The sequence below is a fragment of the Lotus japonicus genome, chromosome 6 (assembly GCF_012489685.1).
Source record: "Lotus japonicus ecotype B-129 chromosome 6, LjGifu_v1.2".
In the NCBI taxonomy this organism is placed as follows: domain Eukaryota; kingdom Viridiplantae; phylum Streptophyta; class Magnoliopsida; order Fabales; family Fabaceae; genus Lotus; species Lotus japonicus.
The window spans coordinates 58,586,918-58,647,865 of record NC_080046.1 but is presented as its reverse complement, the minus strand read 5'-3'; the positions used below and the strand labels follow the sequence as shown (position 1 = coordinate 58,647,865).

At 35.6% G+C, this 60,948-nt stretch overlaps 5 protein-coding genes and 1 long non-coding RNA gene across 6 annotated transcripts; 3 read left to right on the top strand and 3 right to left on the bottom strand.

Annotated features, from left to right (window-relative positions):
- Positions 1-1,836: 1,836 nt before the first annotated feature.
- On the bottom strand, positions 1,837-7,414 carry LOC130725926 (homeobox-leucine zipper protein ATHB-14-like). The gene is made up of 18 exons (XM_057577119.1): positions 6,925-7,414; positions 6,405-6,564; positions 6,188-6,300; positions 6,010-6,100; positions 5,796-5,891; positions 5,575-5,688; positions 5,387-5,470; positions 4,948-5,103; positions 4,786-4,860; positions 4,603-4,709; positions 4,301-4,490; positions 4,016-4,204; positions 3,853-3,933; positions 3,616-3,750; positions 2,975-3,294; positions 2,714-2,825; positions 2,428-2,577; positions 1,837-2,205 (listed from the first exon to the last, which is right to left on the bottom strand). Exons 1-18 carry the CDS (start codon positions 7,131-7,133, stop codon positions 2,059-2,061), a joined length of 2,529 nt encoding a protein of 842 aa, XP_057433102.1. The 5' UTR covers positions 7,134-7,414; the 3' UTR covers positions 1,837-2,058.
- Positions 7,415-27,348: 19,934 nt separating this feature from the next.
- Positions 27,349-28,904, top strand: LOC130724373 (uncharacterized). Its single transcript, XM_057575583.1, has 2 exons — positions 27,349-28,379; positions 28,465-28,904. The coding sequence occupies exons 1-2, from the start codon at positions 27,846-27,848 to the stop codon at positions 28,537-28,539; spliced, it is 609 nt and encodes a 202-aa protein (XP_057431566.1). The 5' UTR covers positions 27,349-27,845; the 3' UTR covers positions 28,540-28,904.
- A 535-nt stretch (positions 28,905-29,439) lies between these two features.
- LOC130726222 (uncharacterized) lies at positions 29,440-32,948 on the bottom strand. The gene is made up of 3 exons (XR_009014747.1): positions 32,780-32,948; positions 31,534-31,577; positions 29,440-29,816 (listed from the first exon to the last, which is right to left on the bottom strand). It is a non-coding gene; the product is annotated as an uncharacterized LOC130726222 (long non-coding RNA).
- Positions 32,949-35,420: 2,472 nt separating this feature from the next.
- On the top strand, positions 35,421-39,202 carry LOC130724397 (ferredoxin--NADP reductase, root isozyme, chloroplastic). Its single transcript, XM_057575611.1, has 5 exons — positions 35,421-35,608; positions 35,854-35,910; positions 36,501-36,839; positions 37,214-37,433; positions 38,510-39,202. Exons 1-5 carry the CDS (start codon positions 35,585-35,587, stop codon positions 39,007-39,009), a joined length of 1,140 nt encoding a protein of 379 aa, XP_057431594.1. The 5' UTR covers positions 35,421-35,584; the 3' UTR covers positions 39,010-39,202.
- Positions 39,203-40,382: 1,180 nt separating this feature from the next.
- LOC130724399 (uncharacterized) lies at positions 40,383-41,442 on the top strand. Its single transcript, XM_057575613.1, has 2 exons — positions 40,383-41,006; positions 41,093-41,442. The coding sequence occupies exons 1-2, from the start codon at positions 40,545-40,547 to the stop codon at positions 41,123-41,125; spliced, it is 495 nt and encodes a 164-aa protein (XP_057431596.1). The 5' UTR covers positions 40,383-40,544; the 3' UTR covers positions 41,126-41,442.
- Positions 41,443-42,555: 1,113 nt separating this feature from the next.
- On the bottom strand, positions 42,556-47,478 carry LOC130724398 (ADP-ribosylation factor GTPase-activating protein AGD12-like). Its single transcript, XM_057575612.1, has 9 exons — positions 47,357-47,478; positions 46,829-46,940; positions 45,809-45,890; positions 44,895-44,970; positions 44,247-44,410; positions 43,869-43,995; positions 43,425-43,541; positions 43,202-43,297; positions 42,556-43,028 (listed from the first exon to the last, which is right to left on the bottom strand). Exons 2-9 carry the CDS (start codon positions 46,872-46,874, stop codon positions 42,747-42,749), a joined length of 990 nt encoding a protein of 329 aa, XP_057431595.1. The 5' UTR covers positions 46,875-46,940; positions 47,357-47,478; the 3' UTR covers positions 42,556-42,746.
- Between the last annotated feature and the right edge of the window lie 13,470 nt (positions 47,479-60,948).

The following is a 60,948-nucleotide window of genomic DNA, read 5'->3' as shown; positions in this document are numbered from 1 at the left end:
CCTGAATCTCAATATCAATTAATTGCGGGACAATGGGTTGTTGGATTTAATTAAGATGACCTATCTTCATATATAGCGCAGAAGGCTTTTGTAAATACTTATGTGCACTTTGAATAAAATAGAGATTAGGTCTCAAATTATCTTTTAAAGATTCTTCACTTAATCTCTTTCAAGTTTCACTACATAAACAGTTTTTTACGATGTAAAAATAGGCATGATGAAAAGGGTTAACTTTGCTTAGAATTGTTGGCTATGAATTTAATTTCATTAATAAATGATGAAGCAAATGTATGTCTCATCAACACCCAAACGCTTCATCATTGCCTAGAAAGCACTACTACTGCTCCACCCTGCTACAAACTTTATTCAATTGATGTCAAACTTTGATAACATAAGTTTTGTTCTTTTATATGTGTGACAGTAACGACATAATCCGTGAAATGCTCCTCGTTTGATCTCAGCTATGAAAGATTTTGTTCCATTGGAAAAGAAATATTCAGACAGACCCTAACATCATCTCACCACTTACCCCTTCTCTGATTTGAAGAATTTCTAACATCAACAACCAACCTTATTGTATAGTACTAGTTTGTATTTAATTTCTGGTTCAACCCAAACTTTAATGTTGGTCAGCATCTACACCTAGATGAGCTGCTACCAAGTGACTATAGGTGCTGCTATTTTTGCAATTGTCTGTCACTTTCTTAATTTGTGCATCCTTTTCATGCAGAAAGTACTCTTCCCCACCCTGAAATCTTCAAGGGTTATTGCCAATATTTTTGTTAAAAGTTAAGTACTAGCATATGATGGATCAATTCGTTATCTCTGAGACACTATGATAATATTTCTCACCCCATTTAGCATGCCATCATCATATGTATCCTAATGCAAGATTACAGGATTCAACTCTTCATTTCTCATTCCACCTTAGCTCCTCTTCTTTCTTCTACCCACATGTCAATTCCCAGTAAAGGTGCTAAGGTGATGGCATGCTAAATGGGGTGAGAAAGCGCCTTACTTGGACCACACTAGAGACTAGAGAGAGAACATTTTTGTGGTTCTTATTATGTATTTCTATTTTTGGTCAAGATAGGGTGCTTTTTGTTATTCATTCTAAGCAATTATTATTGAATATCATATGAAATACTTTAGCAAAAAAATTTAGATTCACTGCTTCATAACAAAAGCTTTTGATCCCTCTGCCAGGACACAATAATTATGAAAGTAAGAAACTTTCCCCTCATTATTTAGAATAGATTCCCAGGATCCACTAAACCTTAAAATGTTGAAGACCATTGTACATATGAATTTCATTGAAGTCAATACCATTCAAAATCCTGCTTTTCCAATTCACATTAAACTTAATGTGAGACATTGAACCAAACATGAACAATATATTCCTTTTTAGCTAACTACCAATGTGAAGAAACTAATTTTCGTCGAAGTCACATTATAAGTGTGAATAGAAATGTTAGTGTAATAGACAGAGCAAACATCACTTTATAGTTCATAGTTACATTTCTTTACTAAAACCAAAAAAAAGTGAAATAGCACATGAAATTTGAAAGGCCTAGTGTCACGAGGAAGAGTCATGTAAAAAAAGTTACTTTAGGCCTCTTGGAAATAGAAACTAAAAAAGACACTATCATAGATCCAATTCACACAAACCATCACGGTTGAAAAGTTATTTCCTAAAATACCATCATCAGTTGAAACCTAAAGCACATTTTAGCTTAAGAAGCAAGCAAAAAACCATGATGGCCTTCATGGTTTGCTGAGACATAATTAAAACAAGAGTCATAACATCTTGCCTTGATATATAATAAAACGCCCAAATGAACTAAACCATGTTACACAGATCATCTTCACCATAAACTATGATTATCAAGTCAAGGATTCACCAAACTTAAGGATTCTTACATAGTGATAGAGGAACATAATTCACAAAAGGTGCATAAAAGCTGAAATTAGTACAACTGTCTTTAAAAGTATCAGGTAATTAAGTACTGATCTGAATATAAATTAACATATATTTATCTTAATAACATTGTTCCCCCATCAGACAAAAGACCAGTTCACAAACATGAAGGCCAGGCAGTGATTGGAATCATCATCATTGAGAACTTTCCATGCAATGGCCTGATCATAGGAGACTGGTCGATTCATACTGGATACACATATCCCTGCCGGAAGAGATGCAAAACCCTGAAAAAGAAACAGTCATTAGTTAGCAAGTAACTCAGAAGAATAGAAAGAGGTAGGGACATAAATATCCTAATTTTAAGTTTCAATGCACAATTCAAGTAAATCAATTTTCCACACATATTTGTAATAAGTGTAACAATACAAAACTATTCCTCATATTTTGGAAGTAATAATCACAAGGATGAGGGCCTAAACTAACATGATGAAGTATTCATTAATCACCTGTGTCATTATCTTGGAGAATTCAGAGCAAAGAATCTTCCTGCCACCTTCATCAAGAACTTTATCAAGCATGATATCTTGAAGGGCAACCAGAGTAGTTTCAAGCATGTCTAGTCCAGCCTGATTTGCAAAGGTGAACACCGGAGCTGCCTGAAATAATTTTGCAAATAGAGTATTACTAAATGGGAAGTTCAGTAAACAATAGCAGGTTATAAACAAACTCAGACAACTAATTAACTATTCAGGTTTAAATAAAGAGAAGTTAAGGACCAATGCAAGTAATTACATTTGTTTTCACAGAACAGCACAAGATTGCATCAGAATGTTGCCAAAGTTGCTTCAAGATAGCATCACCAGCTGTAGACTCAACTCTAAAAAGATCTGCTCCAGTGTGAATCCTGCAAATCAAACTTCAAACTGTCAGATCATAACTAGGAACAAGATAATCATTTTCAATTCCAGGTCATGAATTTGAACCATAAACATCGGCCAATCATGGGTTATGCTAACTAATCTCAGTATACTTTGGAATTAATAGAAGACACACCTGTAACTTCTACAGATCCAACGAACCAAGGTAACAGCCTCTGGTGAACCAGGAAGTGGTTTCGGGCCCATCTGGGTGCTGAGTCGAGAGGGAGCAATTGCCATGGCAACCCTCTGAACTGATCCCACAACACTACGCACATACTGACGGGCCATAGCAGCAACATTGTCCCTTAAATGGTTCTCGAAGGTAAATTGAAATGCAATTGTGAGGACCGACCTAAGGTTGTAACCATCAGCTTCACCAGCTGGACGAGTACTACCAGAACCTACTTCAAGTGTCGATGCCAAATCCAATGTCCTAGACGCAGCTGATCCATCCTGAGTTTCAAAAGAAACAAAAACAAAGACATTTAGCAAGTCAACATGCAACCGTATTTATATGGAAGCCCTAGGATTATTACTTTCTAGTACAGTATTACCCGAAAAGAGGTACCAAACAAGATATTGATTTAGTGAGTCAATTGAACTACACTGCCTAACCAACAATTAACGCATTGAAACTATAGAGAAATTTTGATCTAACAATTGGCTAACACAAGGTTGAGTAGAGCCCTACTACAGAAGTCTAACTATAATGATAAAACATTCCATATCAGTTTCGTAACAAAGCTCCATTAAACCAGACGAGTAGACACTCACTGTTTTAGGATCCAATGGGATGACACGAAAGCCTGAAGGCAGTAAGAGAGCATCATCAGCAAATGATTCATCAATTGGTGCAAACACCAGCTGAGCACATGCCCCAATTGCATTTTCATCAACTCCACTGCATAGCTGCCATATCAAGTTGCATAGCACAAACGTCATTAAGAAGCATTTACAGAACCACCTATAACTTCTACATTTACCTCCAGGCATTCAAGCACATAACTTTACCTGCAATAGATACATATCACGTGCTAATGCCACGTCTTCAGGGGAGAATGCATGACCCTCTATTCGAACTACCTCCAGGAACTGCACAATTGTGGTAAATCACAGATGAGCATATGTTATGCAAAGAACAGAATGAAAGATGTCATGTAGTTAGGGGTAATACCTCCTCATGCTCAATGGTATGAGCAAGTGGTAAAATAACCTGAGTGCTGGGGAAACCACCAGGTCTTGCACAAGGAACTGCATAGGGACTAGCCTTAAGACAAGCGGCAGAGTACGCATCAACCCCATAATCAGCCCACTCTGATCTATGCTCCCTCAGGAATCGAACAAGCAAAGCAGGAGGAACATTCTGCAGCTCAGCATTGCAAAAGAAATCAATATGAATAGTTCATGGTGTTGATTATTGTTATACAGTAGTTCATGACGTAAATAATTTCTGAAGTACCTGCAGTAGCATTGATGCTTTAGCACACAGGACCCCGCCTCCAAATGCTGGGAACATTGACGAATTGTAATTGGACCCCAAAAACTTGTTGGGGGTGGAGTTTACAGTTATAGTCACATCTTCCGCCCCATCATGACCCAGCATTGACCAACCGTCATCCACAAATCCATTCACAGCATCATTGAACCCCCTGAAGAATATGATTTAGAAAGAATGTGAACAAAAAATAAGTCATATCAATTAAATCAAAACATGTGAAATGCACCCAACCAACAACTACATTGCCAAATCCAAGAGCTTACCTGCAAAGTCTCTGACTAAACGTCCTTAAGACAGCTGGTTGGCGTCCCCCACCATACTGAATTTCTCCACTGGACTCCTGTGCTATCTGTCTTATGTGTTGCAGGGCCTGCGAATTATATTTAATAAGGCTCATTAATATTCACATAATTGAACGTATCTTAACTTGTATTAATTAAACTTACAGCAATCGTCATTTTCTGAGCTAGGATTTTGGATGATTCATAGAGGGGCCTCAGCACTTCAGGAACACTCCAGACCTGTATGCAATAACAAAGTTGAGAATCTAGAGAAGTTCCAGACATATGGAAATTCCAAACATAATTTGAACTGTATGTGTTCCTTACATCTAGGTCTATGTGATCAACAATGTGAATAATGGAGCCACCACCCTCACAAGGTCGAATTAGATAGCCACTAGGAAGCATTTCAGCTCTAGTAAAGTTTGAAGGAGGAGGCCCAGTGGGACCACCAGTTGAATTGGTCAATGATCTCTCACATATCTGCCATCATAAAAAATTTAACAGGTTAGAGAAAAAAATATCCAATATTTTGAAATGTAAAGGTGTAAATGTAAGTCAACCCTGATGTGCGATAGCTTCAAATTTTATGCAACAGTTACAATAACAAAGCAAGCCAAAATACAAAATGGAAGCATAAGATGGTAAAATTTAACCAAAAGAAACTATGGCATTACAACCGCATAAAGGATGGAAGCATATTTGTCAACAAGAGTCAATATGCAGGCCAAAAGGAATAGAGTAGATGCTGGGATTATTTTAGTACCACAAGACTTCCATCTTCTAAAGTTGTAGTATATCTCAATGTCCAAAAGTCACGAGCTGCTGCCAATGTTGTAGGCGCATAAGTCTGAAAAAAACAGCTTCATATCAGCAAAACGACTGACAAACTAAATAGAAATGAATTTCAACATCAGCATAGCTTCTATTGTAGATTAAAATAAGCCACTTGACCTGCATGTACATGAGCTCTATTGTTCCCCCACTCCCAGTAGGGACTATACTCAGCACATCAAGGCATCGACAGTCACGATACCAAGACATTCTATCTTTAAGAATCTCGGCAACCTGAGATGAAAATTCAAACAGACACAAGTCAAGAAAAACATAACCAAAAAATACAATTCCATTGATCAGCAAGGAGAGAACAAAGCAACATGGATACATCAGCATACCTTAGTGGGCTCTAGGCTCACAAGGCCGCAGGCTCGTGCCGCTATCCCACTACAATTGCGGGAAACAGCAACGATTCCAATAGAATCCGGACCAGGCTACACAACAACACACCACAAAGAAAAGAAACATACGACATCAAATTCAATAAACAAATGTTGATGCACAAATACTACTAAGTACTAAAATCTTATAACATTGTTGAAAAGGTCATACCTTCATCCCAATCATCTGGACCCAGTCGACAGCAGTTCCAGTAGCCTTGGATAGGAACTCTGCCAGGGTCTCCTCAGCAATAGCGAGAAGACTACAAAACAAAACTACATAATCAGTTTATCATGAAAACATTCAAATGAAAAATGCATATAGCCATTTTAAAAGTGAAGCTTCTTACCCAGCTGGGTTGTTGGCATCCCTTTGGGAATGCTGAGATGGGTTTTGCTGTTGATTTTGACCACTCACTACCACAGACTCACAGCTATTATCTGTGGTGGTCGCAGCAGATGCCTGTTCAGAAAAAACAACACACGATGCTTACAATGACATTCTCAGAACTCAGAAAGTTAACACAATAAATGAAGGAAGAGAAAGAGAGAGAGAGAGGGACTCACAGTATGTATCTGTTGCTTCATGTAACCATTTTCATACACCAGATGTGAGACCTGCTTCTGCAGACGGTCATTCTCTTCCATTAGCAGCTTGTTCATAGCACTCAGCTTCCTATTCACTGTGGTCAAACGTGAAGCTTCCTTCCTCTGCTTCTCACGACATCTACACACAAAAATTAGCAATGTCTTGTGAAAAAAAAACAGAAAAATGGTTGAAGAAATAAAGAAAACAGAACCGTACTAGCCCATTTGGACTAAACATTGTTATCCACCAAAAGCAACTTTTCTCAGACCAAAAACTTGATAAAGTTGGAAACTTAGAATCTAATTACATTCATCTATAAATGGTCCTAAACATTAAGCAATGGACCAAAGAAGAGTGAGTTTGAGTTGGATAAAACAGAGAAAGTTCCTTACTTTCTCACATGGAGAGAAAATTAGAAGCTAAAGGTGAAGACCATTTTCAAGAAATGTTAATAAAAAGTGAAGAGACTTTGAAAGCATGCATTTTTCAAAAGCTTACCTGCGATTTTGGAACCAAACTTTGATCTGTTTTGGTTCAATGTTGGAGAGGATAGGACACTCTCTGATAAGTTGTTGCCTCCTTAAAGAACTCGGCTTTGGACATTCAGCATAGACCCTCTCCAAAGCTTCAACTTGTTCAGGAGTGTACCTCACATACTTGCTTGAATCCATGCTGTTGGAAGAGTCCTTGTGCATAGAAAGAGCCATCACCAGAAGAAGTGAAGTTTCAAGGTTATGAGACTGAAAATGGAACAACACTGAGAAGAAACACACTAGCTTTGTTGTTGTTCTTCACTGTGCAGGCTCTCTTCTCCAAGAGAGCCTCCACTCTCCTTCATTAGATGTTCAAAGATGTAAGTGAGGTTCAGTGAAGGGTGAGTGAGTGAGAGAAGAGAACACACAGTGGTTTTTATCTCAAGAGAAAGAGAGAGAGTGAAAGCACCTACAGAGAAAGAGATGGAACAAGAACAAAGGAAGAAAGTGAGTATGTTGTGTGTTTTTATGTGATGTCTCTACTGTATACTAATATAATATGAAAAAAAAATGTAAATGAAAATTGTTTTATTGGTGAGTGTGATATGTTGTGTGATGCAGAAACTGAAAAAGAAAAAGGGAGGGATATAAATGAGAGGACAGGACAAGAGAGCACAACAGACACGTTTTTTGACGAAAGGGTTTTCCTGTTATTTGCTAAAAACTCTTTATTTTTTGCTTTCTCTTTCTTCTGTGTGCAGGATAAAGATACAGCAGGCAGCCACAACAACAGTGTGCTGTGTGCACTGCAGCTTCTCTCTCTCTCTCTTCATGAAAATGAAATGAATGGTGTTTTATATTCAGTATTGAATATTGATGAATGATGATGGTGGTATGTGATGATGTGATGAATGTACACATACATAAGCATTTTGGATGATGGCATGTGATGTACACATACATAAGCATGTGTTTCAACTTTCAACTTTCAATAGAGAGAGAGAGATGAGGGCATGTACGTAACGAGTGAGGCAATACAGTACACTATAGTAGACAAAATAGACAGACAAATATATACTTGGGTTAAATATGTCTTTTGAACCCTGCAAAATGTTTGGCCCCTAATTTTTGTTTTGAAATATATCTCAAATTTTGAAAGTGTATATTTGAGTTACATAAATTAGGGTTGCACATGTGCCGTGTAAATTCAATCAATCCGGACAATTCAATCCAATCTAAAGACAAAAGTTTAGTTTGGTTTCAATTAGGGGTTTTAACTTAATCTCTATGGTTGTATTACTAAACGTGAATAGAGACACAACTATTTAGTTTTTTTTTAATAGGCACACAACTATTTAGTCGAGTTAAATATGTTTTTTTTCCCTAGATTGAGCTTGAAGAAATAGTAATGATCTTATCAACACACAAATGCATAAACTTCCCGTGAATTTTAATTACATGTATATTCATCATGGTAGGAATTGGGTTCAAGCTTTTCCTAACCCTTTCCCATCAATGGACTCTTGATTTATACAAAGAAGGGCAATTTGTACGCCTTCCTCTCGATCTATTTATGAGATGTTTGAAAAACTCATGGAGATGTAGAAGGGAATTAATATCTCACCAAATTTTGGAAATACATGTGTTTGAGTCACAGAGAAGGGAATGTAGAGGTGAACACATGTCGGGTCAAACCAGCCCGATTCGAAGACAAAAGTCTAGTTCGGTTCATATTCGCATCCATGTTTGAATTCATTTTGTACCAACCCGAGTACAGTAATTTTATTTGCGTGATTTAAAACGATGTTAATTATACAACATTGTAGCTTCTAAATAAGGCAAGCATCCATTAACGATTCTAAGTTCATTATGACTACACCCAAGTAAATTACTTTTTTTTTTGGTCAAACCCAAGTAAATTACTAAAGTAGAAAGATTCACCATTAGCCCAACCAATTATGACTACTAGCCCAATTATAAGCTCTCCCCACTCTCACAACATTTAACTCTAAACCCTGCCCGTATCTCACCCACCTGCTCTTGCCTAGCACTCAACTGCCCCTACCCTAACCTCTATCACCATTGTGGTCACTCAAATGTACTCACAATATATTATGTTCATCATCATCTCGACCTAATGCCTTCAAACATCGTCGTCTCGGCCTCACCGTCATCGTCCTTGCATAGCCTAGCCTAGCTAGTAAATTCCCCCGCCCCAACCTCCAATAGCATTGCGTGTCAGTCAAACCATATCTTACACCCCTCGTCATCGTACCGATCCAATCATCGTTATCCCCTTTGTCTCGGTCTAGCAGCCTAGCCCAGTCACAGTTATCCCCTTTCCACCCACAATATTAGTATCATATGGGTGCATTATGTCCTAATCTTCTTGATGCATGAGTAAATTATCTATACTGGCAATGCACATTTGATGATGACTTGCATCGTTTACTAACTGTTTAGTGGTTTCTAAGCTAACACTATCATGCAAGCCAAACAATACTCTAACTAAGAAATACTATGCAAATAATAGTAACTTTAAATTAGAGTACCATTTGGTTTGGACGAGATCAATCAATTTAGAAGCTCTCAAGTAACGAGCAAATGACCGTAATTCATTATCAAGTTTGTATTAACAACCAATATTCGACGCTTTGTTATAATAGTTAGAGTTTGCCTATATGGCCGAGCTAATAGAAGGACGATGCGTCGATTGCATGACACTAAGTGTTGCTTCAAGTTGGTTAACATGAGTCATGTCAGCGATGCTATGTCGATGTTAAACTGGTTGTAGAGTCTACTTTTAGATGTCTTATTAATTTTGTCTCCTGACCCATGCTAGTTAGTGTTTTTATTGTAGTGACCTTCCTCATCTCCCGAGTTCTCTTTCTCGGCTCTTTGCTGTCCTCTTCAACCTCAACATAGATTGTGACGTCAACATTATTTCTTTTATTCACCGTGTTATTGTCCTTACCATATAGAACTCCACCCTTCCCCACCAGCTTCCATCTAAGATGTCCCTCATTGTGCACCATTGCACAATTCCACACCATGAGGCCTTAAAATTGCTCTCCAATTCTTAAATCATCTACATACTCATAATTTTAGAGGGTATTCCAACCTCCTCCTCAACGAAAATCAAATCGAACCTAACACTGATGAAACTTTTTGACGAGAGAAAAAATGCAAGCTATCGATAACTATAATATGCCTGATTATTTCATTATTGTATAACGTTTCCTAGTACGTATATATCATATAGACATGCTTGCTTTTACTTGGACAATATCAAAGGTTATAATTCATCGTAAGTCTGCAATAATATTTTCGTCATGGTGAAGTCACTTTTGCAGGCTCATCGTCTAGACATGCACGACAAATTTTAGTTTAACATCCTCTAATGAGTATATTTATTTATTTACTGATTAATTAAGAAGAATTTCAATCATGATGAGTAATGACTTAAAGAACACTAGTGTATCTGAGAGTAGAATCTAATTGCTTTAATTACGATTAAGTGTTCAAGAAGTTTTAGGCCTGCAAGCTATGGCTAGAATTATGTATCTGAACCATGAAACCCAACTTTTTGTGGTAGAGATCCACCAAGCACCAACTTCCTCTCTTTTGTTGACAATTGAGAGTGTTTCCCACCTCTTTAAACTCCCTTTACTCATAAGGATCCAAGTGCAGAGAAAGAGAAGATTAAGGTCGACAATGCCTGAGAAAAGCAATTGACTTTTAGATCTTTTACAAGGTTGACATTTACATGAGAGTTTCATGCCCTCAAAGCATCCGATGATCCAAAAGTTGCAAAAACTCACTCATTAAGCCAATAGCATTAGTTCTATCTGATTCTTTTCTTTATCCAAGCCCACAAGATGCAATCCTATTTAAACAAATAACACTCACATTCTAGTGGAGCTAATTTCCTCATGAATAGTTTTTTCCGTATACAAAAGTAAAATACATTATTTATGTCCATCATAATTTTAACTCACTCTCATTTTTTACTATATATCAAAACAAATGTACATAGAGTATAGACTATATATATGATGGGGACTCAGAGGAGTCAATGCTTATTGCCTTATTGGCTGGTTGCCCACAGACTAACTTGTGTTATTTTGTCTCCCTTTGCAATGTGTTATGATCACTGATCCTCCCTTTGCCTATATCTTTACTTCTGGAAGATGAAGAGATCATTTAGGACAATGTGACCCTACCATTGGGTCAGGTCCACTCAACTTTGTTCTCCAAATTACATTGCGTGATTTTGTTAATAAAAAAACTTGCAAAGGTGGAGACTCCTTTTAGTCCCATGCGGGGACCCAAACCAAAAGGTTTTGTTTTTTAATCCTTGGTGGAGGAGTGATGACCCCTTTTTACATGCACCAAAAGAGTGTCGTAGACTCTCTTGTAAGACCCCACCACCATTGTTCTCACTCTAGAATTGTGTGCATGCCTTTGCTTCCATTTTACATCTATGCTCTTGTTTTTTTAGGGTCCATGCATAGATAAGAGGTGTAAAGGTAGAGACATCGAAGAAGAAAAAGGACCTCGGCATGATAGGTTGCTCATGTGAGTGAAAATCTAATGTCTATGTAGCTAATTATGGCAAGGTATCATTTGTAATCTTTATGATTAGTAGTGGTTTTTAAGTATATACGATGAATTTAAATGCCTAACTATACTTTAATTTAGAGAATGAATCAAAAGAAAAAATATTCATTTTATTTTTAATTTATACGAGTCCTCATGGATGCATTTATGTGATAATGAACAAGTCCACCAATTTGATTATCTTGTATGATCACCACCATGCATGAATTGATACTACAGTTTCTGTATCAACTAGTATATTTTAGTGTACCAGCAGTTAGTAGAGCAATTAGTTGCTCCTTATTACTATAAGTATTTTTTAATTTATCGCACTTAAGTTGATATTAACTAAATATATGACTTATTATATCTTTATAAAGTGTATATAGAATAATATATCTTCACTTGAGAAATTGTTAGAAATCTCATATAAGCCGGAGATATGACCAAACAAATATTTGTAGAAGGTAGTGCAATCCTCAACTCCCGAGCAAGTTTTAGGGTTGGGTTAGGTCTCTCTAATTCTAATATGGTATCAAACCATATCCTATATTCATTTGTTGTAGAGACCTCTTATATTTGGACCACCCGTTGATGTTCATTCCATACTCCAAATGTCCAGTCCTGAGCGTGAGATGATGTGTTAGAAGTCACACATTGACTAGAGATATGACCAAACAAATATCTGTAAAGGGTAGTCCAACCCTCAACTCTTGAACTATATAGCTTTGGGATTGAGTCAGATCTCTCCGATTCTAATAGAAATGTTAACAACACACTCTTTAAATACACACCCTACACACTTCATGTGATAGATTTATTTTAAGAAAGTAACACATGCATTTTTAACAAGCGAGAGAAATGTATTGTCTTTTTTAAAAATTGACCAATTGTAGAGTGTGTAAGAGAATGTATATGTTTAAAAGAGTATGTTGTTAGCACTTTTCATAGTCACTCTTAGTAAGGGCCGGGGACAAAAAAGCTTAACACAATTGGTAAATAAATCAGTCTCTTAAGCATGCTCGACTCGGTGGCAAGGGTTCAAACATTGCTCGTGTATATGAAAAAATATATGTTGAAAAAGGTAAAATCCACTTCAACGATCTCTTCATCTTGAAAGAGATAAGTCTTTAACTCTCAGCTGGTGGATACCCTTGGCTAAAATAATTCAAAGTTAAAGAGCTAGCTTTTGAGGTAACCCACACACTCTTAAAAATACAATATCATTTTATATTGCTTTTAGGTATTGGCAAACCCTTGTTACTGTGTATTTTACATATTGGGTGTTATTAATATGAAAGCGATTTGTGAACTAGGCATACAAATTTTGTGGCAATTTTTTATCGTCACAAAATTTTTATATTGCATCGTGAGTGATAAAAAGTTTTTACATAAAAAATTGTAACCTCATTAATGTAATGATAAAAAGTACGGTGTATAGGGATATTGCAGAAGAGTTATATTTTGTACAATTTTGATGCTTAAACTTTATCTTCCATTTCAATTTTATGAATTTGAATTCCATGCAGTTAGGAAATTTCTAACTTCACATAATTAAGGAATCTGAATCATTTGAAGATCAAACGACTTAAATTATAGGTTTATCTTTGTCATATGATATTTATGCAATATATCCCGACCAATCTTCATTAAATGATTTGATTCCTACATTGCATCATACATAGGTTTGCCCTTATTGCAGGAACCCAAATCCCATATGCACCCATTCATTTCCTATTTCTCTAATTTTTCAATCACATTACCTATCATATCTCTCATCTCTCCTTCTCTCTCTCTCTTTTTTCTCTCATTTATTTTTACATATTTCTCCTTGTATCGCTAGAATTTGGTGCAATCATATTTTTTTCCTCTCAATTAAGTTAACTAAAAATTTTCATATTAAAATAAGGAATGTACATGTTACTTTTCGATTTTTTAACTCTCTAAATGAAGAGAGACCGTGAGGGCAAACAAGCTCCCATATGTAGTTACCATACCTATTGTATATGGACAATGCTCTCAAAATGAGTTCGAACCCACGAGCAAACCCAGACTAATCAAACTTATTGGTGTGTTTGGCTGGTAAGAACGAACTTTATAAGGACCCTATGTCATTTAAATCCATCTCGCATGATCCATAAGCCGATGCAGGTTCGGGCTGGATTAGATTATTATTATTATTATTATTGATAACTTTTTGTACTGTTTATTGTTACTTTTTGAATTTTTTTTTAAATTGGTGAGCCAATTAATCCAGGAACTGATCTGTTTGTAAAAAAATAATGATTGATGAAATTAATTATTTCCCAGGCTGTATATTATGTATGAAGATAGTATGGTCCTGGGCTAATAAAAGGTTGGAGGTGGGCCTTTTTTAATCACTTGGGAGCAAAATGTATTGTTGGAATTGAACAATTTAATTATTGGCTAGCAAGGTACGTGAGAATAAGCTTATTCATTCTTCATAATTAAGGCTAAAAGATGGCCACAAAATATATGCATGGCTGCTGCTTAATTTTTCTTAATCTTCTGGCCATAACATAATAAATTGCCACTGACTTTTTTAAATGCAGACGAGAATGTTGAACATAGATATAGTGAGTGGGTCACCGTCCTTTTCTTTCAACACTTCAATTTCTACTTATGCAGTATATATAGATACCTGCTGGGAGGGGGGAAATTCACTTAATTAAGCTACACCCCCTTGATTATTATTAACTAATCAATTCGTTTTTCTTACTCTTTTTGTCATGAAGCTTGGTATTTCAATAGCCAATTAATTGGTCGAATTGAAGTCCAGTCAAGTATAGTGTCCTGAAAAGAATAACCTTGCAGAAATTGGAACTAAATTAATCAGTGTCAAATTATGGAACTTACTCATTACATTGAAGAATAAGAGATCGTTGCTAGCTATTTGAAGAATTGAAACTTAATCAAGAGAGATTTATACAAAAACAGGTAAGGAAAAGGTCCAAAAGTGTCAGAAAATTCCACCCATTATCAATTCATATGTCGAAAAAGGTTATCAATATAAACTTTTCAGGTTCTTTTGGTGGTTCAAATTCCCTCCTGCATGATTGATTGGTTGTTGAAGTCAAATGCATTATCACGTTTCTGAAGAAGATTCCCAAACATGTTTTTATGTGTACTCACTTTTGGTAAGTTTTCCAAACTTTCTTTCTTGTCAACTTCCAAATCTTGTTGAGAGCTAAAATTGCTGCAGAAATGCTGGTTCGTTAATTTATATCATAAGAATGGCGACCATGAAATTAGTTTTAATTTTACCATCACTGCACCAAAATATGTGACTTGGTGGCGGCTGGAGTTAAGAATAGCAGCAGTTTGAACCGCCGCAAAGATGCATCTATGGTTAGAAACTCCTATTAGTTTATATTCGCATTAAGACCCGTTTGGACACCAATTTATTAGAGTTTATTGGAGCTTATATACTAAAAAACACTAAATAAGCTTTAATAAGTTTTTTTTTTATTTGCATTCAAATGGTATCTAGAATCTAGATCATGACCCTACACAAGTGGTTGGAATTAAAAATTGTTTCCTATAGATCACGAGACTTTTAAATGGTTTAATATATGTATTTAGTTCTTGGAAAATAGAGATGAAGGATATGACCCCTCGAGAAGAAATTCATAGCTTTTAGTCCGAACATTGATGAAATCATGTCATGTATTTTGTGATGATTTAAAGGCAAAAATAAAAATAAATGTGGAGGTTAATAATCCAACACCACAAAATGATGAAAAATGAACTTCATACGTACATTTCATTAATAGTGATGAGAAAAAATTTTAATTTGCTTTTTGAGAGAGATCAAATCTATCTATTTTACTGGCACTTAAAACATATTTATATAATTAATTAAGCATTTTTTTAAATTCAGATGAGAGGTGTAATACACTCCTCTGGCATGACACCATATGTACATTTGCCTATAAAAAAATGTATACATTTTAAAGTTTGGATACACTTACGCTACTCATAACTTTAATTCTGCTAAAATTATTTAGCATCTATTTATAATATAGTAATTGTGAAGCGCGCAACCTAACCTAACGTCGCCACCTCAACATTTATATCCCTATCAATAGTGTCCACATCAGCAGTTCACTAAAAACCTTCTTTTATTCTTCCCTAATCCTCTTGAACGAGAACCTCCATCTCCTTGCATCCCATCGTCCATTCTCGGAGTCAAGGAACAGCAAACAAACAGCAATTGACGCACGCCTCCACCTCCCTATGTCCTCGCAGCAACGGCGGAGTCACACACCTCAGGCAGCCCTCAGCCGTTACATATGAACCCAGCAATTCAGCCCCCTATATCTTTGATGATACCCTGGCGATGTCCTTTCTGATTCGCGCACGCTCTCCGTGAATTCACTGTACCGTTCTCAAAATGGTGGTCGATGATGGCTCACTCACGCGTTCAAACCCCATGGTTACCGTTGCACAAATGGAGACTTCGAACCCAGCAATTCAATTTGATAAGATGCTAAAGCAGAAGCATACTTCAGCATGGACCAGGGGATGGAAGAAATTACAAAGATGACAAATGATAAAAATCATCATTATTCACGTCAGGTTCCAACTAGAACTGAACAGGGGCCGAGGCATTGTGACATTGTGACCGTAGCATGCTAGGAAAAGGGGTTTTTGTTATGGCTTTTTGCTGTAGTAGTTGGTTAAATATTCAAGAAGAGCTTCCTATTGCATGCTTGCCATCTTCCGTGGCTTGGTTAGTGACTCTTTTTAATAGTATCTCCTGTTATGTTCAATCTAAGGGGGTTTGAGTAATAAGTTATGCTCATGCAATGATGTTCTTGAAAATTTACAAGAGCATATAGGCTGACTTGACCTTCAAAGCTGAAATAGAAGGTCTTTTATTTTTCACTCTGTTTGGTCATTCCACTATTCTGAATTTTTATGCACATTCAATTTGGCTGGTAGTATTGGTTTCATTTTTTTATCATTACTCCTATGTGCTCTCTGATGTATCCTAACATATCTTATAATGGCTTTGGCTGGGTCAAATGGTGGATCATGATCTTCAGCATTCTTGCCAAAATATAATGTTCAAACTGTTTCAATGAGTGGTCTTTTTCTAATTTTCTATGCACCTATCTTTGTTTGATTCAAACCTTGAGGACAAACGCATCTAAGAGAACCAGAGTTAGCAACGCAAACACTCCAAGAAAGTCGAAAAGAATAACAAGACAAAAAAATAGAAAGATCAATTCTATGCGTAGCATATATTTCATTTCCTGCAATGTACATCATGTATTTGGCTATTTTATTTCTAAATCAAACCCTTATTTTATTTATATCATAGTCAAACAATGGTTACCTTAAATTTGACAATAATCACTCATGTGTGAAATGAAAAAAAAATAAAGATGTAATAGTAATACTTAAACTCCACTAATGCACGAAACGTACTGAATCACTTTGTATGTCTTAACAACCACCAATACTATAAGAAAAATTTATACGCAAATGCACTACATATTTAGACAATCTCGTATTCGCCCGCACAACGCGCGGATTGTAGTCTAGTTGTCATGTAAGCTTCAAGCATCATTATTAAGATTAGGAATATATAGAAACCGCATATCGAAAAGGACAAGTAACAAGGTTGTGATTGAAAACTCTTCTCAGTCCATTATCCAAAAACTTAAATAATTAAGTGGAAAAAAAGTAATTTTGCAGCAATAAGACAAATCCTTACAATGTTGGCCAAAATGACATGATTGCTACGTAGACTCTCTGATGAGGATCAGAAAATGTAAAACAAAAGAAGCCAATTACGTACAGTGGTCTTTTGAATTTTAGTTGACAAGCCTCCTTTGATGTTGAAAGATCATTGACTCAAGAGTGAAATCATGTATTGAAAATGATCAGCATTAATAGGAATGAATCACTACTCTGAATTCATTTTAACTGTTCACTAGTAAAACCAATTGCATTTTTTTTTTCTTTTCGAATGCAAAAGAAATTTATTAACTGAAAGTAGGAACTTGGTACAGTCCACCCAAGTAAGCAATAATAGCAAAATTTAGTCAAATGTTGTTGCGGCCCAAAGATCATTCACCCTACTAGACCCTTGTTTAGCAAGTGAATCTGTAAAATGGTTCACTTCACTAAATAGTAAATACATATTTTACCTCAATACAGTTTACCTCATACCGAAGATAATCACTCCCATTTAAAATATTAAGCAACTTCCGTGGTCTCGACCTATTGGAATTTACCCCCACAGCTAAGGTTAAATCACTTTCAATCAAGATATCTTTAAAGCTAAAATGCTTGCAAAACATAAGTGCATTTTGGATTGCTAAGATCTCAGCCTCATATGCCCAGGCATGCTCAATTGCTTTCGAAACGACAACAGTTCTGTTAGAGATAAAAACACCTACGCTTGACTCAAGCTTAGTGAGAGTCAAGCTTAGTAGTAGTAGTTTTGTTAGTTATGCTTCTGTTATACTTGTTGAAGTTAGTTAGGAATTAGATACTGTTAGAAGTCTCACATTGGCTAGAGATAAAGCATAGATAGCCTTTATAAGGGTAGTGCAAACCTCAACTCTTGAGCTAGCTTTTGTGGTTGAGTATAGACATCCTAATTTCTAATATGGTATCAGAGCCTATTCTAGATCCATTTGTTGTTTGTTGTGGAGACTTCCCATATTCGGGGCACCCGTTGTTGTTGATCCCACGTTCCAGGTTGTTCAGTCCTGGACGTGAGGGGGTGTGTTAGAAGTCCCACATTGGCTAGAGATAGAGCATAGATAGCCTTTATAAGGGTAGTGCAAACCTCAACTCTTAAGCTAACTTTTGTGGTTGAGTATAGGCATCCTAATTTCTAATAGATACATTAGAATATTAGATTGTCTAGGTTCATTCACTTTGTATCCAAGCTGCAACTATATTAAGCAGCATTGTATCTTGTTCACATAATCAATGACATCACAATGTAGTTTCTGCATTTTTGTTAAGTTCCACCCCTGTTACGCAACACCCCCCAATTCCACTATTTTCGGGGTTACCACTCGAAGCTCCATCAACATTTAATTTTAGGACATGGCGTGTATAAATAGATAATAATTATATATAAGCAAGAAAATGGTTTGGAGTTGGAAGTATTTAAGATTTTCATTTACGTGATAATCTATGTATGGTTTTGGAAGCACTTAATGTTAATTGATTATCACAAGCTGGCTACATGTGCTTAAAAGTATCTGGATGATCAGTGACATTTTGAGTTAGGCCAAGACTATTTGTACCATCCCCTTTACTATCCACACCATCCTCATTTTTTTAATCCCAAAAATACCCCTAACATAGAAAACATATAAAGTAGTAAAAAAAAATACTCTCCCAACCTCACCTTCTTCTTCCTTCTTCCTCTTCCACTCTCACCTTCCCCCATCCCTATTTCATCTTCTAAATCAACACATCACACACCTTAGAGCTATTTGAAGCTCCAAATCAGTGTAGAAGATAAGTGGGTGAGATCAAGAGAAGAATAGAAGCTCAAAATAGGTGAGATTTTGGAATTTTTACGGTTTTTTCGCGTAAATCTGGGTAGAATATGTGGGTTCTGGTTCATTCCGCCATTTAAACTGCGGACGTTTTATTGCTACCGCTGTCTTAGTAGCGGCGGTAGCTTCCGCTCTCTTAGTAGCGGTAACTTCCGCTATCTTAATAGCGGTAGCTTCCGCTCTCTTAGTAGCTGTAACTTCCGCTATCTTAGTAGCGGTAACTTCCGCAATCAAAATAGCTGTAACTTCCGCTATCTTAGTAGCGGTAACTTCCGCTATCTTAGTAGCGGTAGCTTCCGCTATCTTAATAGCTGTAACGTTCCACAGTTGCTTCTTCTTCCTCCTTGTTCCTTCAAGCACCTTCTTCCGCTTCCTGGTATGACCCTCCTTCTTCTCCTGGTATGACCCTCCTTCTTCGTTCCAATCAACAGATGGTGTGGTGCTAACGTTTTTTTGATTTGGGAAAGTTGAGAAGAAGAGAGAAGGCCGTGAGAATGAGAGAGGGAGATGGTGTGGAGTGTTTTTTTTATAATTGAATCAGTTTAGGTTTTTTAAAATTGGGGGTATAATTGTATTTTTGCTCATAAGGGGATGGTGTGGATAGTAATTGGGGATGGTCCAAATAGTATTGGCCTTTGAGTTAAGCTCCAAGGTTAAGCTGTCATAAGAGCTCTCAAGGAGTGTTTTTTTTTTCAAGTGATAAAAATTATTATTGGGAATGTACATGGGGGTATTCCAGAGTATCCCATGTTAATTTTTATGTGGTTAGAATTTTTTGCGTAAACAAAAGTAGTTGATGAACTTTTATTGAGCTAATTGTTGTTAAATATCCTGATAGCTGTATTGTTATTGAGCCTTTATGCACAGCTATGATATGATTAACCAAGTCCAAATAGGAACTCTTGTACTTTTGAATTGGTAGTTTAGTTTTTTGTTCTTTTAGAATGTTGTTAGTAATAGGGTGTTATCACTTGTATGAATGTACCTAATTTTAGGGAATCATACCTGATACCTGTGTTTGTTTTTCTGTTGAAAAAAAGTAAAAGCACATCCACTCAATTTTAGGGAATCATACCTGTGTGAATGTACATTGTGAATGTTCCCAACTGAAAAACAAAACAAACAGAGCTTATTGTACATTGGTTTATGGATGAATTTACATAGAAAATTGAGTTGTTGCTCTGCATTTTGTTTTCTTCTTTAATTTTCTTTCAGCTTTCTGCTTAGATTTAGTATTCTAACTTCAGTGAAAGTAGATTCCTATAATATGTGTTGAGAAGTTCTGGTTATGTGCATGTTTGAATGCAGGATAGCTAGATTTTCACAGTTGACGCATATTTAGTTTTGAGAAAAACTACTCATAATAGCTTTAGCGATGGTAGAATTAATTCTGAAAGATCTGAACATGAATCCAAACATGCTATCTCGTTTTACTTTGACCAAAATTGGATGCAGTAAGGTATGCACTGTCTACAATAATAGTTATTAATACATAACAAGAAGCCACAAAATCCAAGTATCCATTCCAAACCAATTAATCTCAGTTGGAACTCCCTTAACATATCCTCTCGGACCCAGTCACCAACACAAAGATTCAATTGAAGTACTAGTACATCATGCATGGTCCCCCTAACCCACACCATTATAGGTTCTTCAACTTGATAACAACACACCTTCCAACAAAATCAAATCATGACTTGGTTCCCTCCCCAATATCTAATTCAAAGAAATCAATCATGCAAATCTTTAAAGTTAACACAAGTGTTATATGGCTGCAAGATATGTTTGATGAGCAAATGGGAACACATACCCCGAAGAGAAGATGTATTGGAACAGATCTCAGGGCACAAGGATCTAATAGCATGTTTGGATTGATGGTGACACTCAAATTCAAAACATGGTAACTGCAGAAGCTACATTTTGTAGCTTCTTATTATAAGTGATTACGAGAGTTCTCACCGCAGAACCAAATCCGCTTAAACAAATTGGCAATTGGTACCCAAACCCCCTACTTTCATGTCATACCTTTTTTTTTTTTTCCCTTTATACTTCATGTTGCATCACTGCATGCTAAGAACTGTATAAACTCAGAGCAGAACATAACACCGCTTTTGCAGCAACAAACTCTACCTTCTCAATTCTCAACTGCATTATTCAACAAACCAACACCAGCCATGTGCAGCATATTGTGAGTTGATCAAAGAATGAATAAAATTGACCCCCTTCACTTGCTACCAAACCATTGCAGACACTGACATAAAACAATTATAATGTTTCGTCTGATATCCACCATAGGGCCGTGGGGGGATTTTTTGGCTGCAACCTGCAAGTATGTCACTACTCACTATAATGAGGATTTGGAAGTGGTATATTGGTAGGGCCTCTAGTACTTAGATAAGAGAACAACAAAAAGTGCATCCAAAACATTTAAATTCTAAGTTTTCTGGGGCTGAAGGACTGAATGAAAAAGTTTATGGTACTCCATTGTCCAGAAGCTAAAATGGCCCACTTGGACCTGAGCTATATTAATGCAAACAAATGCCAAATCTGATCTTGCTTTTTGCCTCTCTATTTGTCAAATTAAGATTAAGATGACAACTCAGACCAGTACTTCCTCCAGTAATCATTCATTTCAGTACTTTGATTGGCAAATGCAATTTTTTAAAGCTTCAGGCTTATTTACCTTGATTTCATTTACTACAACTATATAGTTAGAATGATTTTTATCTTTAAAGAAACCCCTAATTTGCAATCCATTATTACTTCCCAGGACTTAGGCAAATTTCCAATAGAGAAGCATTTGCTAGTTAAGACCATTAGGAGAATTCTAGCATCATTTTTCCTCCCATAAAATAACAAGAAAAGCAGTAAAAGGAGAAGTTTAAACTTCCAGGCACCTTCTTCCCTTCATTTCCTTTTCTTTTTAACCATTATTTGTCCATCAACTTTAGAGATTAATAATTAGACGCTACAGTAAAAAAAAAGACACTAAGGGTGTAAACTGATGGGCCAGCCCATATATTTCAGAACAGGTCATATGAAAATGTTAAGAGGCCAACTTTGTTGAAATAGACTTTATAAAAAAAAACCTAAAAAACCTTTTCCATGTGATCCTAGATTATTAAGAGATTATAATTAGACACTACAGTAAAAAAAAAGACACTAAGGGTGTAAACTGATGGGCCAGCCCATATATTTCAGAACAGGTCATCTGAAAATGTTAAGAGGCCAACTTTGTTGAAATAGACTTTATAAAAAAAAACCAAAAAAACCTTTTCCATGTGATCCTAGATTATTAAGAGATTATAATTTTTTTTCTCGGGTTTACACGGCAACCATGAGATTAACCATTAATCTTTTGAGACTCTGATATTACCTTCAGTGACTAGCCTTTCCCAACAAATCACTCTACACTCGCACCGCCCAAGGATCGAACCTAGATTAGACGTCATAGAAGTTCAACTATCTATATATGTGTTAGATCAAGATTATAAGTTTATAATCTTGATTATAAAAAAAAAAATATAATTAAACACTATTTAGTATTCACCCTAAACACACACATTCATATAAGTTTAATTTTATAACCGTAACAAAAAACAAAAATTAAGATGGTGAGATATAATTAAACACTTCACACGTGTTAGCACAATATATATTAATTGGGCAATTCGTGCCGGATGCAATGAATAAAAATGATTATTTGAATTTATGAGGTTGAAAATTTGATTCTTATGAGACATGTTACTGTGGAAATCTTTTACCTTTTAGCACACCCAGGTTGAACATAATTGCTTCAATAGAAATACATGTAATTAAACAAAAAATATGATAGTTAAATTTGATTATGTAGATTTAAACTGTTAATTTATGTATTAACATTGTAATTAAAAAAGAGAATAAATTCACGTTCAAAATTCAATTATGTTCAATGTTAATACATAAATTAACAGTTCAAAAACTCTACCTTCTCAATTCTCAACTGCATTATTCAACAAACCAACACCAGCCATGTGCAGCATATTGTGAGTTGATCAAAGAATGAATAAAATTGACCCCCTTCACTTGCTACCAAACCATTGCAGACACTGACATAAAACAATTATAATGTTTCGTCTGATATCCACCATAGGGCCGTGGGGGTATTTTTTGGCTGCAACCTGCAAGTATATCACTACTCACTATAATGAGGATTTGGAAGTGGTATATTGGTAGGGCCTCTAGTACTTAGATAAGAGAACAACAAAAAGTGCATCCAAAACATTTAAATTCTAAATTTTCTGGGGCTGAAGGACTGAATGAAAAAGTTAATTATGCATTCCCTAGCATGGTTAGAGAAAAAAAATTTAAAATTGTTAAAGTCTTTGGTAAAAATAAGAAAAGAAAATAATAATGGAGTAAATTAAAATAAAATGCCTTGTGTTGAAATAGAAACTGAGACTTTCAAGTTGGTTAAGTATTTCAATACCACTGTGCAACCATACACTTAATTTATGTTGGCGGAGAAAACAATATATAACTTTTTTCAATTCACCGAAATTATTGCGAATCCCACTAACTGTCACTGCCACCTCTGATTAGGAAGCTGTCATGTCCATACTGCAGCAATTCGCAAAAAAAATTGTGAATTCAATTATTTGTCAACCTTAAAAGAAGTCTCAAAAACACGTAAGATTCTCTATAATTTGCAAAAAAAACTTGTGAATTCAAGAGACCTCATGCATGTCAGGTTCTATGTGTCAAAAACTACCTCAATTTGCTAAATAAAAATTTTTCCACCTCTTCTTACTAATTATTATTTTTTAACATTTATTCAGAAAAAAATCCCTAAATTCAGAAGAAAAAAAAAGTTATCCTAAATTATTTAGAGATTGTAATTTTGTTTTAACAAAAATGGTAGAAGTTAGAGAAATCATCTCCTCCATCCAGAGAGTTAGTGACATGTTAGGGAGGTTAGTAGAAGTTCATTCATGGATAGAAGCGCTAGAGGATTTCTTTAAGGAGCTGAGGGTTACTCATCAATTGAGATTTGACTGGACGCAAGAGATTCAAACTCTCAACCTATGCCAAAGTGATAGTTAATCCTAGAACCTGAGACTGAGACTCGTTGTGTTAACCCAATAGTTGGCATTAGAGATTATAATTAGACACTAACAATTAACATACACACACATTCAAAAAAATTTAATTTTTATGAGATTATAGTGAAATTGAAAAGAAAAAGAAAAGAAAAAAAAGATAGTGAGATATAATTAAACATGTGTTGATCTCATCATCGTGGAAGTTAGAGAAAACATCTCCTCCATACGGAGAGTTAGTGACATGTTAGGGAGGTTAGTAGAAGCTCATTCATGGATAAAAGCGCTAGAGAATTTCTTTAAGGAGGGTCACTCATCATGTGAGATTTGACTGGACGCAAGAGATTCAAACTCTCAACCTATGCGAAAGTGATAGTTAATCCTAGAACCTGAGACTGAGACTCGTTGTGTTAACCCAATAGTTGGCATTAGAGATTATAATTAGACACTAACAATTAACATACACACACATTCAAATAAATTTAATTTTTATGAGATTATAGTGAAATTGAGCTTCTACTAACCTCCCTAACATGTCACTAACTCTCTGTATGGAGATGTTTTCTCTAACTTCTACCATTTTTGTTAAAACAAAATTACAATCTCTAAATAATTTAGGATCACTTTTTTCTTCTTCTGAATTTAGGGATTTCTTTCTGAATAAATGCTAAAAAATAATAATTATTAAAAAGAGGTGGAAAATTTTTTATTTAGCAAATTGAGGTAGTTTTTGACACATAGAACCTGACATGCATGAGGTCTCTTGAATTCACAAGTTTTTTTGCGAATTATAGAGAATCTTGCGTGTTTTTTAGGCTTCTTTTAAGGTTGACAAATAATTGAATTCGCAATTTTTTGCGAATTGCTGCAGTATGGACATGACATCTTCCTAATCAGAGGTGGCAGTGACAGTTAGTGGAATTCGCAATAATTTCGGTGAATTGAAAAAAAGTTATATATTTGTTTCTCCGCCAATTAAATGTATGGTTGCACAGTGGTATTGAAATACTTAACCAACTTGGAAGTCTTAGTTTCTATTCCAACACAAGGCATTTTATTTTAATTTACTCCATTATTATTTTCTTTTCTTATTTTTACCAAAGAGTTTAACAATTTTATAATTTTTTTCTCTGACCATGCTAGGGAATGTATAATTAATTTATTATTATTATAAGAGATATTTAAGGGCATTAAATTGGCACACACAGCAGGCGGCTTTGGAAACCGCCGCAAGATTCATTTAGCGGCGGTTATAACCGCCGCAAAATGACTTTTGCAACCCCGGCAAAATGCACTGTTTGTTGTAGTGTAATTATCTCTTCTATTATTTGTACTAATTTCCTTGTATGTATACATACAAGTTATGCACTTCTTTAGATCAAAAGATGTTGGTCATCTAAATAATACTAAGTTATACTAATTAAAAAACGCTTAATTTTCTTAGTCAAGAAGATTTCAGGAATGTAAGATAGTAGTATTTAGATGACCAACATCTTTTGATCTTAAGAAGTGCATAACTTTTATATACACATACAAGGAAGTTAGCACAAATAATAGCCACTGATTCTCACTACAAAACTAACTTTTGATCTAAAGTCTGACTCAAATTTTATATATCATATTTATAATAAAATTAAGTACATTTTATCTTTTTACGTGCGATCACCTCTATAGGCCATAGACATTGTCTCTTCTTATTTCAAATTACCACAGCTTAATTTACATAATCATGAATGATACAATCTGTTTTTTTTCAATCTTTAGATAAACTTTTAAACTTAAAAAATAAAATGTGAGTGTATGTTTAAAAAACTCTTAATTATTTTCTTCAAAAGAGTACCTGGTTTTTTTAAGACAATTCAAATCACACATACTTCTTTAAATCATCGAAAAATATTATGCAAATCAACATGCTTAATTATGTATAAATAAATACTAGTATTCTGCTTAGGTGATTTAGTTAATTAAGATTACAAGTGATTTATTTATTAAAAAAGAGGATATTACTTAATTAATTAAATCTTGTGAAATGACAAAAGTTTGATAAGGAATCCAGGCATTAGGTCCAATAAGATTTGAACTGTCATGCATCCACAACTTACTTCAAGATGTAAAGCACTGACTAGATCACGGGGTCTAGTTTGGTAGAAAACTAATCCTATTAAGGAAGCAAATGGTGGTTAGCTTAGCAATCATAGATATCAGTTGCAAGCACTAAATGTTTGAGGTTTTTGCTATTGTATTATAACAATGCTTTATCAATAATGTTACCATTCCTTATAAAGAGATCATGGTTTGATTTCTCACTTCTAGTGTTTGCCTTGTCATATATATTTACGTTTTTGATCGCATGCATGTGCTAGCAATTAGTGCTGCTATTAATGGTGCTAAGTGAAAACAACACCATTTCAAAATCCACATTTCATTCATTTGGAAAATTCAATGGGTACTAGGCATATAGTGGAACACAAACACTTTCACTTATAGTGTTAAGTTGTGATCCGATTCATCTTGGCTATGAGGTGAAAGGAAGTCCACCTTTGATGGTTGTAACCTCCTTATTTTTGTGGTGTACATTGAATCTAGTTTCTGGTTTATGTTTTATCTCCCCAGTTTCTACACGGAATCTATGTCTGTATGTATCCTCTTTTCCTTATCTTTCCTTTAATTTTTTCTTTCTTGAGTCTGTATTTCTATGATTCCTAGCCGAGCACTTCTTGTGCCTTTAATACAAATTTGGCATGCATGTACATATATAACTTGTATATAGAGTCAGGTCACCTTATCTCTTCTCTTATTTGTACTAATTTCCTTTTATGTGTACATATATACAAGTTATGCACTTCTTTAGATCAAAAGATGTTGGTCATCTAAATAATACTATACATAATTCACAAACACTTAATTTCAATAAAAATATGATATATAAAACTTGGTTAGGCTTTAGACCAAAATTTTGTTTTGGAATGAGAATTTATAGACCAAAAATATAAATTGAATGTAAAAAAAATTAAGTAAATGTCTAAATTATATATTTGCTCAGACACGCATGCATTTTATGTTTTTTATATATTTCTTATGCATGCGTTTTTACTTTTTATCTTCTCCTGCTAAGCTCAAATAGAAAAAGGGAGAGAAGGCAAGCTAACGTAGATGTTAAAGAAACAAGACATATCGAGGCTATGAGATATAACTTAGACTACAAGGTAATAAGGAACCCCCCAAAGATACAAAAATGAAGTAAAAGAAATGAAAGGTTCCTAGAATTGACAATCTCTACGAGCCTAGCAAACAAAAAGGAAATCCCACCATGACCTGGTACATCGATCGTGACCAGATTACATATTATTAGGACCATTATTGCACTCCTTTCCCAGAATTCTGCCGTTGCATCACTATTTGCGAGTTATTAGGATATGGTCCCTGAAGAATCCTCAAATTTCGTTTTTAGGACCTGCGAGTTCCTCTATATAAGGAGTTATTGCCTTCAGTTCTGATCACAACCTCTGCTCCTTCGAGAAAACTTGAATTTCTACCTTCTCCGACCTCCAATCGTGACAATTAAGCCACCATCGTGCTTCTGGAAACGATACGAAGCCACCACTGTTCTCCTCTTGTCTCCGGCGAACATCACCGCCGCTGCCTCGTCTTCTCCGGCAAGCTGCCTGCCGGAGTTGCCAGACAATTCCCAGAAACACGATTTTTGGGAGGAGAAAATGCCTAACCAACCACCGGCACCGGCCGCATCATCGGGGTCGTTAAAAGACTGGTGCCGCCTCCTCTTCGTGCTATTATCATTCCTCGCACTTCTTCCGCTGATAGGGGTGCTCTCCATCATCCTGGTGGGGCCCTTGAAGCCAAAGTTTGATCTCCAGTCAGGTGAGGTTCAGTACCTCAACATTGCCGCCGACAACATTACCGGAACCGCCGCCGCCTCCATCACCCTCACAATTCGCCTTGTCTTCATAGCCGATAACCCAAACAAGATGGAGATGAAGTACGGCGAGTCCAGGTTCGCCGTCCTATACAATGATATCCCACTTGGAAATGGCTCCATTCCAGGGTTCTTCCAAGGAGGTCACAGCGCGAAACAAGTGGTCGCCACCATCTTCGTCGACGGCATGAGGTTGCTTCAGGATGACGCCACTGGTTTGATCAACTCTTCACTTAACGACCAGGTCTACTTTCAGGTCTTGGTAGATGTCAATGCTACGACCCGGGTCAAGAATTTGTATTCTCCTGGTGTTAGGGTACTCAATCTTCATCTTCCTATAGCACTCAATTTTATTTTATTGTTTATTTTATTTTATCTCACAATAAGCTATAATTGTACAGGTCTCTGTGGAGTGTGATATAATGATCCGTCCAAGAGAGCAAACTCTCACTTCCAAGCCGTGTGAAGATGTTTAATGGAGATATTATAATGGGGAGAGTCAGTCAAAGGATATGATGCTGTTACGGTCAAATGATTCTGATTTGGTTCTGTTAGGATCTGTTTCAAATCCTTAACAACTAGTGTATTGTTGTGATACGTACATGATTTCAAGTTCCATGAGCCTGTAATAACTGTCCATGAGCCTCCATCTAAAGTGAGGAAAGTGAGATTAACATCTTAACTTGTGTTAGAAGCTAAATTCATATTAGAGATTTCAAGTTCCTGATCAGTGTGTTTATATGTATGTATATATGATCTTCGTCACTCTAGCATGGTTTCAAGCTTTTTTTGGTTACTCAGAAATTTGTAGAAGAAACATTGTATATGACATATATTAGAGCATGATTCCCAGTAACGAATAATTTTTTCTTACACCGTCCATCGTAAATTTGAGAACAGGTAAGCTAAGGTTGGTTTGGGAAAATTAATTTTTTAATCATGGATATTTTTCAAACGTTGATTTTATGACATTCTCTGTAAGAAACCCCAATCTGAGTTCTGAATAGTACAAAGAATAAAGTTAAATGTGAGTCAGAGTCTGAGTCAGAGTCTCCTACTTTGATGATGCAATCCAGTGAGTCATAATAAACCACTCTTTACAGATTACAAGCTTGCGATGATCATTTACCTAAAGTAAGGTTGGTGTTATTCTAATCAAGAATGGTATTAGTGTAAGAAGAAACTGAAGTGGAGTTGTTCCTTAGATTCAACTCAATAACAGGTTCCATTTCCTATTGATAATACACTGGGAAGCAGGAATCCTAATTCAACTACAATGTTAATGCATATCAATTATTCGCCGCATTGTGCTACAATTAAAAGATTAGCTCTAATGACTAAATATTCAGCACAAATCAGAATATACAGACACTTGATTTCTCAAAAGCAAGTATAATAAGCAAATATACAAGTTATCTGTTCCACTATTACAAGAGAGTGGCATGCTCAGTAACTACTGAGGCTATGAGCTAATTAGGCGAATTTCACATAATCCAAAATTATGAAACGGAATGAATGTACACACTTACATGCACTTTGAAGAACATAAAAAGTAAGATTTATCAGACTGAAAAGGAAGACTTCAGAAAATAAATTGTTCAATTTCTTCACAAGATTGAAAGTGTCAATGCTCAAGATGGAAGACGTATTCAGTCAATCGCTGCAATTTACTAGGATCTAGTTTCTGCTCTGTCACAACAGGTTGCTTCTTCACAGTAAGCATCCTGGACACAGAGTCCGCAGTCCAACCTTGCTGTTGTACATCCACAAAATTATAAAACCAAAGATGTCAATAATGACAACATGTATAGGGAGCAGTATATATTTTGATATAATGTAATCCTCACGAAAATATTTCAAAAGCCAGTCAAAACTAGGCAACTGGAAATTTCAACATTATATATATAGCTTCGTTGCTTATGATAATCAAATTGACACAATCAAGTTTAAATTGGCAATATTTGATTATGATAAGGAAGTTCTAATCTTTTCCTTTTTTTCATCCCCCCTTCTTTTCTCCTTTTATCTGTCTGTTTTCGAGTTGATGACCCTAAATTTCAATGTCGTTAACCTAAAAATCTCATTCCAAGTGTAAATTTCTCAGCTGCTTAAAATTTCATGAAGTTATTCTCGAATTCAGCCAGTGCTGTGTTTGAAAGACCAATATTTTCCAAATCATAGATCATAGGTTCTCAATAGACCAAATACAATTCTTTTTAATTTTAAACCCAAAAAGAGCCACCACAGGCAGTCTCAAACAATATAAATTAAAATAAATTATGAGGTACAAATTATATTGAGAAACTATACTAATAAAGATCTAGCATACGTAACACCAAAACAGATGACTTTTACCTATATCTATCTAACTTTAACCTTGACTACAAGTGTTTTGAAAATTAAACTGGTCATTCAACCGATAAAGACTCAAGGTTGGGTTAAAATGTGATTGAACCAATGATAATTAAATACATACATATTAATTATATATATCATATAACATGTCATGTAATGAACTATCACAAAATGTTAGAAAATTAAGCTAAACAAAGCTAAAATGATATATAATAAAAAGACAGATAATAACAATGCACACACATATATATAGGTCATTGTCACTTGACATTGAATCTTATTTGGCTAAATAATTTATGACTAAATTAAAAAAAAACAATACACATTCTAAAGAAAAAAAAATCTGGCAAGTCCAAAACAATTTTTTACCACCAGTTTTTGTCCGACAGGTTTAATTATCTCTTTACCAGAGTTCACTGAATTTTATAATCAACAAGTCTTTTGGGTTGAAGAGAGTAGAAACCTAAGCAGTTCAGCAACTTTTTGGTTGAACCATTTAAAAATTATGATAACATGGAGCCTGATCAACCTTAGAAGGTACTTTAATTGGCCATCCCATTAACAAGCATACCATTGTGAAGAATTACTGTGCGGTGTATACAAGACAAGACATGTATCTGAGTCCACACTTTACAGTAAAAATTCAAGGGCAAGACTCAAAGGAGTTGTTCATCCCAAACTGCCGGAGGGTCCTAAAGAAAGGACAGGTGTCGGGGATTAAATAAATATAGTTCATATAGATTATAGAATAAACTATGTTAACAGCTTCACTGCTGCAGTCCAACAAAATAAACTGAATTGATATCTATCAAACCAACCCCAGCCCTTAAGAAAGAAAAATCAATTGAAAAACAGAGATTATTTCATGAGCAATATGTCAGTGAAACACCAAATCAATTTAATTTGACAAGTAATATAACACCCCCAAAAACCAAAAACAAGAGGGAACATAAGTGATTAAAAGAGAAGAGAAAATACATGTCATGAACATAAAAGTGAGAGAGGAGATGAATAAAGGGTTAAGCGAAGCCACATGAATAACAAAAACCAACCCTAAGGAAGAAGCAGTAACAGAGAGAGAGAGAGAGAGAGAGACAAGTGAAATAGATAAGTACCTGAAGCATGAGACTGTCGCAGATAAATTCACTATCCCTAAACCCTGTAAACATAATAATCAAATAATGAATGATACGATACAATACAATTTAGGAATGGAAAACCCAAACACGGTTTCTATTATCTACTCCACTACATAACTAGAGTATCGTCAATACACTACAACATTTTTGCCATTCTGCCGCGGACAGAAAACCGTGGGATCATGTTAAAAAACCGTGGTTGAAAGCTTACACCACGGTTTGGCCACGGTTTTCGTGTCGCAGTGTATGTGGCTTTAAACCACAATTGTTTTTTAGAACCTTTTAAGCTACTTTTATTTTTCACCTTGCAATCTAACATTAATATTTTAAGCCTAATACAATGATAGATAGGTCTGCTAACATAAGAAATTTCTATAAATGACTTAACTGCATATTACCTAACCATCTAGATCCAATTGTCCTGTAAAAGTATTATCGGCGACCCAAAACATTGAATAAAAAGGAAACAGAAACAAAGGTATCAAACAACAATCAAAAGAAACCCATGAACTTAAATAAAGGATGTTCTGAAGGACTTTAAATGTTCAGAAAGAAGGTAAAGTGAAGAAGGCCTAATTCTTATTTGGCCTACATAAATCACATCTCAGCCTATGGCAAGCCATAGCAGCAAGCATCTGGGGTTACTCTATAAAATAGCATAGAGTAGAGGATAAAATTCTCACCACGGGTTAAAATTTCAAAAACAAATGGATAAGTATGTGCCATTTCTTTATGTCGAAATCCTAAGCCAGGAAAAGTGGATATCACATCACATCTCAGCCTATGATATAAAGTGATCAAGAGAATATTAATAATTAGTGTTAAAAATTCGAAATAGAGTACTTATCCACTGACATAGCTAAACTATATACATGTCAAGCTCATTCTCAATTAGTTGTGACCAAACCATTTTCAATGAGTAGGGCCTTGAAACACCTATTGATATGATATGATAAAAATGTTGAGGTATTGTAGATGCAATAAAGCCTCTTTATTGACACTGCCATAACATAAAAATGTTGACAGAAAACAGCATAATAAGAGGCGCAAATCTCAAACGATGAGGGATATTCACAGCTGACTTTAAGAAATAAGATAATCTATATCTATCTATCTTAATATCCTGATAGCATGAATAGATGATAACTTCACAGTCACACAGTAAGGTATTGCTATCCTTGAATTCAAACAAACATCTAGACTGGAAATTGGAGTTACTCACTTGTTTCTTTCTTTCGTAGTGACCCAAAGCGTGAGTGCGCCAACTGATTCGATAAGTTAAGATCGGGGCCTTTGGGGTGGGGAGGAGATGTAGAGGGATGGTGGAGTCGCAGGGATTTAGGGATTCGATGATGACAAGTGTTTAGGGATTTGATCTATGTGATTTAGGGGATTTTTTTTTTACTTTTCAGTTTTTTTAATAAAAAATTAACCTTCAAAGTTTTGGGCGGGCTTTAAGATGTAAGTTTTAGAGTAAAGTACACGCACCCCCCTCAAGGTTTGTTAGAATTACACTCCACCCCATTCTTATCTAAAATCTACACTCCACCCCATTTTATATAGAGGCAAATTTAGTGACGAAAAATATTTTTCATTAATAATTAGTTATTATTTAAATTGTTAATCAATAATTTCAAAAAATATTTTTAATATATTCCAATAAATTTAAAATGGAAAACATCACAGTCCTCCCCATTCTCTCAATCGCGTTCTTCCTCCTTAAATTCACAATGCAAATTTTGCAATAGCACACCTGACCGGTTTACAAACCATATCTCGAACATAATGAAACATGCTTGTGTTTTCATATTTGATATTAATTCAATTTTAATCAAAATAATCTATTTATACCTCCAATTTTCAAAATTGGATTGTAGACCCAAAAAGTAACACAAATAGGTGAAGAAAATAGAGAAACAAAATTAAAAAATATGAAGTGGATCGGAGGTTATTAGAACCCAACGATGCGGTGGAGCACCGTTTTTAACAAAATCCAACAACATCTTAAACCAACAGAGCGTTCACTCACAACTTAAAGGGGTGAAGTTCACAAGAAGTAGTTGAACAAGTGGGCTTTGAGGATGTGCGATTCACGTTCTGGGGTTCAAGTCGCAACAAAACTTTGAGGCATGGTGGTGCCATGGGGTTTCATATTCTGGGACGGTGGTCGCCGTGTTAAAGAGAGCAAAGGCTTGGTGGTGATCGTTTGTGGTGAGAAATATGATTTGGAGATAGATGGGACGTGGACTTAACAGACAGAGTTGATGGTTTTTTAAAATTTAATTCAGTAAAATTATTTTCATAAATTAATGTATGATAGTGTATATGCATTAAATTTATTTAAATTTTCACTAATTAGTAATTATTTTTTAGTAGTGACGAATTTGTTTTCGTCACTAAATTTTGCCTTTATAAAAAATGGGGTGGAGTGTAGATTTTAAAAAGAAATGGGGTGGTGTGTCATTCTTGCAAACCTTGAGAGGGGTGAGTGTATTTTACTCTAAGTTTTATGGTTAGAAAACCGCGGCAATCACGAATCCACAATTGTTCAAAATGTTGTAGTGATATTATTGGGTAATTAAACATGTGTTAGCACACTATATACTAATTGGGTAATTCATGCCGGACACGATGGTTAAAAGTGATTATTTAATTTTTTTTAAAAAAATTCATGAGGTTGAAAATTTGATTCTTATGAAACATACTATGAGGAAACCTTTTATCTTTAGCACATCCAGGTTGATCATAATTACTTCACTAATTAAACAAAAATATGATAATTAAATTTGAGTACACTCTCCTTCGTTCACTTTTATAAGAAAAAAACTAGTTTTTAAATTCATTCAATAAATGATGTGTTTAGTATATAATGATGACTAGATACATGTAGTTTATGTTGATGGCAGTTGGAGGCAGGAGGCACAACGCATGGGCGCGACAACAGTTTTCTGGGATGTTGCGGGCACTTGACTCTCGGGGATCTCACTAAGTGCTGATGGTGGCGACGCGTTCAAAGCGGAGCTCGCGGGGATTGAATTGGGTCTCCAACAGGCGTCGAATTTGGGGCTCAGGGAGCTGTCTTGCTTCTCGGATTGCTTGGAGGTCGTTAACGTCTGCATGTCACATATCGACGTATCCACCTATTGGGCAAGGGATGCAATACTTCACATCATGACCATGCTTCTGTGGGGCTGGAATGTGGAGCTCACTCATGTGTCCAGGGAGAAGAACAATGCGGCAAATTGTTTGGCGAAACATGCTTCAAGGGAGGGCGCTACGAGAAGCGAATGGCGTTTACCACCCTCGTTTATTATGGAAGCTCTTCTCAAAGATGCTGTAGCGTAGTTGTCATTTCTTTTTATCTTTCCTCATGAGATATAATTAAACACGTCACACGTGTTACACAATATATATTAATTGGATAATTCGTGCCGAATGCAATGAATAAAAATGCTTATTTGAATTCATGAGGTCGAAAATTTGATTCTTATGAGACATATTATTGTGGAAATCTTTTACCTTTTAGCACACCCAGGTTGAACATAATTGCTTCAATAGAGATACATGTAATTAAACAAAAAATATGATAGTTAAATTTGATTATGTAGATTTTTTAAACTGTTAATTTATGTATTAACATTTTTTTTTTTTGAAAGTAAACATGAAATATATTAAACGCCAACTGGCTCAAGGTTTATTACATCAGCATCAAGCAACGGGAACGCGGCTAAAGGAACCTCTTCCACCCAAACCATATTGGCATGTATTAACATTGTAATTAAAAAAGAGAATAAACTATTCCTAGTTGAAGGTCAAAGGTAGGTGGATGAATAAGAGCATGACTGAGGAAGTGACACTACAAGGATCGAAGAGAACACAAAAGCGACCTTTCCATTCTCCAAAAGATCATCAAATCCAACTCCAGCTTCTCACAAATTGTTCCTTATAAGTAGTATTAATCATCTTCTCTGCTTTCAACATTCAACCTCAGATTACTTCACCACCTTTGTTCTCTGATCTCATCATCATGGCTCACTTGGCGGTATCACAGGTAGCCATCGTTTTCTCCACGTTGACACTCTTTTTCGCTTCCCAGCTCAATTGGGTCACCTCAAATGGATTCAAAATTTGACCTTTTTGTCTTTGTTTTTACTTTTTATTCCCCGACTATTTTCCATCTGGGTTTTTGATTGATGCATGAGTCTTTGGAGAATTAACCCAAGTTGGATTTTTTGTTTGTTTGATAGAATTTTATTCACGAATACTGAGACTTTTGTTTTGTGGGTTTTTTCGCAGATGGCTGTAACTGTTCCTGTTGGCAGTGATTTGTCTATCCGAAGATCAGGGTTTAAGGTTTGGTGTTTCTTCTGGAAACATTATTATATGAATGTTTTATTGCTTTTGCTCATTTTTGTCATGTGAAATTTATACACCAAACTGTCTGAAGGATCTCAATTTATATGTTAGATTTTTATGATTAATTTGATTTGGTATGGCTGCTATAGAACCTCCAGGGAGCAATTATTAAGATTGGTGGATGTTTCTCTCTGTATGAGATTTGAAGAAACTATATTTTTCCATACAATTAATCTGGTTTATTTAATCATTTCTGTATCTACAAGCCTAATGGATTGAGATATCATATCGGTCAGCAACGAAAGTCTTATTTTAATATTTTCCCAAGTGAAACTGTTGGTTCATTGGTTGTTGGTCTAGATGATCTTCCACCTAGAACTGTTGCAACTGAATATTATGATATTAGGCATGTAAAGCTTTGGTATGACGTAGTATTTTGGTTCTCCAAGTGCTCCTTATTAATTGATTTCAAAAGTTTGTCTGAGAATGATACTGCAGTTGTTAGAATAAGATATGATGTTCACTTAAGCTTCCTGTTTTGGTTATATAATTTGCATTCTTAAGGAAAACTAAACTTGATGTTGCAGGCATCTAGCTTCAGCTTTCAGGATAAATCATGGGCACCGGCATTTACTTTGGACTTGAAAGCAAACAGCTCCTTTGTAAGAAGTCGTCAGGTGATATGCCTGTCAGTGCCAGTGCAACAAGCGACTGGGCCCAAAGTTACTGTCTCCCCATTAGAATTGGAAGAAGCTCCCGAGCCTCCCTTGAACTTACACAAGCCTAAACAACCTTATACAGCAACAATTGTTTCTGTTGAGAGAATAGTGGGACCAAAGGCTCCAGGGGAAACTTGTCATATTGTGATTGATCATGATGGAAATGTTCCCTACTGGGAAGGACAGAGTTATGGTGTTATTCCACCAGTAAGTGACTTGTTGTTAGTGATACTCATTTTATGCTTTCGCTTTGATTAGTGGACGTTAATCCATGATGATTGATCCTTGGCTTCAGAATATTTAGTGAACTAATTTCGATGAAAGGACCTTGTTTTGGATATCTTACAATATCCAACCAAATGTCCTTCGTATTCAAAGTTTAATATTATTGGCCCTTGGTAGAACTTTACTTGGTTCTGCTTTGCCTTCACATTCCATCTGAAAACTAGTGGTACCTTTTAAGTTTGTTAATTCATATAGGTTGCTGCCTTTCGTTTTTTTGGGATTAGATGTAGGGTTTCATGCAGTTAAATGCTTAAATGATTTCATAACTCATAAATGCCATTGTACATTGGTGGCAGGGTGAAAATCCGAAGAAACCTGGGAGTCCCCATAATGTTCGACTCTATTCAATTGCCTCCACAAGATATGGAGATTCTTTTGATGGCAAAACAGCTAGCTTGTGTGTGCGTCGAGCTGTTTATTATGATCCTGATACAGGAAAGGAAGATCCCTCTAAGAATGGTGTTTGTAGCAACTTCTTGTGTAACTCAAAGCCTGGAGACAAAGTTCAGGTAACAGGTAAAAGCAAACCCTTTTTTGCACCATCAAAGCTTGAAATGACTTCTAAGTTCTTTCATTAGTTACTCAGAATTCATATTTTTGCAAATTAATAGAGAGAACTTCTAATCTCTTCTGGTTCCCTACACACCTTATCAAAAGTGTGATCTGACAGCTTTACAATGGCTATGTCTCCTCAAAGAAATGCCTGAACGTGCCTTGCTTTTGGAATTTCTTTACCAACTAGAGGAGGGTACCTTGTTGACTGCTACTTGTTTGCTTGTTAATCAATTGGACTTCATTGGCGGCCTCTATATGTGAAAATACTAACTTTCTTAAGTAATAGATGGGGCAATTGGGGATACATGATGAAGTTTCCGAATTACGTAATGAACAATGACTTGAAAATTTGAAATTATATAGACATGGTGATTTGGTATGCCTGAATTCTTTACTTCAAAAGGTTTTCATGTTGTATTCTAGTGAACCTATTTTTCACGATTTAACAGCTCTTCTTAGATTCCAACATTTGGTCCTTCGGTTAACCTCAAATTCTTATCATACAGACATGGTAATGAAAAGTGATAAACTAAATAAAGAATAAATCCTTACAGGATAGTTTACTGTTCGTAACCGCATGTCCATATTCATGACTTTTGCACCTATTAGATTTTTGTCTTGTGTAGTTTCCACTTTACACTGAATATTATGGTCTTTCTTTCCTCCTCCAATTATCTCTTTCATTATGGTTTGTCTTGCTCAACGTATAAAAATGAAAATTTTATATATATTATTGAGTGTTTGGTTATATATGCCTATGTTTTTGCGTATCTGTGTTTTCTCAAGATATACACATGACACTAAAATGAAATTTGTCCACTGCCAAATTTCTTGGTGACAAATTGGGTGTTCACTCTAAATTTTACTTTCAACTGATAAATAACTTGCAATTTTACGTTCACTCTAAATTTTATCTAAGTTGTTTTATATAGAAGGATGGATAACAAAATTGTAAGATAAACTTCTGATCATTTAACTCATCTTGGGTTGTCAACAAATGTTGGTTTTTCACATACATTCTACAATTTTCTTTGCAGGCCCTTCAGGGAAGGTAATGCTTTTGCCTGAGGATGACCCAAATGCTACCCATATAATGATTGGGACCGGCACTGGTGTTGCTCCATTTAGAGGCTATCTTCGTCGAATGTTCATGGAATCTGTCCCTACATTCAAGTTTGGCGGACTAGCATGGCTTTTCCTCGGTGTTGCCAACACTGATAGTCTTCTCTATCATGATGAATTTACCAAATACCTCAAGGATTACCCAACCAACTTCCGCTACGATATAGCCCTTAGCAGAGAGCAGAAGAACAAGAATGGTGGCAAAATGTATGTTCAGGATAAGATTGAGGAGTACAGTGATGAAATCTTCAAGCTCCTGGATAACGGGGCCCACATTTATTTCTGTGGTCTGAGAGGGATGATGCCTGGGATTCAAGAAACACTGAAAAGGGTTGCTGATCAGAGAGGAGAAAATTGGGATGAGAAGCTCTCACAACTTAAGAAGAACAAGCAATGGCATGTGGAAGTTTACTGAGTTCTCTAGTGCAAATGCTGAGTAGTTTCATCTTTCTGAAAACTTTGATATTGTTTTAATTAATAATCTTTATTGAGCAGCTTGAGTTGCTGTATGTGTTCTTTATTAGCAGATTACAATGAAATGTTGTCTTGATGGATACAAATTTAAAAAACCAAGTCATCGGTGGTGCTATAGAGACATTCTTGGGTAATTTTGTTAGTGCAGGAACATTTCTTTTGTCGACATTTGAATTATTATGTTCCCTCTAGACCTAGAATAACATCAAAAGGTATCAAGTTATAATTGTGTTTGAACTTGTATGAAGAATCATGTGTAGTGTTCTTTAAAAAAATATTGTTAACTACTAGTTTATGTTCTTATATGAGCCAATGTCATGTTCAAGGATATCTAAATAAACAATTTATATAGGTATTGGATTATATTCTACCATCTTATCACTTTAATATCATGTTAATTGTGATGTGGCAATAATGATGAATTCAATTGTATAAAGTTTGTTTACCAGTCATTCTCAATAATAATGTTCATAGAAGGGGCGGAATCCAAATCCGAACATTTTGACAATTACGCTTTACAAACTTTTTATGCTCCAAACAGATGATCAGGAAAAGGAAATAACAAAACAAAAGCAACATCTTAACCACAAATAATGTAGTGCTTGCTCACCTCGTCTCTAAACCATGGTCGGTGATTTGAACTTTACTAATAGAAATAAAGCACATTTCACAGTAAGTTATTTTTCATTTTGTGCAGCGAGCAGCTGTAGTGGAGATATGTTGTGGGCGACCGATACACTAATTACAAAAACTAACATCTTAACTCTCATCAACATTTCTTTTCATCATCAAGGTATCAATAGGGGGAAATTGTTTATGCAAGACAGGAAATTAATTAATGGAAATAGGAAATAATGAGGAAAAGACAAAGGAGTGAACGGTGGGATGCTATGCTATGCTAGGTACAAGAACTTCATGTATCTCCGACAATGACAGATAGTCACTAACCAACCCTTTTTTCATATTCATTTCTCACAACACAACATCACCAATTCACATTCTTTTCCCTTACGTTCCTAACCATTCAAAGTAAAACCCATCACCAAAAAGTTAACGTTAAACGCTTAAATACTAAGCAACAAAACAAACACCACACTTTGATACGTTTCGCGGCGGCTTCTCACATCATCTCTTAATCATGAGGTCAGAGGTTTAATTCACGTCTATAACAATGAAGTTCGAGTATCCGCGACAAGAGAATCGGTCCCTCGTCTCTTAATCATGAGGTCAGTGGTTTAATCCACGCCTATGAGGATGAAGTTCGAGTATCCGCGATAAGAGAATTGGTTCCTTATCGAAAAAAATAGATTTGTTTGTGTTAGATTAATTTTTAAACCTTTCCAAAATAATTTTTTAATCAGAAAACCTTTTATATTCATAGTTAGCCAGCAACCACTGACTTTTTCATACAAGGCTATGTCACTGCGACTGATTTCCAATTTTGCATTCACACAACCCACGGGTCCACCTCTGTAGATGGCGTCGCTCACGGGATTCGCCATCACGATCGTCCTCTTGCTCGCCGGAGACACCGCCGGGAGGGAGATCCGGCCATCCAACCACGGCCTCATTTTCCAGACCTCGCCGCCGGCCAATTCTTCGCCGGGAATGAGATCCTTCTTCAAAGGCTCATCCTCCTCGTCCTCGTCTTCCGACGCTTCGCCTCGGAACATCACCGAGTCCCTGCCGCCGGCGTGGTTGAGCGCCAGTCGCGGCGGAGGACGGCGGGTGGGAAGAGCGTTAGTGATTGCCAGCTTGGTGTGTGGAATCACAGGTGGCATTCTATTAGTGGCTTCTGGTTTGCTCTATCTGTTTAAGAAACGAAGAAGAAAGCCCAGCTTAAACGAATCGTTTCGTGATGATGATGATGATGGGAATAATAATAATGTTCACAATGCCAACAAAGTTGAGTTGGCAGTGCCTAATCCATCACTAAGAGTGAGTTCTTTTCTTCTTCTTAGGCTCTGCTTTATCTATTTTGAATTCAATTTCCCTTAGTTAACTTTTTTTTATATATATAACAGTTGGCTGAGTTCGACTCCGATCACCATCATTAGTCAGGTCCATACTTTCAGGACTACAAGTGACCGTTTACCGAGATATTTACGGATCATTCACCAACACAATTTTCATGTCCGGAAGTGAAAATTGAACATACTACACCTTATGAGAGAAAGTGGTATATCCCTCTTTGTTACTTTGTTGTAGAGTGTTGTTTCTCTTCTCTTTCTCTTTCACTTTTTTTTTTCATTTTTGGATTGACCGTTTCTTTAGCGTTTCTAATTCTATGTAGAGGTGAAGGATAGTTGTGTAAATTGATGCTGCTTTGTACATTTGATTTACATTTATTCATAGCATTATTTTGCGTTTTAAATTCTTTCATTATAAAAAGTGCGTGCTTATTCCAACGTTGTAAACTTGCAATGATAAATTAATGAGAGATGCTAGGTAAACATCTATTGAATTGGACGTGAATATGTTTTTTCTCAATCCAATGACTTTACTTAGTTGAAAAAACTCAAAAATGTGTCTTGGAAAATCAAATTATATTATATCAATTGAATGTGTAAAGCGAAGTTTTTTCCCATTTTGAGACCGATAAATAAAAATGAAGTTGGCATTAAATTGGAAGTGAGATCCAATAAACTAGAGTATGTGGCCCTTGAAATGTTAGTTAGATGGTACTTTAAAATCATATTTTATTAGATAGTGGTTAAACTTACCTTTGTCCATCATTATCTTAGCATTTATTCAGTTCGGATGTGTTTTGTTTTATTTATTAATTTTTTAAAACATTTTTTCAAAGCTCACTAATTAAAATATTATTTAGTTCCATTCAAAATAACATAAGATATTTTTTTCCTTTTTAACCTCTAATTTCACCCTATAAAAAAATTATGGCCTAATATTTTTTTTGGTTACAGCCTAATATGATTGAATGTCTCACAATTAAACTCTTTCAATAAAAATATAAAATTTGACGAAATGAATAAATTGAAATAGTTTTAGAAACGAAAGAAAGAAAAAGTGCAACTAAGTCATTTTTTAAAAGGGGATGCAAAAAGAAGTCATCAATGAAAGTTATCTATCAATTATCAAATAGAATTGAGCTTAAATACACATGCGCTTTCTGAATTTCCAACAAGCAAAAGCACGCTACTTGTACTAAATAAAAGTATATCACGTCTGTACATGTTGGCCCATATATATTCCAGCCAATCTCACTGTTGTTTCTCCACCTCTCAATATACAAATACAATAATATAAAATTAATTCGAAAGGAAGAGAAACTGATCAACACATGCTATAATATAGTTATAGCAAATGATAGTTTTCACTTTTTCTTGAACCAATGGACATGTACACTTGCAAGGTGGCATTTGCTGCACACATAAGTAATTATCTAATAATGAACAAATTCTTTGCTGTGGAGATGTTATATTCCTTATTTGCTGCACACATAAGTAATTAAGTGATAATGAACAAATTACAAAAAACTATTATGATCTCTCACTCTTTTCATATTCAATGTTTGGCTAAATAATTTAACAGACATAAATTAAATGAAGAACAAGATAGAGATTAACTTATTTCTCAAGGATAATGAGCTAAAAGTATAAGAGAAAGAATTACAATGATTTCATTGAGAGAATGGATAGGCTACCAGCAGTTAAGTAGCTATTGATCAAGAGGAATCCACTCGAGCTCTAAATCTATTTCTCCAGATTCAACATTCTGGAGCTTGAGTGTCATATTTTGTTTAACCTTACCATCATCAATATTGACTGTACTATCCTCAATCAGTGCATTGTCATCCGATTTCAACCATTTTCCTATCTGCATATCGCCAAACATTCCAGCATCTCCAAACGCCATAGCAGATGTTATCAGCGACTGAAGATCAATGTCCGCTTCTCCCATTATATCATCAGCAGAAAATGTGTCGTGATCATATACTTTCTGCGACATAGCCAGATGTCATATTCTCATATCAGAAATAATCTATTTTCTTTCTCATCCACTCGCACACACAGAAAAACAACACAAACACAGGCAGCTAGATTTGGCTCAATTTAATAGGAAACACATAGAAGTTAATGCATGTTATCCACAACGTCAAAATTCAACCATACCAATTTCAGTTGTCCATACTCCTCGGGAACAGACAGCATATGTTCCTCATTCCAGACTGGATTCAAGTTGCTCTTCACTACTGCTGTCTGGACAGTCTGCAGGCCATAGCACCAAATCAATTTCAGAAAGAAAATCATCACCATTTATGATTTTTCAATTATAATAAAAGATAAAGAGCAACAGGTTCCCCAAGAATGATATACTGACAGGAAAACAACCAACCTGTTGGCCAAGGCTCAAAACAACATACGGGTCGCTTGTCTTTATATCTCTGATAGCTAAATTTGTGCCTTTTATCACTTTCACCTTCAACAATCCAATAAATTCTACCATGCCTTCCTGTTGTTACCACCAATATCAGTTACATTCCAAGGAAATCACTCATGAGAATAACTGTGTTGCCGTTGCTGCCAAATAGTAAAGTTGGCCAATGCAATATGCTTCAGCTCATCTTATCTTATATTAAATTATCTTTTAATAGAATTCAGAAAGCTTTAATCAGGTACAACAATGATTCAACCCAGTGAAAATCTATTTCACAAAAAGATGCTCACTAAAAATTTGGTCCCAGTTTATAAAAAAAAAAAACTAAAAATTTGGTCCCAATAATTTCCCCCACCCATGAAAGTAGTCAGATAACCAGATGAACAAACACATAACAGTTACCAGTCTCTGTGTACTACTACTTTTGAAACTATCCATAAAACTTTTGGCAGAACTTGATCCTAGACTGCTTTTTCCAGACACAATGCGCAAACTAGGTTTCAAGAATTCTTGAAGCTCATACTTTGACCTGCAGTAAAAATAGTCAGAATTAAAACGGCAGTCAATTAAATAGGGCCTTCAACTGACTGGTTGAAAGAGTAGCGGAGTCAAGAAAGTAAATGACTAAGCAAATGGGCTGAACAAATATCAGAGTGAGGGAAAGAATAAACAATGTTCCGCATTGCCTACTTTAAGGTGATCAGAGATATGAGAATTTCAAGATGAACCAAATGATGCTAACAACCGATAGTGCATTGTGTATGAGAAAGCATGTCTAACCGTATAAACTTTGCACGCTGCTCATGACTAGCATCTGGTCCGGGTTTTGTATAGCCTTCAGGAAAGTAAGCCTCATAAATTGAATTAGCAGAAGCATTTCCTCCAACTTCAATCATTGCTTCTACTTCATCCTCTGACCAGTCATCCAATGTCACAGACAAAACCTGAAAGTTAAAAATGATGTTGTCAAACAAATAAATTAACTTCAGCAATAATGCCATTCTTAGCCCACTGAAAACAAACTAGGTCACATTACATGAACATGATTTGACATCATGTTAGCATAAAAGGAAAAAACAGGCCATATTTGACAAATAATGGTGGAGGATGGCGGATTCAAGCGGAATATCAGCCGGCAGGCTTACTAGAATTCCGCCATGCCAACACTGATCACGTCAAATCCATTTCTGGTGCAAGTTCTGGAAAATGAACAACCCAAACATATCTTTCAATTTGCTGAAGACAAAAAAAAATGGAGAACATATTTGAACTTCAAATACTTTTTTTTGACAGAACTTCAAATACTTCTCTTTAGAGAAAAATGATAATCTCAAGTAAAGTGGATATTGGCAGCAATGCCTTTCACAACAATGAGACAACCTGTAAATGGTTTACCTTTTTTCATATTGGTAAATGTGAATTGTTTACCTTTGATATATGAGTTCCAAGGCTTCTGTGCACACCACAACATTTTAAGCATATAAAAACTCCAATATTGGCAGACCTGAAATGCAGTTAACAAAATGAATTCACAGTTTAAAAGAATGATATTCAAGTCACATTCTTTTCTTTATTATAGTTTACATCTAGTTACTTTCCAAAAGCTTAAGGAACGTCAAGGAGTGTTGATGGTTGGTTCCTTTCGGGGTTGAGAAGATAGAAGAAAATCGAAACCGATCATAAAAATCGAAACAAGTCACATTCAATGAGTTTTTTTTTTTTTTTTTCAGCCAACCCATATCATATCAATCTGATTTTTGGTGTATGTCATTGGGTGAAGATAAGAAATATATAATTACATTTTATCGGTTTTTATCCTCTCATATTATCTCTTCATTAATTGCAAATTTTATAGTACTGCATGTTAAAAATGTTCCTTGCATTTGATTATTCTAGACAAGATTTAAATCATTTCACAACATTGATATTATATTTAATATTTAATCTTTTTGAAAATTACATTTTTATATTCTTCAGTAATCACTTTAATAAAAAAAAATTAACAAAATTGGATAGTAAACATGGTCAAATACACTTGGTTATAATTAATAATAGTTGAGGAGGCCAAAATGAGTGCAAAAATGGCAAGAGTAAAAAAGAGTTATAAGTACTAAATTCTAAAATGCATAGATTTGCAAGTAAAACAACAGATGTGAACGGGTTGGAGGTTGGGTTCTGTGTTGAAAAAGATAATTTTGATAACCGAATCAATTGCAATTGAGTTGGGTTTAGTTTAAACTTATGAAGTGAACTGTTTGTCTAACAGTTCACCAAAAAGAAAAGGTATGATAATGCCATAGTATAAGCCACAAACATTATGAGTGCAAAAATGAAGCACTTACGCCCATTTAGGATCTGGAGCGTTACAATCAGCACAACAACGATTATCGCTCTGAAGTAATAAATCTTTTAATCTTCTTCTACCTGTAAAAGACCTGCCAATCATTCAACTTCTCAAGAAAAACAAATGAAATTTGTTCTGAAATAGCCCCCTAGCCTATTTGTACTAATTCATGGCCATTTTAAAGCTTCTTAAAGCTTTTACAGTTCAGAATGAACTCTTTAGGGAAGGTATGAGGTATTGGATATAACCTTCAAATCATCCCTTATTCATTTATAATTATTTCATAACTTTCATAAAAATGAAAAATTAACCCTCCCATCCCATTCCCTCCATAGAAATATAACCTTGAGAGCCCAACTAATATAAAGGCAGAGAGAATATCCCCTGATCTGGTATGCAATTCTTAACCAGAGAAAGTTGTCAATCATCATCCTACCAAAATATAGTCAATAGTCATTTTCTGAGGCCCTTAAAGATTTACATGCGCCTAAGAATTAACATTATCAAAAATCTAAAGGAAAAGGTAGCCTAATTGGAGTGTAAGAAAAATCATCTAACTGCCCATAAGTTTTCCCTGGTAAGGGTGGGGGCAAAATAGAAAACAGAAAGGAAAATGCAAGATTCATAGAAATGTTTCGCCAGAACTATCTTGCATGCTTATTGACACATGGATAGATGAATGGTCTCTATCTCTTTATCTTATACAACAATTCACCCTAGAATCTTGCATTATTCTTCAAAATTATGGTTCTTTCTTTATTTTTGGGGCGTTGTGTAGCATTAACAAAAAATAGCTCATCAAGTAGCATGAAGTTTAGCAATAAGTTGTGAATAGAAGAAGTAAAAACTGTATACATGCACAATACATTACAGGAACTAATGGTCATTTTTCATAATGTATTTGGAGTGAGGACCAATCATTTCCACTGATTAGAATTTGCCATCTGATGCAACTGTGATATTCTAAGTTGTAAAGACCTCATTTATGTATTTACCACATCAAGTGTCATAAGATTACCTGAGGCAGGCCTTCCAAGTTCCGGTCTATATTTATTCATTGACATGCTTAAAGGCTAATAAAGCTCACAATCATCCAGGCTGCAACCTCTATAATAGTCAAGCAAAACAATCTGCAAAGGAAGAAACAAATACTTGTTCAAGCAAATTCATTTTCACTGCACAAATGGTGCCAACCAAACAAAACCCCCCTGAAAACAAAAACAAGCTAAAGGGGCCAAAAGGGTATGCAGTATGCTCCATTTTCATTTGGCAAGCTATACAAAAATCACAAATTACTAACAAAAACTAATGAACTTGGAATCAAACAAGCACAATAGTTTTTTTCCTCAGCAACCAGGCATAACAAAAATTAAGATTTCTAAACGAATTGGAAAATGATATATGCGATCAGTGCATGAAATTGGAATCGGAAATCCAATGAGGGAAACGAAAATGAAAATGAAAAGGTTGTTACAACAATTGCAAGCAAGATGTGAAGAAAAGGTGAATTGAGATCAGGATGAACATGGGAGAAGGGATTAATTACCAGTTCAAAGAAGGAATCGAAATGGCTGCGTTTGAATAGAAATGGTGATAGAAAAGTAAAACGATGATGTTGTTGAATTTTGATGTTTACGATGATGATCCAATTAGATTTTTCCAATTCAATACGTGGCAGGAAATGTAAATGTTTTTTTAGAGTAAAGTAAACTCACCCCTTAAGGTTTGTTAGAATTACACTCCACCCCATTCTTATCTAAAATCTACATCCCACCCCATTTTATATAGAGGCAAATTTAGTGACGAAAAATATTTTTCATTAATAATTAGTTATTATTTAAATTGTTAATCAATAATTTCAAAAAAAAAATCAATATAATCCAATAAATTTAAAAATGAAAACATCACAATCCTCCTCATTCTCTCAATCGCGTTTTTCCTCCGTAAATTCATAATGCAAATTATGCAATAGCACACCTGCCCGATTTACAAACCATATCTCGAACATAGTGAAACATGCTTGTGTTTTCATATTTGGTAATAATTCAATTTTAATCAAAATAATCTCTTTATACCTCCAATTTTCAAAATTGGGTTGTAGGCCAAAAAAGCAACACAAATGGGTGAAGAAAATAGAGAAACAAAATTATGAAAATATGAAGTGGATCTGAGGTTATTAGAGCCCAACGAGGCGGTGGAGCATCGTTTTTAACAAAATCCAACAATATCTAAGACCAACAGAGCGTTCGCTCACAACTTAAAGGGGTGAAATTCACAAGAAGTAGTTGAACAAGTGGCTTTAGGGATGTGCGATTCACGTTCTGGGGTTCAGGTCGCAACAAAACTTTGAGGCATGGAGGTGCCATGGGTTTCACATTGTGGGACAGTGGAGCCGTGTTAAAGGGAGTAAAGGCTTGGTGGTGGCCGTTTGTGGTGAGAAATATGATTTGGAGATAGATGAGACGTGGACTTAACAGACAGAGTGGATGGTTTTTTTAAATTTAATTCAGTAAAATTATTTTCATAAATTAATGTATGATAGTGTATATGCATTAAATTTATTTAAATTTTTACTAATTAGTAATTAGTTTTTAGTAGTGAGGAATTTGTTTTCGTCACTAAAATTTGCCTTTATAAAAAATGGGGTGGAGTGTAGATTTTTAAAAAGAATGGGGTGGAGTGTCATTCTTACAAATCTTGAGGGAGGTGAGTGTATTTTACTCTTTTTTTTACAGTTTATAGATGTTATAAATTCATTTTTCACTCTATATACTCCGTTTCTTACCAATCAATTAAATAAGCGTATTCCACCTATGGCGAATCTGTCTGGGTGGAGGAGGTTCCGCCTGGCGCTATCCGTTTTGTTGACTCTGATTGTTTGGCATCTTTGCCCGCTTAATTTATATCATGCTATTTGAGTTAAAAAAAAAAAATGGCGAGCTCTTCCAAGCCACTCCGGATTTTTGAGGCAGCGATGCCACCCGTATGTGGCTCTATAGGAAACCGACCTGTGTAACTTCGTGCCTTGTCAGCGTTTGACCAAGGAAAGTATTCAGTTCTCTGACTTTAGTCCCTGAACTTTACATAATTTATAAAATTGCATTTACGTAATTTACCGAAAATGAAAATAAAAAACGAAAACAAATAAAATAAGAATAATTTGAAAACCTAAAACCCAAATCCCAAGAAATTTTATGAAACCCTAAAACCCAAATCTAACCCCAATTCAAATTCAAAAATCACAATTCCATTTAAGAACCCTAATCGGCATCACACTCTGTAACAACGGTGGAAACTCATCTCTACCGTCAATCGCCGGCGCCGGTCATAACCTTTCCGCTGTTGCCCGAAGATCGAATTGAAAGCATTCGTGTACTCCTCCCTCTATCTGCACAGAACACGATTCAGCCATACACGCGCACCACGAAGGCCACCCTTTTGCAGCACCAAGGTATTCTCTGGTTGTTTTCACTCGCTTATTTAAGTGTCTGATTGGAATTAACTGACTTGTTGTGAGGTACATTGTTCATGCATGATCATAACTAGCTTCTGGGCATTCAAATTCCATTTTTATGTTGATCTGCTACTCCAACTCATGTCTAGTGTAAAAGACTGCCTTTTGGCTAAGATCTAGTGTAGTATTAGTTGTTATTAGTTTAGTACTTTGATATTACAGCTTATGATGAAAACTTATGGAAGAAAAGATAGGTCAACTTTATATGCATTTGTTGACAACCTTTTGTTCGATCTGTTACTTGCTACGAAGTTGCTTATACTTAAACTGGCACCAATTTTGTGCTTGTGATAACGTTCTGAAGGGACCCTCTTGAATCAACACAGAGATCTCACCCCTCCCTGGAATTAATACTTTCTCATTTGTTGAATAGGCAATGGAGAGTTCTTCATCTTCTTCCTGTACAAGAAGGTTATCATCATCGCTTGGGGGGGAGAACTTCCTACTGTGCTTTTGTGGTGTTCAAGCCACTATCAAACATTCTAATACTGAAAAGAACCCTAGGAGGAAGTTTTGGGGTTGTGGAAGATATGGCTTACCTCCCATAATACCCTGCAAATTTTTTGTGTGGTGTGATGAAATTAATCCAGGTTTGTATAGGGTTTTCAATGGATTAGTAAAGATGTACAGAGACATGAAGGAAGAGGTGGAAGACCAAAAGGGGAAAATTTTATGCTTGGAGAAAGAGTTGGAGACAACTAAGGAAACATTGGAAACAACAATGCTGGAAGTTGCTTCTCTTGAGAAGAAATTTAAAATAACAATTAATTGTGCAGTTTTTATTATTATTGCTCTAATGTTGTTGCATTTTGTTGTGCCCAGTGTGGCTTAGTTAGTTTATATGTGTTCTTTCGACCCAAACGACTGTAGTTACTATGAAGCTGATTCTCTAACACGTCTGTATTTTGTACAATGAATGAATTCTAGTGTTCATCATGTTAATTGATTGATTAAAATTGTCATGACAACATTACAACAAAGATGTCGGATACACTGTTACTTTGCACCCTACATTTGGTGGAAAACAGATCTTAAATGGTTTGAGTCCAGAATTTTAATCTAAAAAAATGTTAGTATGTTATTTTTTGTCAAGCCAATTTTAAACTTAATAAGAAGTCTTTGCTGCATGCTTATGCTGAAAAGCAGAATTTTGATCAAACTTGTATGTGGTATGCCTCAAGCTAATGTTAACACTTAACATAATGGGAAAGAACAGAATTAGAAGCTAATAAACGTAGTTTAAATAGAATCTTAAAGGTACAATTGGAAATTCAGATCAATAAGATACTGGAACATTGTATCTTCCTAAGAGTTGCCCTCTACAAGCTATTTCTGTACAAGGTGACCGAAAGATGTTAGTGAGGAATCAGATATTGAAACACGATGAAACAAACTTCCATTGTTATTTGATAGAGTTAAAACACGGTGAAACAACCTGATTTGATCATAGTGGAGCTTGGTTACTGGCATAGACACATGAGTGGTGAGTTGGTTGTAGCTCAACAAGGAAGAAGGGTGCGAGAATGGTTGTAGGGTGGTGGTATGCGGCAGTGGAAACTACATAGAGTGTTGAGTTGAGGAGAGCGTGTAGTAATGGTGGTGATGACAGGTGAGAAGAGTGTGAAGAAGGGGTGGTGTTGACAGTTGAGGAGGGTATGAAGAAGGTGTGAGGGTGTGAAGTGGGGTAGGAAGGACAAGGTGGAATTCAAGGAACTAGCAGACCTACAGGGGCTGATAAATAATTTATGCTACACCTATGCAAGGTGCACTTGATAAGGGACCCAAGATTCGTAGCATCCTGGTCTGTTTCTTTCTCACGACCAAGGCTCGTCTTGTTCTGGTCCAGGTCGTTAAAATGAACCTCTGAGACAACGTTCTCCGAGCTGCAGCAAGCTCTCTTTATATTCAGCATCGATTTACTGTTGGTCCTCTTGTTCCTCATGACCAAGCCTCGTCCAATTCTGGTGAAGTGCACAGAATAAACACAGTGTGTGTTTGGTTTCAAATCTAGAGAGGCCAAACGTGGATCCAGAAATCCAAAAGCAACTTGCTTCTGTAAACGTGGATCGGGGCCAAACGTGGATCCTGAATGGGTTTTCCAAACACACTCACAAACGGCCTCCAAAGAGCATTTTCTACTGGAACAAGGTCCCATTCTATTTAGCTTCTTTGCGAATGCAGACTGATGAAGGATGGTTAGGGAACTGTGGATCTGAGTAGCCAAATCCTGAAAGAGCAAATAAAACATTGGAGAGGAAAAACATCAAAACTGAGAGAAATGTGAAAGGGGATTTGTGTGACAAGAAGGAGAAATGAAACCCTATTTATCGAACCTGCACTCGCATAGAAATTAACGGAATTAATGGTCAAAGTTTGGGACTTGGGTTTTTTTGGAAAAGAACAGTTTTGGGCCAGTTCCCAATGCTTAAGCACAGTCTGGAGATGGCATCACATCAACCAAGTGAGAAAAAGAGAATTCAGAGCAACGAAAATTGTGTACAAGTCTTTATTGTTGTTGTTTTTTTTTTATGCATCGGAAAATGTATTTACGGTTGATGAAATAACAACACTGTAAATAAATAAAATAAATAATTTATTCTGACTAATATATCTGTTTAGTAAAATAAATAAAATTGGGCTTGGGTAGGAAAGTTTTTATGCTGCAGTCACATTGGCAGAAAAGCAGAAATTGGGAGAAGAAGAACAAGCTGCACTTATTTAAATTGAACTCTCTTATAGGCATATAGCTTGGTCTATGCATAAGAACATCATCAACAACAAGAATTTGTTTTAGGTTTTCCTATAAGTAACCCTTATCATTCCTATTTCCTAAGTGTAAATTTGTTAGCTGCTTGTTGATGGGAAGAAGGCTTCTGAGTGAGAGAGAGTGTTGAAAGAAAACATTTAAATATGTAAGTCCAAAATAAAAACACTAAAAAATAAAGATGATTCATTTGAGTCTTACAAACATGTTTTCATTACAAGTCATTTACCTCAAAACCTGGATGGTTAAATAAACGTTATACCTTCAGAAATGCAAAACGTAACCTATCGAATTTCATCAAATCATTTATTCTGTTGAGTAAATTTTGTCAAGGAAAAGTATTTGAAAATATAAAAACTTTTTAACACTTCAAACAATAAAGACCAGGTGCTTGTGAACAAGGCCATGTAGTAGAAAGACCAGTGACGGATCCAGAAATGTTTGTTTGTGGGGCAATATGTCCAAAAAAAAAATCTTTGCAATTTTTTTTATAAGAATCATTTTAATCAAAAAAACAAGTGGTGAAAAATGACAATATGGTTTGTTGGTTTACTGCTAAATGGAAGGCCAATAAAAAAATGAAAACCAAGTGATGCATAATAGCTCTTACATATATAATGGGTAGCAGCAAATTCTTCGAAAAAATTAACGATTAATGTCTTCCACCAAAGAAAAGATTTGGTGGGATATTGTGAGGGAAATTTGGAAAGGAGGAAGTTGGGGTCGGTTCATGTAATTTTCCAACTCATATGAGAAAAGACACAAATTGAACAAAAACAGAGAAATAAAAACTACAAAATGCTGGAATATTGTAACTCTCTAAAAAAGAAAAGTAAAAGAATGATCCAACAGACATTTTTACTAGAACATAAAACATAGAAAAGTAGATAACAATCACAGAATCTCTCGTAGTATGGGGGCACAACCAAATTCCTTGAACGGGGGCAATATTATAGTATCCATTATATGTTGATATATTGCTTAAGATTTCCGTGGGGTCATTTGCCCCATACTGTTGTATGTGCGTCCTTCCCTGAGAAAGACCACACAAGTTTCAAAAGACACTAAAAATAAGAATGGGTAAGTGCGAGATGAGAGAGTGATCCCTCAACTACATCTGCAAGTATAATAAGAAGGCTAAGCGATTAGCCATGCAAAATAGGTAAGGCAAGTAAAATATAGTTGCATGGCATAGTGTACTTATCTCTTAGTTATATAGCCTTGCACTGCCCCGGCACCAACAATAGGACTTTCAGGGAGATGAGAACACTTACAAGCAAAAACATCACCATAACAGGAGCACTTCATTCCAATCAAGTGTCCATAATCACAAATGACAAACCATAGTTCAAAACCACAAATTACATACCAAATCTCAACTTTCCAAAAACAAACCATTGTCACCAAATTCCAAACCAAACCATTGTCCCGAAATCACAAATAACAGTCCAAATCACAAATAACAGTCCAAATTACACACCAAATCACAAATAACAGTCCAAACCACTGTCACAAATAACAGTCCAAACCATTGCCACAAATATTACAAACCATTACCACAACACACACACAATTGTCCATAAACAGTCACAGATCAGATTGATTCCTTGTTCTTTGGGTATTCGTTCCACCATTTGAAGGCATTTGCAATGACCTCATTGAGGCATAGGTTGTGTGGCTTGATCACCAAGTCCACAGCAAGCCGCAACCTTGTCTCATCGGCCACCTACGTAAACAGAAGTACAAAATATAAGAAAAGAAATGGTCCAAAGGTAATACACATACACATGGGAATATATGTATAAATTAAGCAAAAATAACAAAGGATTACAAAAATCCTATAGTTTTCAGCCCAAACACTGTCCGTCATCCAAGTAGACACCCAAACCCCGCAATCGTTCCTGTCAAGTGTCAAGGAACGCTTTAGTAAATTGCAATTAAATTGAAAAACAAAATTGACGTCTGCTTATTTCTTACGATCCAGGGTCCTGCTCTCCAATGTCCTCCGGCTCAATGACATCGAACTCAGCCATGGCTGGAAAACCCGGGGGAGTGGAGAAACTTGGCAGCGCAAACAACTCGTCAAGGAAAATACCCTGCATGAGATTTTACATAAATAGAAGATCAACAAAGTGTCAAGCACATATAAACATACGTAATCATGTTGATACTTACCAATCTAATACATTTTCTCCGCCTGATCTGTCTACGGGCTGCATTTGGTAATGAGTCCAGCAAAATGATTTTCTTTGCAGTCACCTCAACCACAGCCATATACCAATGATTGTTTTCATCATTAACAGGGATGAATATCTGCAAAAAAACATGAATCCAGACTTGAGCAACAAACAATGGCATAAATTGAAAGAAAGTGTAAGTCTAAGCATGCTAGCTACAATGCAATTGTTTACCTTCCTCACTCTTGCCGGGTCTCCCATAAAGGTATCCTTGTACCATGCTGCAATGTCCTCCGTCTTGGTGTTAGACTGTTCCTGCAATGCATATTGCTATAGGAAAAAAACATGACAAATAGTTAAACATAATTTAATCTTCAAGTGTAACTAGCTTTTAACATGAATAACTAAGACAAAGGCTTACCGAAAAAACTGTGGGCAAGAACCACTTGGTCCTCATGTGGGCGAAGTCCACATCTTCGAAATTCAGCATGTAGACAACCATGTTAATGACCTATAAATTAAAGGAAATTACGTTCGCATATCAACATACATATTGGAAGCTTAACATAGCATTTCCATAAAGAAACAAAAGAAAAAAAATAGGCAAGCCTCACATCCTGGTCCACCCACCCTAGTGGACGGAGTGTTTTCAGTGTGTCTCTGGTGGCATAACAGAATTTGGACCTCACCAGTGTTTCCTTGCTGCAACATGAACACATTTAACTCATTAACATTCACGTACTTATATAAGTTGTGAGAGCAATGAAAAGTCATAGTTAAATACCCATCTAATCCAGACAAGCCGCTATCCGCGAATATGTACGCAGCAACCGTAGCCTCAATTTGGTTCAGCTTCATTGTTCCTGGAGGCCTATAAATAACTGGCAGATACTGCACAACGTTTATAAATAAGTTAGATTCAATATCTCAAATATGTAAAGTATAAGAAAATGTTTTCAATGTAAAAATTTAACATCCTATATGAGTGGTGTACCTGAGGTATTTCAATTCCAGAAACCGAACCAACATTAACACCATGAAGCGGGTCGAACTTAAAGTACTCTCCGGTATTAGCATCAAATTGAGTTAAAAACAGCTTCTTCCCTGTCATTTTGCACTTAAAGGGGGTTTGATCATCCAAGGCTTTCTCGCTTCGTGCAGATAGACCTGAAGGCTTGAGCTGATCCTCTACAGACCTTGGGAATGTTGATTCTCTTAGTCCAGGAGGTGTGACAAGGGGGCTCGGTGTAAACACTGTGGTCACAAGTTTGTTCACAGTGTTAGCAAGATCCATCAGCGTTGACTTCAGGTCCAGAATCTCCCTTGACAGATTCTGCCCTCCCATCGTATCCTCTTTCATGGTCTGGAGGTGGACACTCTCGTGGTAACTTAGAAAACGAGTTATGTTAATTCATGAGCATATGAACATCAAAAACATTTAATCAAGTTGATGAACATATGAGTGTGTGAATGATCAAAAAAATATTTGATCCTATGATGCCTGTCTAACATCCAGGATCAAGTTCAATGTAGGAACTATGTATAACAAAGGAATAGCAAATTTGGATGTCCCCAAAGTGTTTTACCAGCAGCAACAAGTCAAGTTGGGGGATCTTCTCCTCGACATCTAACTTGATATGCTGCGTGTAACCCAACTTCAACTGCAGATGTTGGTAAACACTTTGGCGACAACGTGCTACCCAACATTCTCAGTTCCAAAGTAAAGTACTTGAAAATATAAAAACTAAGACCTCATACCGAAACAAGTATGACAATTAAAATCACAGGTTCGTGCAGAGCAGGTATAAGAGCTTGTATATAGTCCAAAGAATAGTATTTGAAAATGTAAAAAACAAAGAGTTCATTCAAATAGCATGTTCATCCAAAACACTGTATGCATGCAAGTCAAGGACCTTGTATATAGTTCACATGCTATTAAAACTGAAATATCAAGCTTATAACAAAAAGATTCTGCATAATAAGATGTATTGCCATGACGTGCTACCCAATCGTCTCAGTTCCAAAGAAAAGTGGTTTAAATTTTAAAATAGGAAAAACAAATAGTTCATTCAAATAGCAAGTTCATCATCCAAAACACTGTGTGCATGCAAGTCAAGGAGCTTGTATAAAGTTCAAATGGTATTAAACCTGAGATATCACGCTTATAAAATAGTATAGAAGTTTCTTGTAATTAAAACATTTTTTACAGATCATTGCAAGTATCCATGAAAACATTTAAAAGTTGCCGTATGAATATGAAGGTTTGTTTCACTTTATATGTTAAACATTCAGAGAATATGGTAGCCTTAAAGTTGACATATACCAATAGTGTTGACTTGTGAGTTTTTTTTAGATAAGCCAAATGATATTAAAAGGAAGTACAATGGGGTTGAGCTCACCTTGAAGATATGTCAATCACTTCATTTTTTGCGTTTCTGCTTGCTGGTGAAGGCTTTGCACGTTTCTTAGGGGTGCTTTTCTTGGCAGCAGATTTTGGACGACCAGCCATGAGTGTCTCTCGTTTGATGATTTGGAAGACCTTAACTTTAAATTTGGAAATGAGGATACTGGTGTCTGGTATAGCATGTACCCTAAGGTTATATATACGCAGATGGAGTAACACAAAGATTAGTATGGCCACTCTCGTTCACCCTTCCATGATGATGAACAATTCAGATTGTTTGTGGTTCCACCAATCAATGAGGCCAACAGTGGTGGACAATGTGACGGAAGATAGAAAGTCCTCTTCAAGAAGCTACCACACGCAGCCGCCTTTGGTTCGAGAGCTTTTTTGGGCCACCAAAAAGGTGGTGTACTCGTGTAATGATGATAATGATTAGGGCATAAGGCATTATGAAGGGTAGCCCTAGCTTTTTACACAAGCGATTGAGACTATATAATGAACGACTATGAACAAGCCTGTAGAGCAAGATCGAACGGACAAGAAATGGCCTACGGACTCAATCTTCCAAAAGTTAGAAAATAACAAAAATTAGTATAAAAAAGAGTATTTTTAGTATAGCATATTATGAGATAAATCAACTAGTTTGTAGTTTCAAATTCTCAAACAAACAACCCGGAAGAAAGTTAATTTTATTTTTTATTTTGTCTTGTTACAAACTCCGGGATTTTTTTTTTCCAAAACGAAATGACTCACCGTTTTTACTAGTTTCTTATAATTTAGCTATGAATCATTTATCCATCGAAAAAAATATTTGAGGAATCAATTTTATGTGTAAAGTCCCATAAATAATTTTATTAATTTTTCTATTTACATACTCCTGATTTTTTTGTCCCTAAACGAAATGACTCGCACTTTTTTTTGTAATTCTCTTCGAATTTAGGTAGAAATCAATTTCTTGTGTTGAGTCCCACAAATGATATTATATGATAGTGTTTTTTTTTTAGGAAAATGAAATTTTTTTCGATAGATGAAAATAACAAGCAAATCAAGAGTCAAGAAAAGTTCAGAATGCCTCAGGCGAAAAAAAACATAAAGTTACAAATGTGAGTAACATTTGAACACTAAAAATACATGTTCTATGATTTCAAAAAAATAATTAAAAATCATGTACACAGAATAAGTACGTACCTAAATGATTATCAAACATATGTTTTGTATCTCAACACTTGAGTTATATAAGTTTGGACATTAAAAAAGGATAAAGCATCTAAATGATTTTCAAACATGTATGTTTTTTGTCTCAACATCTCAGATTAAATAAGTCTGAAAACACAATCTGAAGATAACAAATACTGAGCCATAATATAATTCAAGCATACATAATTGTCATTCCATGTTTCCAACAATACCAAGAGAAAAAAATAACAATTTGAAGTTCATCAAAAACTTAAAAATATAGCCAGACAAATATCTCACTCAAACAGCAGGGGATCCTCTTGCATTCTTCGATCGCTTCGCTCGTTGTAGCACCTCAATGTGGATCACAGTACAATCCTTCAGCTCAATGCCCATGCGGAGACGATCGCCCTGTGCCAAATCATTGGTCTTCACAAATTCAGTCCAACCTCCAGATATAGAGCAGGTAGAACCGCTGCGTTTCGCCCAATGCATATCACAATAATATCGTCTGCCAATTTCATCCCTTAAAACACAACGATCCGGCTTGTGTGGAAGAATGGCTTTTCTCACCAAAGCAACAGGTACAGACTGTGACATTTAGTTACCATGAATTTGATAAGAACTTGGACAAAAAAAAATACAGTTGAATAAGTTATCCTCATTACCTAATAAACTAGGCTAATAAACTAATATAACATGTTAGGGTTTACCTTACGGTTGGATGTAAGATATGACTTTTTTAGGTAAAAAGAATCCTCATTGATGAAATCTTCTGAGAGATCATCAGGGTCGCTATCATACTGGTTGGGTTCATAATGGAAATCATCCCAACCTACTTCCTGGACTACTTGTGGTAGTTTATGATAATCCACCTCTTTCATATCCCGATCGAATGCTTTCAAGTAGAACTCAGAAGCACCAAGATAGTAGAGGTTCAGCCAACCCCCTCTTTGCAATCGGTAATGGGCTCTCAATGAAGCTATCCCAGCAGTGAAGTTATCTGAGTCCATATCTCTCACCATCCGGATATTGAACAAACTGCCAGCGGGATCTTTGAATAAACATGTCCGAGTTATCCTTGGACCAAAATCAGCCATGAACATGTCGGAGATGCGAGAATAACTCTGAAACGTAAATGAAACATGTTAGTCCACATCGGAGTATATATTGAATGAATAATAAAGCGTATGTGGCAGTTAAAAATTTCGGACAACCAAGCGTTACAACCTTATCACCCGTGATTTCGATAATGAAACCTCTGTGGGGGAAGTTTCCACGATTTTCCATTTCCAGCCACAACTACTGCAACCATCAAAAAATGTATTTCATCAGAGATGTTAATTCTTATAATATTAATAAAAAATAAAAACAATGTCAGCTAAAAGGTTTTTCCTCATACAAGAAGAAATCACTCATGCATTATACAAGAATACACTGCTAATTTAGAAGAAACTATTAATGCAGGAAGATGATTACCTGTTTAGTTCTTCAAATTCTTCCAATATTGGCAGAGAGAGTAAAGGGTTTGCTAAGCTCGTCAACTGCTTCAAATGTGACAGTGTGTGGGGAAGTGTAGTCATTATGGGGTCTTGTATGAGTGGATGATCGGCGTTTTCGAATTGATCGAGGAGCCTATCACGATGGTTCTTCTGATACACTCTTCTCTGGTGCACGCTTAGGATAGTAGTTGGGGGTAAGGGTTACTGACTACTGACCATGTTAATTACCGAGAAAAAGACTCATCATTGCCTGTTTCTCCATCTCACTCTACCTCTCGCTTGTTGTTTGTATCACATGTGAAGAGGAGAAGGAATTTGGCCTTTTAATCTTCCTTCATTCATTTTATTTTATTTTATTTTTGACATTTCGCTGATTTAATTTATATTTTTGATTATCTTCAATTCTTCATACATTTCCTCTCCCTAAATACTATTTCACACTTGCATATTTTCTTTCATGTTTTATTTATATTTATATTTTAGATTAGAATACTGAATATTATTAAATATTAATAAATTAGTACATGGAAATAGGCCTACACTATTACAATCACTTACCAATTGCCACTTGATATTGGTACATAAGTACATAGAAATAGTCCTTTTCTTTCTTTGTTTTGGTACATGTTACATGGGTGGCACCCCTTGTGCCTTTATATTAATAATACAATGGCTTATCTAAAAAAAAAAACTTATGACTAAGTTAAAAAAATTAAAAAATTACTTGGTGCTAAAAAATTTACTTGCTATTTCGATAGAAATGTAAAAAACAATACTTCCAAATCAATTTTTATTTTTTGATTCATCGGAAGACTATGCATCCAGTTTCTGACTATTTGATTTTAATTTATTATCAGTATTTTCATTTGAAACACGATGGGTTATAAGGCCTATTTAATTTTGATGATAGCAACATTTAATACTATGCTCGTAACATGTGTATGGCACTATTGCTTATAAAAATATAAATATAAAATTAAACATTCGAAATGGATAATTTAAGCATAATTTAACCATAATTAAACTTAACATATTGATGGCTGATTAAAGCTACCAAGAGTCTCAAATAGTCAGATCACAAACCCAGAACAAATTAAACATGGCAAATTGGTTTCAATACATAAACAAGCAGGAAAATTAAACAAGCAGTCTGGAAATCAAACAAGCAGGTAAACATTAAACAATCTTCAAACAGCCGATGTTGGGGTTTCTGCGTCTGGGCCTCCTGCGTCTGCACCTTCTGCAATTGGGCATTCTGCATCTGCACCTTCTTCATCTGCACCTTCTGCTTCAGCTCTCTTCCTCTTCAATGAACCTACAAGGACAATAACATCACAGGGCCCAGAAGAGGAGGATCCATAAGTGGCTGAAGAAGTGTCTGTTTCAAGTGATTTGGACATGTCGCCTAGGTCAGCATCCCCGTTGCCTTCATCATCCTCAGAAACCACTTCATTATGGACAACAGTGCTAACATGATGAGAGTCAAGAAACTTATCAGAAATAACTTCAGGGTGTATATGATCAAAATGGCTCCAAGCAACAAATTGGTCACCGCCCTTAACATCCAGCAGCTTGGTAATCAGAAATCCATAAGGAATACC

What these genes read in the sequence shown, in the direction of transcription:
- LOC130725926 (XM_057577119.1), bottom strand. Translation starts at nt 7,133, where the DNA reads ATGGCTCTTTCTATGCACAAGGACTCTTCCAACAGCATGGATTCAAGC. An exon ending in TGAGCCTAGAGCCCACTAAG is followed by an intron (nt 5,689 to 5,795) that starts GTATGCTGATGT and finishes TTTTCATCTCAG; the next exon opens with GTTGCCGAGATTCTTAAAGA. An exon ending in TAGAGCTCATGTACATGCAG is followed by an intron (nt 5,471 to 5,574) that starts GTCAAGTGGCTT and finishes TGTTTTTTTCAG; the next exon opens with ACTTATGCGCCTACAACATT.
- LOC130724373 (XM_057575583.1), top strand. Translation starts at nt 27,846, where the DNA reads ATGCCTAACCAACCACCGGCACCGGCCGCATCATCGGGGTCGTTAAAA. An exon ending in TGTATTCTCCTGGTGTTAGG is followed by an intron (nt 28,380 to 28,464) that starts GTACTCAATCTT and finishes ATAATTGTACAG; the next exon opens with GTCTCTGTGGAGTGTGATAT.
- LOC130724397 (XM_057575611.1), top strand. Translation starts at nt 35,585, where the DNA reads ATGGCTCACTTGGCGGTATCACAG. An exon ending in TCCGAAGATCAGGGTTTAAG is followed by an intron (nt 35,911 to 36,500) that starts GTTTGGTGTTTC and finishes TTGATGTTGCAG; the next exon opens with GCATCTAGCTTCAGCTTTCA. An exon ending in GTTATGGTGTTATTCCACCA is followed by an intron (nt 36,840 to 37,213) that starts GTAAGTGACTTG and finishes CATTGGTGGCAG; the next exon opens with GGTGAAAATCCGAAGAAACC.
- LOC130724399 (XM_057575613.1), top strand. Translation starts at nt 40,545, where the DNA reads ATGGCGTCGCTCACGGGATTCGCCATCACGATCGTCCTCTTGCTCGCC. An exon ending in TGCCTAATCCATCACTAAGA is followed by an intron (nt 41,007 to 41,092) that starts GTGAGTTCTTTT and finishes TATATATAACAG; the next exon opens with TTGGCTGAGTTCGACTCCGA.
- LOC130724398 (XM_057575612.1), bottom strand. Translation starts at nt 46,874, where the DNA reads ATGTCAATGAATAAATATAGACCGGAACTTGGAAGGCCTGCCTCAG. An exon ending in ACTTGGAAGGCCTGCCTCAG is followed by an intron (nt 45,891 to 46,828) that starts GTAATCTTATGA and finishes GGTCTTTTACAG; the next exon opens with GTAGAAGAAGATTAAAAGAT. An exon ending in GTAGTAGTACACAGAGACTG is followed by an intron (nt 43,542 to 43,868) that starts GTAACTGTTATG and finishes TGGTAACAACAG; the next exon opens with GAAGGCATGGTAGAATTTAT.